General features: G+C 42.3%; 1 protein-coding gene across 1 annotated transcript; it reads right to left on the bottom strand.

Moving 5' to 3' along the window:
• Positions 1 to 19,100: 19,100 nt before the first annotated feature.
• UBLCP1 (ubiquitin like domain containing CTD phosphatase 1) lies at positions 19,101 to 65,074 on the bottom strand. The gene is made up of 10 exons (XM_063445352.1): positions 64,783 to 65,074; positions 54,117 to 54,208; positions 50,683 to 50,768; positions 45,754 to 45,869; positions 31,368 to 31,466; positions 28,679 to 28,716; positions 27,804 to 27,902; positions 26,156 to 26,272; positions 24,090 to 24,217; positions 19,101 to 19,511 (listed from the first exon to the last, which is right to left on the bottom strand). The coding sequence occupies exons 1-10, from the start codon at positions 64,934 to 64,936 to the stop codon at positions 19,484 to 19,486; spliced, it is 957 nt and encodes a 318-aa protein (XP_063301422.1). The 5' UTR covers positions 64,937 to 65,074; the 3' UTR covers positions 19,101 to 19,483.
• Between the last annotated feature and the right edge of the window lie 4,721 nt (positions 65,075 to 69,795).

The following is a 69,795-nucleotide window of genomic DNA, read 5'->3' as shown; positions in this document are numbered from 1 at the left end:
CACAGGGAGCAGGGATATGATGTCATATCCCCGCCCCTTCCACACAGCCTGCGGCAGACAGCAGGGTAGGAGGTGGGCGGGCGGAGGCTGGGATCTGCAGGCGGAACGGTAAGGGCTGCGCTCGGCCACGCTACAAGTAGTAGCCGGATAAAGGGGAGCGCAGTGCGCTTCCCTCCTTCCGGTCCGCCTGGTTTTGCGCCCCCAGGGCCGGTGCGCCCTAAGGCGGCCGCCTGGGCCGCCTTATGGTAGCGCCGGCCCTGATCACGTTTCAACTGACAGATTACGTTTCAACTGACTTATTACGTTTCAACTGACTTATTACGTTTCAACTGACATATTACGTTTCAGCTGGCGTATCACGTTTCAGCTGACAGATTACGTTTCAACTGACTTATTACGTTTCAACTGACTTATTACGTTTCAACTGGCTTATAACGTTTCAACTAGCTTATGACGTTTCAACTAGCTTATGACGTTTCAGCTGGCTTATTACGTTTCAACTGACTTATTACGTTTCAACTTCAATCAATGCTTTTTTTTGGGGGGTTGTTTCTGTTTTGTGCTCGCTTAATCTAGCCAAAACAAACATACATGACTGCGTGCAAGGCAAGGCGATATTTACAAACATTCAACATTATACATGTAGCAAGATAGTTAACATAAAAGCATGCAGGTAACCACTGGAGGTGGGCAAGCCCAAGTTGTATTACACGATTCTGCGTGAGGCGGGAGAGCATAGCTATGGTGTACTTTAGAGTGCATTGGGTCTTAGGCGGGGAGCAATGCATGTGGAGCTGTTGTCCCTTCTATAGTACATGTTCTGTGGGCTGTGTGTGTTTCTATGCCTGTAGGTCTTACTCGATCCCCATAGACACTTATCTGTTAACACAGCAGGTCTGCGCGCTCTCATTGTTGTGGGGACCCTCAAGTCATTCCAGGTGTCGCTTACACTCTGCTGTGCTCGGTAGGTCTGCAGTGCCAGGCTTGTTGTCCCGGAAAAACCACACTTGTCCAGCACTTAGTTGTTTGGGGACGTCCTCTTGGCATGATTCTGCCGTGGGTCGGCACCTCTCGCATCCTGCCTGCTTGTCGGGTAGAGGGTCTCTCTCTCTCCCAGACCGACGGGGTCAGCGTTTCTATCGGATACCCTGCTTTAGGGCTTTCCGTCAGAACGGACGGCGTAACTGCTGCTTGCTCTGTGGTGCGGGGATAGATGGCGCTGTGCCGGAAACCGCCGCCATTTTGCGAGGTAGGCCTCGGATGTTCTGTGGGTCTCAGTTGCCTTACTGTACTAGCCCGAGCCCTCATCAGTGGAGACCGGGATGACCCCCCGGTCCAAAGGGGGGGAAACGGGACCGGCTAGCGACGTATGCAGTCCGGATGTGGTAGCCGGGTAGGGAGACCCGGCAGCGGCCGTCCACCTCGCCTCCCTCCCAGGTAGGCCGCAGCCCTCGAAGCTTCGCGTTCCCCCTTGGGGGTTCAAAACTCCCGATCTCGGGGTCTGCTGCCTCTCCCACAGCCTTGGGTAGTTCGTGGGCTCTGTTTCTTTTGTGCCAAGTCTGCTTTTAGTTGCTTAAGAGGCCAGATTCCTCTGGAGCCTCTCCTGCATGCGACCGGTTAGCATGGCGGTCCGGCCCCGCCCCCCCCGATGCTGTTTTTTTATACTGTACTTTTCAAAACAAACCTTAGTTTCTATGAAAATTTAAGGTTTTGTTTTTTGCGGCCCACATAAACTTAAACCTTGTTTATGTGGGCCATGCTAGCCTTTGAGTTTGACATGCTTGTTCTAGAGCAGTGATGGCGAACCTTTTTGAGCCCGAGTGCCCAAACCGTAATACATGCCAATTTTTTCCCCCTCAAAGTGCCAAAACGGCAATTAAACCTGAATACTGAGGTTTAAGTATAGAAAAAACAACTCATACAGTTGTCCGAACTAATTAACATCTCTGTGTGTGTATTAAGCAGTTTGTGTGTGTGCTCGGCAGTCTGTCTGTATACATTAAGCAGTCTGTCTGTATGTGTATTTAGCAGTCTGTCTGTATGTGTATTTAGCAGTCTGTCTGTGTACTTGGCAGTCTGTCTGTGTACTTAGCAGTCTGTCTGTATTTAGCAGACTGCTGAATACACAGTCTGCCGAGTACACACACAGACTGCTAAATACACACACACACACAGACTGCTGAGTACACACACACACACACCCACACACATATAGACTGCTAAATACACACACACACAGACTGCTGAGTACACACACACACAGACTCCTAAATACACACACACAGACTGCTGAGTACACACACACTGCTGAGTACACACACACACACATTGCTGAGTACACACACACACAGACTGCTGAGTACACACACACACACAGACTGCTGAGTACACACACACACAGACTGCTGAGTGTACACACACACAGACAGACTGCTGAGTGTACACACACACAGACTGCTGAGTGTACACACACTGCATTGAGGGGTACAGTGTATATGTTTGTGTGTGGGGTGATGCGTGTGTGTGGGGTGATGTGGGATGGTGTGTGTGTGTGTTTGGGGGGTGGTGTGTGTGGGTGGGATGATGTGTGTGTGGGTGGGGTGATGTGTGTGTGTGTGGGGTGATGTGTTTGTGGGGGGTGGTGTGTGTGGGTGGGGTGTGTGTGTGTGTTTGTGTGGGGTGATGTGTGTGTGTTTGTGTGGGGTGATGTGTGTGTGTTTGTGTGGGGTGATATGTGTAGGGCAGGGGTGCTGTGTGTATGTCGTCCCCCTTCCCCCCCACTGTTTTCTTTCCCCCCATCCCTCCCTCAGTTTTTTCCCCCATCCCTCCCTCAGTTTTCTTTCCCCATCCCACACTCAGTTTTCTCCCCCCATACCTCCCTCAGTTTTCTTTCCCCCATCCCACACTGTTTTCTCCCCCCATACCTCCCTCAGTTTTCTTTCCCCCATCCCACACTCAGTTTTCTCCCCCCATACCTCCCTCAGTTTTCTTTCCCCCATCCCACACTCAGTTTTCTCCCCCCATACCTCCCTCAGTTTCCCCCATCTCTCCCTCAGTTTTCTTCCCCCTTCCCATCTCTCCCTCAGTTTTCTTCCCCCCTCCCATCTCTCCCTCAGTTTTCTTCCCCCTTCCCATCTCTCCCTCAGTTTTCTTCCCCCCTCCCATCTCTCCTTCAGTTTTCTTCCCCCTTCAATTTTATTTCTACCCCCATCCCTCCCTTAGTTTTCATTTCCCCCCCCCCCCACACTTGTCCTTGATCTCCTACCTTGTAGTGTGGCCGAGCGCACCGCGGAGCTCAGTTTCCTGTACCCGGCCGGACAGGAAGTGCTCTCTCTGTGAGCACTTCATTTCCATCCATCCGGGTACAGGAAACATAAGTTCCTGTACCGCGGCGTGCTCGGCCACGCTAGACAGAGTACCTGGCAGCCGCTCACCTCCTGCCGGTCACTCCGGTTTTGCGCCTGCCGGGCCGGTGCACCATAAGTTGTAACTTGTGCGGCCTTATGGATGCGCCGGCGGAGCGCTCCCTCCCTCACTCAGGCGCCCCCCCCCGCGCCACCCCCACCCAACCTTTACCCCGCCCCGCATTCTAAATACACACACACACATTCACTGACAGATACGCATACACTAGCTAACAGAAACACACACTCGCTAACAGAAACACAGACACACTCACACTCAGTAACAGACAAACACACTCACTAACAGACACACACTAACAGACACACGCTCAGTCACTAGCAGACACAAACTAGCAGACACACACACTCACTAACATACACACACACAGTCAGACACACACACACTCACAGGCGAACACACTAACAGACACACACACTAACAGATACACTAACAGACACACACACACTAACAGACACACACTCACACTAACAGACACGCACACACTCACACTCACTAACAGACACACACACTCACTAACAGACACACACACACTCACTCACACTCACTAACAGACACACACTCACTCACTAACAGACACACACTCACACTAACAGACACACACTCACACTAACAGACACACACACACACTCACACTCACTAACAGACACTCACACTCACTCATTCACATTAACACTTTTTTTTTTACTTTATCCCCCCCCAGCCTCCTTACCTTTGGGAATGCTGGGGGGGGGGTCATCTTTTTTCCCTGGTGGTCCAGTGGCTGCTGGGCGGTTGGGCTAGGCTGCTGGGCGGCTGGCGAGGGAGCACTTCCTCTGAGCTGTCTGCTCAGCTCCCTCGCGCGCCACACAGTGAAGCTGGGAGGCGGAGCCGGAATATGACGTCATATTCCGGCTACCAGCCTCACTGTGCGGCGCGCGAGGGAGCTGAGCAGACAGCTCAGAGGAAGTGCTCCCTCACCAGCCGCCCAGCAGCCCAGCCCGACCGCCCAGCAGCCCAGCATGTCTGTTAGCCGCAAGGCTAACAAGACATTTGCCTTGGGCATTTGGGGGGCGGCTTTTTTTGCCGCCCCCTGGAAAATGCCGCCCAAGGCAAATGCCTTGTTTGCCTCGCGGCTAATACGCCCCTGGTGCCACCTGTGGCACGCGTGCCATAGGTTCGCCATCACTGTTCTAGAGTGTCCATTGCTTTGAGTTCAGGGCCTGCTGTGTCAGGCTGTATCAGTTTCAGGCCATCTTGGCTCCCGTTCAACTGAGGAGTATTGCCGGGCTCAGTGGGGCGTATGAGGCTTTGGCAGCTCAGATCAGCAGGGACCGGGATATCCCCCACCAGAATGACCCTTTAACTTGTAATGTGGAATTCCCTCCAGGCTTAGAGAAAGGAACTATTGAGAACATTCTCCCGCAGGGGGTTCTGTACTCAAGATTGGGGCATTTTTTAAATTGATTACAGAACTTCAACAAATATAAGACAATCTGGGCATAATTTTTATCAATATTATATTGAATCTCAAATTCTTTATTATGTGGCTACTCTGAAACAAAAAGGCCAGCGATCAGAAATGTTTTCACCTTTTGAGAAATTATGCTGGTTGCAAGAACTTTAGACTTGTTTGATTTCTAAAGTTTATAAAATAATAACAGAAAGTGGGAAGATTACTGATATATATATATATATCTTATGAAAAAAACAATGTAATAACATATCATAAATGTTCATTGTCAACAAGTATACAGGAGAATTCTTATAAGATCTTGATGAGGTGGTATAGTGTTCCATATACTCTACACAAAATCCAACAAAGCAGTTCGGAAAATTGCTTGTGATGTTTGAACTGAATAGGTACTTACATACATATCTGGTGGGCTTGCCTGCTTTTCATCCATTTTGGAACAATGTTTATTATAACAAGATCTCTAGGTGATTTGGATTTGAAAAGTAACCCTTCACATGTCCTAATTCACAATACAAAGTACTTATTGAAATTCTCTTACAGTCAGGTTAATTAATGCAGCTAAGATTCTGATTCCTCAGCTCCTGTTCCTCTTCCTCAGCCCCTGTCCCCCTCCTATGACCCTGCCCCCTTCCTCAGCCCCTGCCCCCCTTCCTCAGCCTCTGTCCCCTTACTCAGCCCCTGTTCCACTTCCTCTGCCAGGAGGCAACAAAATGTGGTAGGGCCAACACCAAGATCATGGCAGAATAGTAAGTTTGGACATTTGGAACAACTAGGCCCCTTTCTTAGGTGGGGCTTGTATCAAGGACCTAGGCACTCTGGGTTTCCCTCCTGCCCACACAAATTTGGTTAAGTCCCTTTGGATCGACTGAAAATAGGAGGGGGGGAATTCGAGTGGGAGCGTGCTAAATAAGTAGTGTAATCTTGGGAGAATGGACATTTTAGAATATAATTCTATCTATCCAAGAGCGGAATGGGGGTGACAATCTCTGTAATAATTGTCAGCATGCATTCCAGACTTTGATATAATTGGTCGAAAGCAAATCGTTCGGGTTCTTAGTAAATGTCACTCCTAGATATCCGATCTCCATTCAAAGAGATAGGTTAGTTTGAGGGATTCTAGGATGATCGAAGGAATCCCCACCAATCGGTTTGGTCGTCATTTATGATGTGCTGGAGGAGCATATTGAATCTGTTGGCTAGAATCTTAGCATAGATTTTGGCATCTGTGTTAAGGAGGGAAATTTTTACAAATGGTACGGAGTTTGTCTGGTTTGAGGATTGTAACTACAGGGGCTAGAAGCATTTCCCTAGGCAGAGAGCCAGAGTGTGAGGCTGAATGGAATACAGATAGTAAGCGGGGAGCCAGTATTCACGAAAACCTCTTGAAATATTCAAGAACCCATCAGCTCCTGATGATTTACCTGAGGGGAGTTTACAGATAGTGTCTAAGGCTTAATTTAGCGATAGTGGTTGGAGCAGGCAGTGGGTGCATTCCAGGGTAAGTCGTGGCAGTTGAACTTTCCCAAGGAAATCATAAATTTCCCAGGTAGTTGGGACGTGGATATTGTGACCAGATCTCAGGTTATAAAGCTTTGCATAATTCTTTGCCGATCGCCTGAGGGTCAATCTTTTTTTTTTTCTTGTCCTCAGTAACAATATGTGCTATCCATTTTGGCTTGTAATCTATTGGCCAATGTCTTGTTGACTTTTCAAGCTGTGTGGTAGAAATTTGCTCTAAGTTTGTGTAGGAAGTAATTTGTTTTCTCGTTGTTCAGCTCCGTAAATCGTTTATGTAGAGTGGTAGTTTAACTGCCAGTTCTGGCGATGGGTTCGCTTTCTTTAAAGCTGATGTGTAAGCTAGTTATTTATAGCATTCTCGGAGGGACGACTGGTGTGTTTTCGTGAGGTAGATCTTATGAATAGTCCCCTATGAGCCATCCACACTATTGTGTCAGAGGTCCCCTGTCCTGAGTTAAGGGTGAAGTAGTCTGTGAGCGTTGCATAAATGTCAACAAAATCATTATCGTGCAGCAGAGACTCATTCATTCGCCAGGATCCTTTCACACGGAATTGAAGTGAGTCTCATAGCACTAGGGCCACAGGACTAGTTCGGACCAGGAGATGACACCTATGTCACAAGCGGGAAAACTATACTAGGGCCACACAGTCTAGAAAGAAGGTGTCAATCTGTATATATGTATTGTGCACTCCTGAGTGGAATGTGTAATCGTGCTCCATTGGGTGGAAAACCCGTCGTACATAACCAGATTGGTACAGTAGCTTATTTAATTTCTTACAAGTGGATATTTCTTCCTGTTTTTGCGGGGGTAGCAGTTGTGTCCAATTCCAATGATTGTATAAAATTAAAGTCTCCGCTGAGGATCAAACCTCCTTGGTGGAACTCTTGAACTTTAGCTAGTAGTAAGTGTAAGTATGCCCAGGAATTCCCATTTGGAAAATAGGCTGACACCAAAGTATATTGGACATCATTAAATAAACCCAGTATTATAATAAATCTGCCTCTAGGATCTATATATTACCTCTGCAAAGTAAAGGCTACGTTTTTAAGTATGAAAATGCATACCACTTTTGTTTTGTTTTTCGGACATGGAATTTTTTGTAAAGGGAGGGTGTGATCCTATTATTAAAGGACCAGTGTCGGGAACACAAACTCGTTTTCCTGATACTATATAATCCTTAGATTCCCCCCACCCTCAGGGTCACCCTCCTGCTGGGCTGAAGGGGTTAAAACCCCTTCAGCCACTTACTTTTATCCAGCGCTGGGCTCCCTCGGTGCTGGTAACCTCTCCTCCCCCTCTGACCTAGGCTCTCCAGTGGAGCCGAACGCGCATGTGCGGCCTGAGTCGCTCGCGTGCATTAAAAACGCCCATAGGAAAGCATTTCTCAATGCTTTCCTATGGACGTTCTGCGTGCTCAATGCGATTTTCACATTGAGCGTCTGGGAAGCGCCTCTAGCGGCTGTTAGGAAGACAGCCACTAGAGGCTGGATTAACCCTGCAATGTAAACATAGCAGTTTCTCTGAAACTGCTATGTTTACATCTGAAGGGTTAAATCCTGGGGGACCTGGCACTTTACAGAGCAGGATTGGTTTTATCCATCAGTTACCCCTATAGCCACTTACCTTTATCCAGCGCCGGGCTCCCTCGGCGCTGGTGACCTCTCCTCCCCCGCCGACGTCAGCTTCCGAGTGGAATGCGCATGCGGGGCAAGAGCCATGTGCGCATTCAAACAGTCCATAGGAAAGCATTTCTCAATGCTTTCCTATGGACGTTCTGCATGCTGGATGCGAGTTTCGCATCCAGCATCGCAGAAGCGCCTCTAGCGTCTGTCAGGAAGACTGCCACTAGAGGTTGGATTAACCCTGCAATGTAAACATAGCAGTTTCTCTGAAACTGCTATGCAGGGCCGGACTGGCCCACCGGGATACCGGCCGCGGCATCTGGGGGCTGCGCAGGTATGGGCCACCGGGTGGCCGGTCCGGTGGCACACTTAGAGGGGGCCGGCCGTGCTCCACGCTGGAGCAGCCGGGCTGCAGCCTCGCCAGCACTCCTAATGCTGAGGACTGAAGGAGGAGGGAGCATGTCTCTCTACCATGCTCCCTCGCGGTTCCCACAATTCACAGCAGCAGCTGCTGTGAATTGTGGGAACCGCGAGGGAGCATGGTAGAGAGACATGCTCCCTCCTCCTTCAGTCCTCAGCATTAAGAGTGCCGCCGGACCGGCGAGGCTGCAGCCCAGGAGCTCCAGCGTGGAGCACGGCCGGCCCCCCTGACTCCTCTCGGGTAAAGGGGGGGGGGCGTGGGGGGAGGTAGGAGAAAGGTCAGAAAGAGACACAGAAAGAGAGAGAAAGAGACACAGAAAGAGAGAGAAAGAGACACAGAAAGAGAGAGAGAAAGAGACACAGAAAGAGAGAGAAAGAGACACAGAAAGGTGAGAAAGAGAGAGAGAAAGAGACACAGAGAGAAAGAGACACAGAAAGGTGAGAAAGAGACACAGAAAGGTGAGAAAGAGACACAGAAAGAGACAGAAAGAGACACAGAAAGGTGAGAGAGACACAGAAAAAGAGAGAAAGAGACACAGAAAGAGAGAGAGAAAAAGACACAGAAAGGTGAGAAAGAGACACAGAAAGAGAGAGATAAAGAGACACAGAAAGAGAGAAAGAGACACAGAAAGAGAGAAAAAGACACAGAAAGAGAGAGAGACACAAGAGAGAGAGAGAGAGAGAGAGACACAAGAGAGAGAAAGAGACACAAGAGAGAGAAAGAGACACGAGAGAGAGAAAGAGACACAAGAGAAAGAGAGAGAGACACAAGAGAAAGAGAGAGAGAGACACAAGAGAGAGAAAGAGAGACACAAGAGAGAGAAAGAGAGACACGAGAGAGAAAGAGATACAAGAGAGAGAGAGAAAGAGACACAAGAGAGAGAGAAAGATATATATATATATATATATATATAAATAATTATGCCTTTAATATTTACACATATATTAATGTACATTTATATATGCATAATACACAGAGAAATGTCATTGATATGTACTATATGTAATGAGCAGATATTGGCCGAGTCTTGTTGCTAGGTGCATACTCCAGCACAATAACATATTTAAAGTGAAGAGCGCACCCACAGGACTTCAAAATAAACAAGAGAACGTCAATTTTTCACAGTTGTGCCCTACATACATTCACCATTTCAGTCCCATTACCAAGGTTCCCTTAATATGTCATGGTAGTTGGACTGAAACATTGATTACATGCAAAGGCACGTCTGCTTAAAATAAATCTACACTCTTGTTTTTTTTTAAGCTTATGTTAGCTTTTTTTCCACGTTGGAGTAATCATTTTTAATTTTAAGTTATCTTTTCTAACTCTGTATCTGCACACTATGCTGGCGCAACGCATTATGGGGCTGGTAAATATTTTTTTTCCAGGGCTGCTTTTAATTCCCAGTCTGGCCCTGCTGCTATGTTTACATCTGAAGGGTTAAAACCTGGGGGACCTGGCACCCAGACCACTTTCTTGACCTGAAGTGGTCTGGGTGACTATAGTGGTCATTTAAAATGCTTTTTTATGGAAGCACACCATGTCCACTCTCTGCAATTTATTATCTTGGAAGAGTAATCTTCTCTTCCCTGGGGTATTCAACACCTTAACTTTATGTTACTATCTTCATAAAGTGGTGGGCAAAAAGGAATAGCTAGTCGACACCGACATTATAGTGAATTGCACGGGTCTGTGGTTGGTGGGGGGGGGGGGGGGGCTAATGAGGTGGAGGTGTTAGCAGGATGTAACTCGGGAATGTGGGGAAGGAAAAGAGATGAACAGTGAGTGCGAGCCATCCATTCTTTACATATGGATGGTCAGTGGTGGTAATGGCTAAGGATGCTTCCCAGATTGGGGAAAACATAGTTGCAACCAAGAGTAAAGCTCAGAGCTCATAAAACGCATAAGAACCAGAGCGTGCTCTTGGGACTTATTGTGCACACTAAGTTCTGAACAGTGAAACAAAATATTTTTATAAAACTTCTTTTTTAATATAATAATATTTAACTTGTCTAGTGATATTTGTTTAGTGATAAACACTGTTGATCATAAGTATGTGTTCCATATTGATCAGAATTCAATTGGGCAGAGTCAGGATCTAGCCATAGGCAATCAGCCTGCAAAATAAATGAATGGGAACTTTGGACCAATATGAGTCAATGCATTAAATACTTAGCGATATAATAGCAGTGTTAGAGGAAACTTATAGCGCCCTTTGTCAATAGAGTCTATTGATATATGATACCCAACCGGCACCTATGTATGGCCTATTTAGAGTCCATTCTGGTAACTATGTTAGGGGCCTCTTGTTGAGGCACAGATATCAGCAGGCCCCAATCCTGGAGCGGACATCATCCTCTTTCTGGAGACATGATGGAGTGCATGGCGCCTTGGTGATGGACGAGAAGATTTGCCGTGTATCCCCATCAGTACTGCACATTGCTGGCTCAGCATGCTGAGGAGATTGGCGACATGGTCTTACGGAACAGTAGGGTAGCAGCCAATAAGTCCGCAAATATTTATATAGTGGTGTAAGGTCTAGGCAGACGTTGCAGGAGGGTCTAAGGGTAACCGTCTATGGAAAATATCGGTCAGTAGGATGAGGGTCTGCTCCTAAAATTGGACCACTACTGGACATGTCCACTACATGCAGATAAAAATTAAAAACCCACAGGGACCTGGTCTGGGTCATCATCAGTCTTTACATAGCAATGGTAAATGGGGCTTGGCAAAATTCATGCTTACTGGACTGGAACCCTATCTAAGCCCTGACCCTAATGTGTATATTTTCTTGTAATTCTATATTGTTGGTGTGTTTGAGTGTGTAACAAAGCTCCACAGCAATAATACTAGCAGTAATGTGCATTTTAACTACAATAAATGTTTTTTAGAAATCAGTCTATGTAAATAAGATATTTTTTTAAGTTGCTTCTTAGTTGCATAAATCAGTAAGTCACTTAAAATGTCATCCCCACCTCTCATATAGACACCTTTTAGGCAGCCTCCCAAATATTCTCTAGGAGGCCACCTTCCAAGTCTTTATTAATCCATTTAGTTTTTTTTACACAAACATCAATTAATAGGTAGCGAATAAATGCATAAACACTAAGTGGGCACCAAGAGAACATAGTTGGAACATTTTTCTATCACACACTCTGATAACTATTAACCTAATCACCATGAGCAGGTTGTACTCTCTTGGACAGATGCTGGGGGAGCTACACTTCTTTAAATGATGCAAGAAGGTAGAAGTTATTTTTGAGAGCTAAAGATTTTAAAAAATAATGGCAGGGAATTACATTTTGAGATTACACTGATAACTTCATTGCACGATAGCTACAACAATAAGCTTTGTATTTGGAGTGAAGGAGATGCGTTTTAGATGACTTCCGGTCAGCAGGCAGACACACAGACACTAGATATCTAGTACACATTAATTTTACAAGAAAATGCATTAGCCTCATGACCAACAGAAACCCAGCCAACAGTTGTAACAGGTTAATAACATTAATTTTGTTTTAGAAATGCTAATGATTAACATTATAGATGGTTCTGGGAAAGTAAGTAGTATGAAAACAGACACCTAAGCCACCCACACTGAATGTAAACATGTAATTTTAATACTAAGCAGAGATCACATATTGCAGATTTATAGCCTTCCTAGAAGTGCTAAAACTAATATTTTTCAAGTTCTTGTATTTATATATACATATATCATCTCAACAAAACATTGAAAGAGCAAATACTGCACATCTTGTAGTCCCAGCTAATTCTCCAGGTCAAAGGAAGAATGTTAAATATATAGAGAAAAATAAATGTATGGAATAGAGAGCACACCTGTTTATGGTACACTGAACACCTATACCATAAAAGCCTACATACTATCAGGGTTAATTACTAAAACGTTATTGTTGGGGGTAATTCAAATTCAGTTTAAAATGTTAGGTGAAAATAGCAAAATTGGAGTAAGTCTTTGTGGTCAAAGAATTTAAAGGGACACTATAGTCACCCAGACCACTTCAGCTCAACGAAGTGGTCTGGGTGCCAGGTCCCCCAGGTTTTAACCATTCAGGTGTAAACATAGCAGTTTCAGAGAAACTGCTATGTTTACATTGCAGGGTTAATCCAGCCTCTAGTGGCAGTCTTCCTGACAGCCGCTAGAGGCACTGTTGCGACGCTGGATGCGAAATTCGCATCCAGCATGCAGAACATCCATAGGAAAGCATTGAGAAATGCTTTCCTATGGACTGTTTGAATGCGCACATGGCTCTTGCCGCGCATGCGCATTCCACTCGGGAGCTGAGGTCGGCGGGGGAGGAGAGGTCACCAGTGCAGAGGGAGCCCGGCGCTGGATAAAGTCAAGTGGCTGAAGGGGTAACTGATGGATAAAACCAATCCTGCTCTGTATGAAGAGAGGAGTTCAGTGGGGCGCGGGGCCTGGGCATCATAGTAGCTGGCTGCACATCAAATGAGCTCTTAACTTTACTCACCTATTTTGCCTGATTTTTGGACAGGCAGCTTTCTACAAACGACTGTACCTGTTACTTACCTCACTCTGGTGCCCTAAGAGATACCTCTTGGACTTTCGGGAACCTACCTGCTAGTACCCCCCGCGTAGACCAGTGGGGGATATCCTGGGCCCCACTGGGGCACAAGTACCTTCAGGCTATGAGCTGCGGGCAGACCACTGAGCTGGAGATATTGCAACCCCGACCAGACCTCAGTACCCATGAGTGGCTTACCTCATTTAACAACAGATTTGATGTGATCGGTCAGAGATTCTGGCGCCGACTACGCAACCAATCCTGGAAGCCTCCACCCCACACCGACAGCCTGGATGTCTCTCCTCCACCCAGGCCAGGGGGCCTACCAGGAGCATAGCAAACACCTGATTACACCTCCAGTTGAATGGAGAAGCGGTGCTGCTTACCTCAACGGCTGCTCTTCTTCCGAGCCGGGGACACAATCAGAGGTAACCCCTCACCGACGTCCATACACCAAGAAGGCCGTCTCAATTCTTGAAGATCCATGGGCTCACAATCCTGATGATGGGGTCAATGGACTTACGGCACGGGCTCCCCCTAAGGCATTGGGCCGAAGACACATGGGGCAGTGGCCTTGCGGATCCGTACTCTGCTGGCAATAGGAAAAAAACGGCCTCCACGAACCTGGAGTGTGGATGGGTGACATTGGATACGGTGTGCCCTCTCTAACAAGGAGAAGAATCACCAAATACCCGATGAGACTGCCATATACAGGAGTCGGCTGACAACCCAACCTATGCTGAGGGACATCCTACAGTTCAGCTGGGCCATATGGACATCAGCAAATATCTCGACACACAACCTTTTTGTTTTCGTTAGACCTGTTGTCTTTTAATCTTTTATTTCACTCTATTATCTACTAATAAGCCTTACCTCAGTGATAATTATAGCACACTACGATGCAGTGCTTAGCCTGTGGCTACTAGCTTGTAGCTCACTGCAGCACAATAGTTAACCTAGTCCCAGTGGTTATCTCACTCTCACTACATAACTTCCGTGTAGCCATGTTTTTGTTTTAGCAATATCACTCATAGAGAGTACCATCCATGTCTTACATATTTGATTTATAGCATGTAACCAGAGCTTAGACATGAATCTCCAACTTGTTTTCTTATTTTAATATAAAAATGTGCCGAAATACTCAAATGCCGTGTAACCAACTAACAAGATGTCTTGCTGAGTTTGCCCTAGCTGTCGTGGCATTGCAAGCCTCATGTTATATCTTGCACAACAAAATTAAGATTTTCAAAAGAGAGGTGTTCCTCCAATGCATTCGTCTCAAACCCAAAGCAGCACCTATCAGATGCAGCAGGAGAGAATTTTTGAAAGGACATGTAGAGAAAGAGGGGTGCTTGTGTGAGGACCGGTGTCTGAGAGTATGACTTCAGTACGTGATCACCCCTCGAACACGACTACATCGTTAGGCAAGAGCACCATAAGTGAGGGAAAGTTATCTGGAACCTCTACCAGTCCAATATTGAATGGTAGATCCTGTGGAGAATCATTAAGGTTTTAGCACAAATTAAAAGTAGTTTATTGGACACTTTCTGCAGCTGCTTACTCATAGAGCATGTTTATTTTGATGAATACGTCTGGGGGTGTTAATAATACAGCCTGATCTCTTCCACTATTCATTGTAGCATAGGAGGATGTATTCTTGGGAGAGATAAGAATGAAGCGGATTGTGAAAAGGTAAGAGGGTTTTCAAATAGAAAATAGGTTTTAAACATTAGGTGCCAAAATAGCAAAGGGTGGTCCACACAGGAGATGAACTGTGAGGGCAGGGCACCCTGAAGGAGATAATAGTGAGCCCTAAGTGACCTATGAAGTGTGCTAATTACTGGGAAAAGGACTAAGATAGACCTATGGGGAAAGATGTTTTTTTGGGAAACCGGGAAAAAAAAATGAGAGGGTAATAGCCTGTGCCTCCTAACATTTATGTCTTAAATTATTTGTGTGGCTGTTGTGACATGATGAGTGCGAGAGGAGGGCAAATCCAGGGTATGGACTGCATATTTTAGGCATGATTAAATGTCCATAATAATCCATAGTTTGGACTGCAATGCACTTACCTAATCCACTGTCTAGACCAACAGGCTACATAGCAGTACAATGATAATTATTTATATTAAATGATATGCAATCACATAGAACCTGACCACCCAGCAAGTGTCTCTGCCCCCCCCCTCCCCCTTTGGCACGCCCATCCTCCTCTCCCCCTCCCTCCCTCCCCGGACCTCCTCCTTGTTCTCTCTCCTTTCTCTGGCCCTCTTCTACAGGGCAAATGCTTAGTTTTTGGCATCTGTACTCGCAGCTCAGGTGCAGAGTGGAAACTCGCCGGAATGAAGAGTAAAGCTGAATTAAGCCAAAGACAGAATGTATGTTGTTGAATTACTATGATGCTGAAACTCAGGCAACGATATTTAAACTTTATATATATATATATATATATATATATATATATATATATATATATATATATATAAATAAATATAAAACAAATATACAGGTTTGTATGTTAAAATGGACACCTACATTAGGCCATGCCACAGCGCTCGAATCATACCACAAAAGGTGATACGCATGTTAGGGCTATGTACGCCAATAACTGATCACTGTATATCATAACAACAGAAGGCAATGTTCTGTGCATGACCCCCACGAGATGCAGAGTAACAATGATATAAGATACAAGGATGAATAATGGCTCAGATCAATATGTCATTGCTATTTACACAGAACGTCCTAAGAGTGCTATATGTTTTGTAAGAATCGATGTTAATAACACAAAATGTGCAATTTGTTCCTGCCCCAACAATGTAACGGAGATACAAAGCAAGATGTTATGACACTGTTGAAAGTGTAAAATTGTCTGTATTATCGCTGTTGTGGCGACTAAAGCTTGACCGATGTTATCAATGCACAACAAAAGTAAAGAATTAAAAAAAAAAAATTACATGCAGTAAATGAGTGTTTTAAGTTTTAGCAATATGTGGATTCGAGAATGCAGAAATTCATCCTCTTGAGAATATTATGATTCTGATTGCCAAGAGCTTATATTTAAAGTAGCACTGTTGTGCCGAACTTACCTTTCGCCAATCGATTCCTCTTCTCTCCCGCTCTCGCTCTCAGGATCTGTTCTTCCTGTCTTCCTGTAGGCTTTAGTTTTCTTTAAAAATTACGATAAAAACTAGGGACTCTCTTTCTCTTCTGGAGGTTTCCTACGCCATGACCAGCGGAGGAGCAAAGTGTGCTTAGTTTCCGGTGGTCAGAGCAATTTTCCCACAATCCTTAGCTATCCTCCCTGTTCCCACGGTGCTTCCTGTCAGTATTGCCGAACACCCTGTCACTTAGACAGAACACCAGCAAAACTGCAGAATTGCATCCTAACAGAATGAGAATAGTTTCTCCATTCGTGTTAGAACTCAATTCGGGACTTTATTCGGAACGCAATTTAATTTGAATTAATGAAACTCCGATCCTATACGGGCTGTGGCTGCTTAGTAGATACCAAAAGGCTGAAAGACCTAAATTGGTCTTTCAGCCACATTTACTAATACGAAGTAAAGATTACTTAGTATTAGTAAATTCAGCCCCTACTCGCTATACCGAATTTTCATTTAAGGCCCCCACCCGTCGCTTTTTCCACCTGCACTGTGAATGTTTACATGGTGTGGTCAATAAAAACATGGCAACATTTCATTCTTTGTGTGTTATTAGTTTAAGCAGACTGTGATTGTCTATTGTTGTGACTTAGATGATGATCAGATCACATTTTATGACCAATTTGTGCAGAAATCCATGTCATTCCAAAGGGTTCACATACTTTTTCTTGCAACTGTAGATCGGGGCAGGAAATAAAGTAAAAAAAAAATAGGTAATATGGGGGGCTTAGAGGCATTTGGGGGTCAATTAGATGTAGTGGAGTCGGGAGGGGGTTTAAATAAAAAAAAAAAAAAAAAAAAAAAAAAAAAAACAGGATTCAGCCATGACAGTGCCGCTTTAACACAGTTTAACTTTTTTTTTGTAATTCTTTATTTATAGCGTGCAAGGATGTACAAATATGCATAGTTTGCCACATCATCATAAACAAGCATTTGATATGCAAACATATGTTACATTTTCATGACACTTGGGAAATACTGCACATTTTATAGTAAGGGTAAACTATTTAAACTAGGCATTTTTCATTGTTAACAATATGTGTGAAGTATGCTTTGCTTTGTCGAAATATGCACTTTTCAAAATAGAGAAACAAAGAATAAACATGTTTTGATGATTCAGTAGATGACTGCAAGCTTAGAAATGAGATGTAGTAGTTATCTGGTACACAGGCTTAAACATGCTTAAACTTAAACAAAAAAAAAAAAAAAAAAGGATTTAAGACTAAGATGGTACACCAGCTTGGTAAAGGATGTTTAAATCTGGAGTATCAGATTATTATCAGTCATGGCACCGTTGGTCAGGATGAGCTTCCCAGCAGGTAACCCTCGGTGGTGAGAGCAGAGGGGATGTGTGGCAGTATGGTTGCGACTGGGTAAGAAGCATTCAGCGCTCTACTGGTAGGTTTAGTCCCTGGATCAGTCCATGCCACTTGAGACCTCGCCATCCCTCGTGGTTGGATCATGCAGTCCTAGGCAGTCCTAGTCCGAGGTTAGAGAGGGCCAGGACAGTATGCATTGTTGTCATGCAGCCGCCGTTGCGTTCTGTGTGCCGGCGTGTAGTGCTGGAGGGAGTGGGTAAGGCTTCTCTCTACCGCTGTCGTGGGGCACTCTCCACTGCTTGCCGCTGTTGGTTGATAGCCACCGGCCTCTTTGGCTTCCGCTGCTCCATCGCTGCACAGAGCCTGTTAGCCTCCTGCTACTCTGATGTGTGGGGCAGCTTGTTTGTATGAGGCATTGTGATGAGGACTGCCGCCATCTTAGATGTGTGGAGCATTGTAGCATTCTCCCGCTTGCGTCTATCCAGCAGGGCCCGCTTGTGTGATAACAGGCTTGTAGGGTGCCGTGGTGGACCGTGATAACCCCCAGCGGTCCAAGGGGTGGGGGGAGAGATCTGCGTCTGCAGGACTTCGGGACTGGATGACCGGCCGCGTCCTCCGCCCCGCATCACCTGCTAGGCCGCAAGTCGGACCTGCCTCGGTTAGTGCGTCCACAGACGCCATGATATCCCTGTCTGGTCTTGCCGAGGGTTCTGTGGAGCGGGTAAGTGTGTAGCCCGGTTAGCTTGTTTGAATTACAGTCAGGATTGCTTATTAAAGTCTGCCTTTTTGGAGGAGCTCTGGTTACATGCGACTTCTCCGCATGGCGGTCAAGCTCCGCCCCAACACAGTTTAACTTTTAACAGTGCAACTAATAGTTTTTATTTAAACACTGACTGAATTTGGGGAAGTCCAGGGAGAAGCAACCTGTTTTGTAGTGTTAAACATATATCTTCAGTCACACATCAAGGTAATTTGGAGTCCTCAGTCCTCATTATGGGGCACACATTCTGCTTTAGCTTATATAGAGATAGCTAGAAAGCACACATCAAATTTGATTGCATTGTCATTCTGCTTGCAGCTGAATTCATTTCTAAGAAGTTAATCTAATCACAGCCACGCACACACTAAAATGTTTAAGCACCTTTCAGAGAAAGCTATATGAGAGAGCTACACATGGTGATATCATGGCAACATCACATAGAGCTGCAGCAACAGTGTAACACTGCAGAGGGACTGATAAGGCGGTAGATTTTATTTATTTTCTTTAGCAATAATAATGTAAAACATGAGAGAAAAAAATAGATAAATAAACACAACCTGAACTTACGTGTGGTCATTGTGCAAATCTTTCTTTTAATCAAATTACTTGAGATATAGGTATTTATTGGAATTAAGATATCTCAGAGAGATGCTACAAAAACTAAAATTAACAACTCTAGTCAACCAAATAGGTTTCATATGCACTTTTAAAGTCCATGCCTCTGGTTCTCAATTTATTGACAGTTTTTCTGGCAAATTACATTAAAGATCCTTAGTATTACATGTGTCCTATGAGACCATTCAAAATTCAAAAAAAAAAAAAGTTTTAGACTACTTTAAAAGAAAATTTCCAATGAATTCTTTGCCAAGGAAATAAAAATTGGAAGAGAATGGCTAAACATGCAAAATAATGGTATTTACTGAGCTTTCAGTATATAAAAAAAAATAAATAAAAGTTCTGATTATCAAAAATGAGATTTGGTTACAGATTACAGATGATGCATTGAAACTAGAAATTTTCATTGATCAGTTAACATGCCAAAGCAAATTTATTATTCGAAAAAGAAGTCATCGTGGCAACATTCCGTTAAACCCTGAAAATCTCAACTGAACCAAAATATATGTATATAAAAAAGTAGAAAGCAAAGGAATGTGCCAGATCAACCTCCAAAAGCATCCATGCAGGGTTGAAGAAAAAAAACCAAAAAACAGTAACAGAAATCTAAACATTGTGTCCTTCTACGAAGATATGTTGTCATTGACCTTGCTTCTTTGAAAGATATCTGTAAAATAAAACAAACAACTGGGTGACTGTAGGTGCTAAGTAGAGCTTGATAACATGCTTCTGACATCACAACTTAATTGTAGGGAATAATGCACAAAAAATGACAGACTATCAGAACAACCTTTCTATCAATTCAAATGCAACCTAAAACACACACTTTACTGTAAACAAATGAACTAAATTATTAAGGGGGAAAGAATGGTCTGTAAATTAATAAACCCTTAAAGGGTAACTGCCCTGTTCATGGATTTCTAAGATTATGTTTACTTATCCCTATATTTAACAAATATGTATTTGGGAGGTGTAAAAAACAAACTTAAATGTAGAAATACACAACTCTTTAACCTGGAACTGTGCACCCCCATTTTATCTTACTGCCAATCATTGTTTTAACATCTGTCCGTTGCACCTGGCAGTCAGATCAGCTGAAAAATCAAACAGAGAAGAGGCAAAATGAAACAATGTTTCCTTTTCACCCTCTCATCTACAAGATTTATCATGGTTTTGCCTTGCCTGAACTGGATTGGGATGTAATTTGCGAAAAATTAAATATAAAAAAAGAAAAAGAAAAATGCTAACCCAGTTTAACGTGATTTTCAGTGTTTTATTTATTAATGTAAATTCCCTTTATATACTTCTAAAAAGAGTTCACTGTTAAATGGTTCTAGTAGGAAGAGCCGTTTCCTCAGAATTATTTACATTCTAAAACTAATTTTTAAAAGGCGTATTCCATACGTCTCAGGGTGGAACTAAGATACATATTTGCCATATACACATCACATAGAGAGGGATGAATTTGTTTATTTATACAGATACGTCTTATGGCTGGCTCTGTGGTTTGGAATTGTGTTGCATGCATCCACAGGTTTCGCAAGAGTGACATTTCATATAATTGAGCCCCCCTGCTGGTCATTGCAATCATTGCGACTAGGAAGCACTTCAGCCTTATTGAAAAATGTGCATGAGCAAATACTTTATCATTGTAAACACCTACCAATTAAATTAGTGAACATATCCGGTCACAAAATACTTTACTGTTGATGAAGTTGCGCTACAAAGGCATGTGTGGAATTCCTCGCCCACTATGGATCAGCAAATAAAGACATTTCACAATTGCTAATGTTGGAAAGGTTGCCTACATTAAACCTTTGCCATCAGTATTAACCTTGTGTGTTCCGAGGATATGCCTGCAAGTCCTCACTTACTTCTGGCCACATTTATTATGTGAAAAAAGTGATAAGTGCTCTCTATCCAATAAAGCAGCTATTCACCAACAAGGAGTTCCTTTTACCTTGTGAACAATAGAACAAAACAAGCAAGTAAATTAGGTGGACAGCGCTAAGAATTATTATAATAAAATCATACATACACAGGTAGCAGCAGATTTCGCAATTATGTGTCTTACTCTTAAAAAAAAAAAAAAGGGAAATAAAAGTACAATGATAGTGCAGTATGTTATGAATAATATGGTTATAAAGATATATTCCAAAGGGGCACTCACGTTTTCCAGATTCTATTTTAGGAGCCTGGACGGAACAATCCCCGTCTAAGGATTTCTTTTTGCTGGTATCAGATTCCCAAGGTAGTGCGATTCATCATATGAAAAAAATAAGGATGTATACCAATGGTACAGTACATATGTAAAAGTAGGATAAGTAAATAATATTTGACCTACTTACATTTGCTAGAGCAATGACCTGCTCTAGTGTATGGAGCTTTAGGTGGAACAATCCCCACCTAGGGATATGTGTAGATCATGAACAGCAGAGTGATGGTGAGAGTATAAGGAGCTCAAGAGTGACTGGGTATTAAAACAGAATCTTTATTAATAAACAGAATAAAATAAGACTATTTAAAAGTGAACAATATAGTAAAAAGAACTATAAATAAAACCAGTCCCTGTAGGCAATCCTTAATCTCCACTTGACATGTTTCGCTTACAGCTTTCTCAAAAGTGAATTGTTGATAACACATTATTTTCAAAAAGCAAATTGACTTCTCACTTTTGAGAAAGCTGTAAGCTAAACATGTCAAGTGGAGATTAAGGATTGCCTACAGGGACTGGTTTTATTTATAGTTCTTTTTACTATATTGTGTTTAAATAGTTTTATTTTATTCTGTTTATTAATAAAGATTCTGTTTTAATACCCAGTCACTCTTGAGCTCCTTATACTCTCACTATCACTCTGCTGTTCCGGCTCTACATAGATCCCTAGGTGGGGATTGTTCCACCTAAAGCTCCATACACTAGAGCAGGTCATTGCTCTAGCAAATGTAAGTAGGTCAAATATTATTTACTTATCCTACTTTTACATACGTACTGTACCATTGGTATACATCCTTATTTTTTTCATATGATGAATCGCACTACCTTGGGAATCTGATATCAGCAAAAAGAAATCCTTAGACGGGGATTGTTCCGTCCAGGCTCCTAAAATAGAGGTTTTTAAGCTCTGGAAAGCTGGAAAGGTTTTTAAGCTCTGAATGCGAGTGCCCCTTTGGAATATATCTTTATAACCATATTATTCATAACATACTGCACTATCACTGTACTTTTATTTCCCTTTTTTTTTTTTTTAAGAGTAAGACACAATTGCGAAATCTGCTGCTACCTGTGTATGTATGATTTTATTATAATAATTCTTAGCGCTGTCCACCTAATTTACTTGCACATTTATTATGTGGCGTGCTTCCTGTGAAGCCCTCATCTGCATTTTAAGAATTTGATAGCAAGCATTTTAAGTATGAGAGATCAAAGATCCTTCATTTGAAGAAAAGACTGGAGCTGTCAGCAATGACAAGCCTGAGCTTATATGTGATCGTGTTTGCAAAACCCCATGGGGAAAGCATTGGACTGGCTAAAAGCAGCAAGGGGGCGGGGCCAAACACTGTTTTGGTCAATCAGCACCTCCTCAAAGAGATGCATTGAATCGATGCATCTTTATGAGGAAAATTCAGCGTCCCCATGCAGGGCGTGGAGATGCTGAATGGCAGTGCTTCCTACTGTGCAGCACGGAGTCAGGAAGCATTTCCAGTGGCCATCTGAGGAGTGGCCACTTGAAGGTGTCCCTAGGGGCAATGTAAACACTGACTTTTGTCTGAAAAGGCAGTGTTTGCATAAAAATGCTTGTGTATAATAATTATACTCACCAGAACAACTACATTAAGCTGTAGTTGCTCTGGTGACTATAGTGTCCCTTTAAGACTTAATGCAAGTGTATGCAAAATTATGCCCCATATATCCATTTCATAAAAATATACACTTTTCCTCTCCTGTCTTGCTTTTCTAGTGTTTAAAGGGATACTCTAAACTCTAATATGCCTTTGGCTTTATAAAGCAGTTTTGATGTATTCATCATGCCCCTGCAGTCTAGCTGCTCAATTCCATTGTCATTTAGGAGTTAAAATCACATTTGTTTCTGTTTAGACTGGGTGGGACTCACAGAGCGTACATGAAAAATGGTTTCATTTTCAATCAGACAGGACACTACAGCGTGTTTACTTTAGAAGTTTAGATCTCCTGTTAACTGAACTTAACCAACAGTGGGAGAAAATAAATTAAATAGACTGTGCAATAAAGGAAGTTTAAAGGTTAGATCTCTCTTTACAGGAAATGAGTAGGGAAACTGTAGGTCACATACAAGGGAGGCAAAATCGTGGTTGCACAAAGAGTGATCTAATTTCTAAAAAGCAAAGAATTGAGCAGTGAGAATGTAGAGGTACACTATACACAAGTTATTTTGGTGTATTTAGTGTCCCTTTAAATACAAGAATTGAAATAATTTGTTAGGTGTAGTGTGAGATCCTGACACCCTCTCCATTATATTAACTCAAACAATGATGCAACATTTTTTTTTTTTTTTTTATGAAGAAAAAAAAAAGTCTTTCCTTTATGTATTGGGTACATTCATTAAAATAAAACCCATATTTATAAGATATGTTGAATAATGAGAGAGGAAGCATTTTATGCATTGTTATCTTTATGTGACCAAGTTCTCTTGTCAAGGTCTAATGGCGCTTTTATGAAAAATAGATGCCTACCATGGTTAGTGTGATAACCTGTAAACGTTTGCATTTTTTTCAGTAACAAAAAATAACTGCATTCAGTGGGTGTATTGGCGCCTCAAGAAACCACCTTTAGTAAGTGTGCGTAAATTTAGGTGTGTCCGCAACACCCTAAAAGTGCATAAATATATCAAATAATAATGATTAAAAAGAACTGATTATACACACAACCCAGTGGGTACACAATTATACTCCTCTAAAATTGAATGCAGAATTTCCAGATAAAAATATTGAGGTTATATTGATAGGAATATGTGGGTGGCGGGAGAACCGCCCTTTCTCAAGTCCAAAGCATTTCTGAGCATATACACACACACACCATTAGTGGTCAACAAGCAGTTATTCAGGTGTTGGAGAACTATATATTCTACAATGCATTTCCATTCAGTCACCTTCATGTAAATTGTATCGGACGTGGGGAACAGCTATTTTTTCTATCCCGGTTACATAAATACAAAGAAAAAAATGCATAGATCTCATCATATCTAATGCAGGAGTAGACTATCCTTACCTTTCCCAATGTTTGTGATTAAGTTCTGAAAGGTCATCTAGTTTTGCTATTTCTTTAAGGTATTGAGAAAGTTTCAAGAGTTCTTTATCTTTGTCCCGGTTCAGATGTGCTTTCATGAAAGGTCTGATCTGATGAAAGAAACAAAAATATTACATAATTATCTCTCAAGAAGAGTAGGAGGCCAATATCAATCTCTCAGTTATTCAGCAGTATCACTGCATACCTGCTGCCTTAATCAAGAAAGCTATGGAAAGTACAGATAACAAGTCTAGTCTGCTTACACTAACATCATTTGTTGACGCAACATAGCGACGTGATAGAATTCAAAAACCATTAGTCAATTTGTTTTTTGAAAATAATGTGTCATCAACAATTCCATATTTAATAGTCACTTAAAAAGTGTATGTCATTTACATCTCCAGGTAAATTTACACTCTAGCTAGAGCTTATACTAGCTAGTTAGATGCTCCCAGCCCTAGAAGTTATAAAATAAAGCTATTTAGTAGAGTAATTTCCCCCGACATGCTGGTCTCACTGAGGTCACCACTCCTCCTCTGGCTGAGATCAACAATACGCAATAATCATCCAATAATATTCAATAGTCATTTAAAATGCTTCTTCATGTGCACCAATTGCCATGCTGCGCGAATCTGCATCTCCTCACAGAGATGCATTGACTTAATTCATCTCTATGGGGAAATATCAGAGTCTCCATGAAGACCATGGAGACAAGGAATGTCAGCCCTGCAATCTTCCAAGTGACAGCAACTAGAGATGGCGTTACACAGTAATGTAATGTAGGCAGTAATTATCAGAAAAGGCAGTGTTTACACTGCTGAGACTAAAGCGAAGATGTTTGTTATTCCTAATCTGAGCATTTTACATGCTTCCTGCAAACCCTTAAAAGCCCCAATGAAACATGAGCACCTCACATGACTTGTGACAACTGGGTTATTATTCTGTATCACTGTCAGACTTCTGTCAGGCAGTAAGCCATTCCATATAATGCAATGATGTCATATATTCATAGTGTGCCTTGTCATGGAAATAAAGGCTGCCTTGGGGGAAGTTGGTGCCATGCAGGGGGTATATCTCTGGCAGGCAGAGAGCCGGACTGGCCCCCTGGAAATGCATACCAGGTTGTCGTAACTGGGGCAGGAGGCAGCATGTTAGACTACCTTACAACAGACAAGTTGGACACACACGAACAGAGGGTGCTGATGGACCCGTGAGTTTACATTCTAGGTAAGTGGTTTTCTACAGCGACTAAATGTCCACAAACTGAGTTACTTAACTGTAATCCAGAAGCAAGACTGTTTATAAGCCGCAGCTCTGCCCCTGATATATTCTTACTAGTTAGGAGCTCTCAAGCAGATCCAATGCTTCTCATAGAGAAGCATTGCAGTCGTATGGCAAATGCAGCAATTGCTGCCCTGCATCAATAAAATGCTTCTCATAGAGAAGCAATAAAACCATTTCGTCTCTATGAACATCGTTGCCTTCTGCTTTGAAAAGTGCTTCAAACCAGCAAAAGAAAAGAAGCCTCCTAACTGTCTCATTGACAGCTGAGGGGTGCAAACAAGGAGTTTATGAAGGTGTTAATTTATTTTGAATTCAGCACTTTAACAAAAATAACAATTAAGAAAGAGGGGAATTCCAGCAAGCTCAATTGCTTTAGAGGTCTGGAGTGTTTCTTTAGTAGATTAAAAAGACCGTGGTAGGGCCTATATTGCAGATACAGAATCATTTACTTTGTGCTAGTTCAGCCACGCATTTTCCTTTGGCAGGTTTGTGATGTAATCATCACTGTGATACAGTGATGGACTAACAGTCACAAGCCAAGACAGGCAACAGTGTTGCTCATGTTCTTTAACTATGATAGTGACATAATAGATATAATTTACTGCAGCCATTCAAGTAATTTATGGAATGCATATACATCTAAAATGTAAGTGACATATCCCATGCACATACTCTGGCCAGTAAGTCAATGGATGTTTGCCTAAAGGCTAGTTTGGATTATAATAAGATAATAAATCAGTCCCTGCTAATTGGTCATAGCTTACCTTTAGTCCATTTTGAGGATTCATCAGGAAGTTCCTTCCAATGTCGTCAAACATTATAGTGTTGTGTTTGCTATAATATTCTGAATATTTTCCCCAAATTACTCCAAGAGGCTTAACCTGCAATACAGGAAGACAAAAAAGGATGTTTCATAAATGTCTATTGCAAGGCAAATTGAATTCACCAATAGCTGCCGTGCCAGGTACTGCAATAAAAAATATAGGCTTTCTATGGACTAAACATAAGCAGTCTGCTACTTCTTATAAGAAAAGAAAAGGTTTTGAGCACAACCAGTAATGTCCAGTTAGCCGTCTGGTTGTGCTAAAATTGATGACTTGCAGTTCCTCTTTAAGATAAAAGGCATTCAGGATAACTTCACAAGACTAGTTAAGATGTTGTATTGAGAATATCAACGGAGAGGGAGACATTACCTCATATGCAGCATGTACTAAACAATGGCCAAAATATATATATATATAAATAAATGTTAAAAATACACACAATGCATATCCTAGCTAACTAGAGGAAGCGTATAATTTAGAAAGAACTCATTGATCTATCTACGTACAAACTTTGTAAACATCACAATGCTATAAATAAGATGTTGAATTTGAAATGTTGAAAACTAACTGCTGTATCATACTTGTGATGTTCCATGTATGAAATGTGCATTGATGTCATATTGTCAATGCCCGCTGTCTTGCTGATGCAGTAGTGCAACTCATGTGTAACATGACTAGCCCACTCACCTGAACATGCTGCTTTTAAGCCATTGCGTGCCCCTACCCATGACAGAAACTACTCTGAAGATTCTCGCCTCACTGGCAGTCCCCTTGGGCACCCTTCTACCTGTACTACTGTTTTTGTGACTATGTGTAACACACTTTCTCTTTATCTAATACTGTACTTGTACACACTGTAATACGTGCCATAACCTTGCTGCCTTTTTGTTTATAAAATAAAAATGGTCAAATTGAAGAAAAAAAATTTTTGTATGCCTAACCTGGCTTAAATGGACACTCTAGGTACTACAACATTTCATTATATTGAACTGGTTATAGCACATGCAGTACACTGGTGCTGCCTCTCCATCCATGGCCGAGGCCCCACTGAGGTATGGCAAGAGGAGAGATTACACACTTCCTTCGAGCCATACCAATTCATACCAGAAATGAGCCATGTAATAGGCTAAAAATTGTCACAGCCAATCACTTCGGCTCATGCTAATGCTTCATCATTACCTAAAGCAGCACAGTGCGAATTGGGTGTTAGGGACACTTTAATAATATGAAGCATTTACAATGCCCAAAGTGTAGACTGTACATTTGTTAGTAATGGGCAATGAGTGAGCGTTCTGCGTCATGAATGACTTCAGAACGAGTTTTCAGAACATGAATGGAGCATTGGAGGCCAAAGTGGAAGTACCGGGAATGCACGGTGCCGCTATAGATATATCTTCCTCCCTCACCCCACTTCCCCACCCCCCCAAAAAAAAGAAATTTTCTTAGAAATTATATCAATCTGTGGTACAAGACAAACCGTTAATTATGGTTTTACAGATGTTTGCTAGCTTGATTTCCCGTGATTCTCAGACAGCCACTTTAAAACCTCACAAGAAACACAAATTAAACAGGCAGCATAGGGTCTTACATCAATTAAACCTCTTCTCGGGGTGTGTACGGTGATCATGGCTGCACTGTCCAACATGAACGTAATCTTGTAATTGGCATTTGTACTGACTCCCAGTTCCTAGAAGCAAAAAATATTTTTTTTTAAAATAAGACGTCTGCTAAGTAATTTTAAAATATATTTCCACTTGTTTAGTGCAGGACTAGAATCAAATCCATTACACAATTATCTAAAAATAGGTAGTATTGGTACCATAACAACTACAAACTGGGGGACAAAAAAAACATTAAAAAAAACAATCCAAAATGAATACACCAAATATCTACCCTTTTAATAAAGGAACACTCCAAAACACCTCTAAAGCATATATTTTAACAATATTTTTTTAAGCAAAGTGCAGTGGGTAGATAAAAATATAATCTCATATCAGTCTATAATTAAAAATTAATCACAACGAAGTCAAGGGATTAAAGATAAAGAGTTGTCCCTTTAAAATTGATGATGCCATGCTCTATTGTTTACATCTAGACCTGATGGTTGCAGATGACAGTATTATGTTACTAATAAGCTGTTCAAATGTTCTGAGTTTCCATTCAGCAATGGCTAGTGGGCAAGTGGAAATTTTGAATCCTGATTCTATATGTGATGACTGCTACAAGGGATATGAATATTGTATGTAAAGAGTGTTACACGAGAGCTGCATCTCTAAGTGCCTTCATACGTTAATTCTTTAAAAAGAGCAAGCTTGAAACAATCATGGTACCAATAAAGTTTCAGAGCGTTACCATTGTAACAAAAATAAGGGTATTCTAATCAATTTCCTCAAAACAGAGAAATTAACTTTATAGTTGCATATTTCAGTTCATGCTAAGCAGATAATTGATCTTGTAACTTACTTTCATTTTGGCTTCAATCCATTTCATACTGGTTGCAGCTTAAAAGACAAAGCAATAATTAAAGAAAGAAAAAAAAAACGTGTTAAAACTTTATTTTTAACATATTCAAACATTCTGCATTGACAACTAAAGAAAAAGTTATTCAGCTATTTTTGCGCAAGCTTGCTTATTTTGGTCTAGTTTTTCCAGCATCTTCATAATGTGAGTCGTGTATGTTTCCATCATTAATATACTTAGCAACAGCTGATGTACAGGTTGTACAAGTCCCTCCAACTCAGATTTCACATTCATATCTAAACACACACACACACACACACACACACTCACACAGATCAAAATTGCCTTTCGTTAATACTAATACACAAGTAGAGATTCACCCCTGGTGGGTATGCTATGGCTTGCAGTGGCTATGTATCATTGATAGATGAAAGAGGTGCTTCCACTGCACTGACCAAGTAAAAAAACAGTAACGCAACATGGAAGCATATAGGAAAGCATTGAATGTAATGCTTCTTATAAAATGCAATAATTGTGCATTAGGGATCGACAGATTATCAGTTTTACAGATATTATCGGCCGATATTCTGTATTTTCGCCAATATCTGTATCGCCCAATAAAGATACTGATATTGCCGATAATACATACCAGGACCGCCGGCCCATTACAAACCCGGCGGTCCTTTCCAGCATCTCACTTCAGCTCCCTGTGTAAATCTTGCGAGTCCCGCGGCCGTCAGAGCGTTGCCACGGGTTATCAGCACACTGGCCGCGAGATTTACACAGGGAGCTGAAGGGAGCTCCTGGGAAGGTAAGTAACAGCGTGCTGCAGGCCCCCCCACTGCACAGTCCATGCCACTGGACCACCAGGGAATGCTATATCCCCCCTCCCTGGTCAGGTAACAAGCAGGGAGGGGGGACAAAAAAAAAACCAAAAAAAAACATATAAATATTAAAAATAAAATTATAATAAAAAAATGACCCCCTCCCCTCCATTTTACATAAATTATATCCCTTCAGAAACACGCACTACGTTATATACACACACTACACAAACACACACACTGCATTCATTAATTATATACACACACTATACAAACACTACACACACACTGCATTCAGCATATTATTATTATTATTTTATTATTTATATAGCGCCAACAAATTCCGTAGCGCTGTACAATGGGTATATACACACATTACACATTACACACACACTGCATTCAGCATATACACACACTACACAAACGCACACACTGCATTCATTATATACACACACACTATACAAACACACACCCACTCTGCATTCATTATATACACACACACACACTATACAAACACACACCCACTCTGCATTCATTATATACACACACACACTATACAAACACACACCCACTCTGCATTCATTATATACACACACACTATACAAACACACACCCACTCTGCATTCATTATATACACACACACTATACAAACACACACCCACACTGCATTCATTATATACACACACACTATACAAACACACACCCACACTGCATTCATTATATACACACACACCACACAAACTGCATTCATTATATACATACACACACTACACAAACACACACTGCATTCATTAATTATATATATACACAATACACACACACACTGCATTCATTACATACACACACTACACAGACACTGTATTCATTAATTATATACACACTACACAAACACACACAGCATTCATTATATACACACACTACACAGACACTGTATTCATTAATTATATACACACTACACAAACACACAGCATTCATTATATACACACACTACACAAACACTCTGCATTCATTATATACACACACTATACAAACACACACACACACTCTGCATTCATTATATACACACACTATACAAACACACACACACACTCTGCATTCATTATATACACACACTATACAAACACACACACTCTGCATTCATTATATACACACACTATACAAACACACACACACTCTGCATTCATTATATACACACACACACTATACAAACACACACACACTCTGCATTCATTAATTATATACACACACTACACAAACAGTGCATTCACTACACTGCAAAGCTGTCAAAATGTTATCGACTTAGTTTCATGGCAAAATAAATTATCTTCTTCAAAATGCAAGCATATGGTCTGTATTTATTTCAATATATAGCCAGTCAGCGGATCTGAATGACCGCCACGCCATTAGTCTTTAAAATAGTGTTGAGACATACTTTTTTAAGCCAGCTCAAATATCTAAACAATTTCAAGCCTTCATGCCACCTTGGATACTGTGATATATCAAGCCATGCTTTATACCAAGTTGAAACTACCCTTCAGAGCTCAACAAAGTTAGGAGTCAGAGTGTCATATATCACTCATGTATGCATACACTGGATGTTTTTTGTTGCAGCAAAACTAATATATCTATGAAAAATATAGCCTGGGTCCTAAGTTGGTTCAACCATACTTTAGATTTTGTGGAGCGCTGCAATAGGTCAATCAAAATCTCTATCCACAAATTGATGGGAAATATGTTGGACACTCGGTACATTTAACAAGAAAACAAAAAAAGTATGGTATTGCAAAGAACAAGGTTCATTCTTAAACCTGCCAGACAATTATAAAAATGTTAATCTAACAACTATTGTTGCAGAATAAAACACTTACACCATATTACAATGTCATAGTCTTCATAAGCAGAGGTAAGGAATTCATGCAGATATGGTCTCATGAGTTCTAGCCCAGTTTCAGCACAGGAACGATGATCTGAAATAAATTTGAAAAAACTTTAGAAAGGAGCAAAATTACAAGGTTAGCAACCCATGTATTTACATTTTCTTATCTTAATGTCAAAAACAGAAAAGTTAATCACTGCATCCAATAAAGATATTCACAAGGCAGAAACAGCATCTACGGCTTATTTTCACATAATCTCCCTAACAGAAGACTGTGTAGCTCCTCTTCCACTCCAAACCTAAATAGATGTATCAACTATATTTGATACAACTATATTTAAAACATATCAAACGTTTACATATATTACACCACTAAAATCACCCAGGCAACTTCATCTAAAAGAAGTGACCTGTGTGTAGTGGTCCTGTAGGTTTTAAATTGCAACACAAAAACATTGCTGTTTTGGAGAAATGGCAATTTTTAACCCCTTAAGGACACATGACGTGTGACATGTCATGATTCCCTTTTATTCCAGAAGTTTGGTCCTTAAGGGGTTTATTCGCTATCATACCAACAGCCACTAAAGGAGCTTTCTGAAGCAGTAACCGAGTAAAACCGATTCAATGCTTTCCAATAGGGAAGCTGGATGTGCGCACGGCCCTTGTGAATGAGGAGTCACCGATTGGCTGTGAAGGTTCAGAAGCCAAATGCAGCTTTGGGGGGGAATGGGTATCGGTGCTGGAGGCAGCTTTGTGGTTAAATCTTTCAAGAATGGTTAAACCGCTGATGGCGAGAGTATATGAACTACTAGAAATTTCAATACCACTGGCTTTAATCATTCATGATTCTTTTCTTTCAGGAATCATACCGGGGATTGGAGAAAAGCAGATGCGGTGCCCATATTTAACTTAAAAAAAAAAAAAAGTTATATTTTAAACCAGAAACCTACGGACCTGGGAGCTTAACAGCTGTGGTTGACAAAATCATGTAAAAGGTGGTTAAGCAAGACTATTCAAGAATTAATTTTGAACAACAATATCATTACATGGTTTTATTAAAGACAGGCCTTGCCAAACTAAATTAATTGAGTTCTATGAATGAATTGGGGTGTTCCAGTGGATGTGATCTTCTTGGATTTTGACAAGGCATTTGATCCAGCTCGAAATAAAAGGTTACTATTAAAGTTGAAATCAGTTGGTTTAGATATCCAATCTTGTTCTTTATATTGACAAAAGTCATAAATGAAATGCTTCAGGGTTGGATCCTGGCCCCACTTCTCTTTAATCTGTTTATAAGTTATCTTGAAGTAAAAGTTGAAAGTCATGTATCAATGTTTGTGGATGACACAAATCTATGTAAAATAATATTGTCGGAACATGATGTAACTTCTTTTCAAAATGGGTAACTGGGCAGACACGTGGCAGGTGAGATTAAATATAAACATTAAAGCACTTGGGGACAATTTTAGATAAACTAGACAACAATGTATAATGTCGAGCTGCCATTGCAAGTCTAGTAAAATGCTGTAATATGTAAAAAAGGGGCATTGATTCACGTGATCAAAATATAATTTTATCTATTCATAAATCAATGATAAGACCACATCTTGAAAATGTGTTGCAATTCTGGGCACCAGTTTCAAATAAATATATTGCAGAACTAAAAAAAGTGCAGAGGCAAACTGGAAAATTAATTCGGGTGATTATGTATAAAGATCGGGAAAAACAGCAGTTGTTAGAGGGGATATGATAGTACTATACAGAGATAGATATTATCTCTGTACTGATTTGTAGCGGTTTGTACTGATATATATATATGTACAAACCGCTAGATGCGAATCTGTTCCTTAACAGGAATATACAACAGCCATTAAGTCGTCCATTAAGACTGGATAAAAGACACTTTCGCTTACAGCGAAATGTTGAATGCTCTACCCAAAGAAATTGTCTTATCAAATAATGTATTTTTTTTAAAAGGCCTGAAAAGGTTGTTTTTTTTGGGAGGGGTGGGGCAGAATTTTCCAAGATATATTTAGGATGTATGGGGTTGTTTATTCCAGGCATAATTGCTTATTGTTTAAATTTTGCCTTCATTTTGATCAACAGCATATAAAAGAGGTGTTGAAATGCTGAACTGAGATAGTTCAAGATGTGAATGGCATGATCCACTACTGTTCCTCATTATGATATCGTGTATGGAAACATCAATCTATGTTGCTGGGATTAATCTAAATATTATTCACCATAAACCTATACCATGTATGAACATGAACAGCATTTTCTCATTGATACTGTATTCTGATCTGCTATGTGTGCCATGATCATGTGTACAACCAGCATGGTTAGATGGATGGTTTTATCGTTTAATTTTATTTATTTTATGAGTACAGTGCACATTAAATTCTGTGTATTCTGAAGCGGTCAATGTAAAACCAATGAATGCACATACAAATTGGAGTTTCTTAGCTGTATGTAAACATAAAATCCCACTAAACTCAGCAAACAAGCATTCATCACTTGTGCTGAGAGTAATGGTAGCTTATTGAACACAAATTAACATTTACTGCAATGTTTTATAAACAATACATTAAACTTTAGATTGACACCGGCCCTGAATGCTAAAGCAAAAAAAAAAGTCCTTGGGTCAGGAAGGGCAGTTGAACTGGGGAGGGGTGGAGGATCTCCTCTTTCAGGGAGGGTATTGTACACAGGTTGCCATGGTATTGCAAGCAGATGATGTAGGGTTAACACATGGGAAGGCACTGCAAAATGCAGTTGATGAGCGAGGCCCCGCAAGTCTTTGTGGTGGCAAGTTTCAAAAAGTCAAGGCCCTATCCACGGACCAAGATTCTGCTTTGCGTTGCCAGTTGATGAGCCAAAGAATCCTGAAAATAGGTCTCCACTGAGTGCTTTGTCCTTGCCTGCATCTGTGTCTGCTGCCTATGCTTATGGGATGTTGCACATATCTGTTGCTATAGTATGTTAAAATCATTCTCAGAGTTGGCTGGTTGTTGGAGACCTGGTGGATGCAGTAGGTAAAGGCTGTGGAGGCAGTCTACCTGATGCGGGTGGTGGAGACTGTGGTGTGGACACACTACAGACCATGAGTTACAATGCCAAGTTGGGCATAGGGCAATGTCCCACTGCCTGTTGTGCGGATGCCGGTGGCCTTCCTGACTAGATGGTGAAGAACCTGCAGGGAAAAATACATATTTACTAAAAGACTAATTAAATCTCTACTATTCTGAACTTGCATTTGAAAATTTTACACGCTTTGTTGCATGATAGAAATTATTTAAGTATGTGCTGTTCTGAAAATATTCTGTAAGTAGCCTCAGCATTACTCAATTGTGTGGTAAAGGAATAAATGTATGGTTTTGCAATATTCACACTCATTGTATAGCGCTACGGAATTCCCACTGTACAGCGCTATGGAATTTGCTGGCGCTATATAAATAATAAAATAATAATCATGAGGCAAAGACCTATAGGTTTATTCACTAAACCAGGCATTGTGGTGAATTCATAAGAAAACTCCAGATCTTAGACCAGAGTATCAAATCTGGAACAATAGCTGGGTTGGAGAAAATTACCAAATCCATTATTAGGGTCTACAATTTGCAATACACTTATCCGTTCTCTCCAATTGCCAGTTTAGTAAATAATCCCACTTTGAAACATCTTATAGCTCCTATGTCTTCACACAATGGAGGACAGGAGTGTACAGTAGCAGCTGGATGACATTACATCAACAACTTCAAAATATGTAAGGCAGCGGTAGGCAACCTTTGGCACTCGACATGTTGTGGACTACCATTTCCCATAAGGCTCCTACTGCCACAACGCTGGCAAATCATCAGGAGATGCTGATGGTTGCTTACCTATGATGTAGGGTGTGCTCAGTAGTGGATAGATCTTCCTTCCCACCAGTACTGATCTAAATTTTTTTTATTTATTTTTTTACTTTTGACACTTGAATTCCCACTAACACATTGAAAACACAATTTAAAATATGAAGTGCATATACAGTTTTTGAAAATTAACAATTAGGTTTTACATACTCTGGTCTCACCATATATATTTAGTAAACTCAGGGGTTGTATCCACTGAACAGTGACTTGAAAATCAACATTTGTCATAGGGGTTTTAAGGTTTCTTGTTTGGTAGATAGAATCCTATATAAAAAATTTAAAAACTGGCCACAGAGGCCTGCTAAGTGCTAGCAAATGCATGTCTTTAGCAGATACTAGAATTGTTAGGCCTGTGTGGTAGCATATAGTACAGTTACCATGCAGTAAGTGCTCATATATTATGAGTGCAAAAACTTACCTGGTATTAGCAGGATGCTTAGCCACTGGGGTCGTGGTCAGCAGGAATGCCAGCAATGTAAACAGGTCTCGGGTTAACCCTCAGAAGCTCCTTCCACTCATTAATGGTGATCTAGGGTGGTGGGATCCTCTACGTTATGCCTGGTCACATTCACTGCACTCCAGGCCTTTCTCCTCATTGTTGCAGCAACACACTGCCCTTCCATGGCAAAGAGCTCCAAAATGGCCTGGACCAGGGCAAGGTTTGCTGCATAGGTGAACTTGGACCACTACTCCTGTCCAGTGGCTGGCATTTACTTCAATGTAACCTTCCCTGGCAATCCTGGAATTGCGTTTGTTTCCCCTACCCACCCATTTCTTCCTGCAACATACCTTCATCTCCCACTCCCTGCCCCATGGACGCCTCTTGATCTGCACTTCTTCCCCAACCTTAATATACTCTTTCTGCCATATTTGTAGTATGTATATAATGTTAACGTTTAATACTAACACTCCAAACATCATAATCCCTAAAGGGGGATGTGGTGGTTCAGGTATCAGAAGTGACCAGATTCCGCACCTTGCCTTCTCTCCCAGGTCCAGTAGAGCCAGTAGCATCTGCTTGGGACATTCCATTAGCTCTCCAGGGCTGGATCAATGGCTGAAAGCATCAGCTAGTGTGCACAAACAATGAGCTAAGTCATGTACTGCCGAGCTTAGCTCAAACAGAGCTTCAGGCTCTCCAATAACTGTAGTGGAGGCCTGGAATACTTTGACTGTTTGCGATGGGGGCTGCAAGTGCTCTTCTGGCACCATAACAACTATAGCATGCTACAGTGGTTATCGTGTTCTAAAACCACTACTTCTATAACTATAATAACTCTACCCCTCCAATCTACTCCGCTCTCATAAATATCCTCTAATCAACAGCCCAGATAATGCAAAATTGGTTGTCATACTTAAATAGCAATAATCCTTAATACTAACGATGCGCATGTGTAAACTGTTGTGACTGTGCCTCTTGACAGCAAGTAACCCAATCCTTTGTGATAAATAAAGCAAATACGATGATAATTAGCCAAGTCTTTATACAGTATAAATAGGCATTAATAAGAAGCCAATGGCTTCTCGAGTTATCAAGTTACGTTCATAAGGAGCCATCGCATGCATTACAGCGGAGTTTACCATCTGCCAAATCTCACAGCCAATAAATTATCCAAATAAGCTTATAAGAGCGAAAAAAATAATAATAAACTCATGCCCCCCACCCCCATTTACCTATTATGGAAAGAGGTTCTAATCTATAAATCTAGGCCAAAGCAGAGACAGGGTTTACAAGTCGTCACTACAGCCAGCAGATCAAAGCTATGACCTTGCAAAACAAGACCACCAACACGCCTTATCCGAGATAGACCTCCTGAGCCAGAACAGGCCATACCCTTCTATTCTCCCCATACACGCCCCCCCCCCCCCCCCCCCGCCCCTTATAAGACTGACCCACAAGGGTCTGATCAGCCACAGCACTAACAGGGCCTTGGAAACAACGCATATACGGAGTCACATCTGCACTCAATGACAAAACCCTGCACTAGGATAATTAGAAGGCAGCAACATCTTCCCCATACGGTTTCAAAAAGGTGTTCTGCTGTACAACCCCCATACTCCGACAAACAGGTTTCCCCTACGGACCTCTACCCACCTCCGAGACCAACAGGGATGGAACAATAAATAAGTCCAACAATTAAGAGAACCTGGGCAGATGCCCTCCCTGTCCATTACAAAGTTCCACCACATAGATCCTACTAACAGCCAAGACGCAATGCACACGAAGGAGAACAATGGGTTGGTAACCTAGTGGTCTAGGGGCGCTGCTTGAAACACGCTATACAATGGATATTGTCTTGTACATTGATGATGTTAATTGTAAGGCAATCCGTACTTGATGTAATGTAATCTGAGCTGGTGTGATGTCAGCACCATATGCCTTTTCCCCTCCCAGTTTTCCTTTCTGTACCCCAAAAACTAATAAATATTGTCAAATTGAGAAGAAAAAAAACAAAAAACAACTCATGGCCCATCAGTTAACATATCAATTTCATTGAAATTCTCTATATAAACATTATGAACACCACAATCATTTGTCTGTGCTTTGTCCTTTACACAATAGAGCACAGAGCTAGAGATGCGGGAAGTAGATTTCTGGTTTAGAGGTAAATTAGAGCTGCATGTAAGGTTCTTGTCTGGCATATATAACTTTTTTACTCTCTTGCACACACACATCCATACAGATCACATTAACTCTACATTATTTTAATATTACAGAACATTTAAATTAACTAACAGTGTTTGATTGACAGGAGTGGTGTTCTGTTTTTTGAGGGGGCAAGGGTAGGGAAGCACTGGCAAGTCATAGGGAACATACTGCTGAGGCAATAGGCATCCTTTAAGAGCTGGCTATCCTATTCGCAGGTATGTCACTATTATGGATGTGACAATTATGGAGAAGCATGGAGGATGTGGTGCAAGGATGACGATGGTGGAGGTCATCTGAATGCACTGGTCAGATTGCAAGTGCAGAGTCAAGACCAAGATCGCAGGGGAAAGACAGAGCATTTCCAACACCAAGAAATGTCCTTGCTGTTGGACTTCTGAAACCCAGTGGTTAATAGAGGACAAAGCAATTTTGACAATTACCTAGTAAGCAATATCCTTCCTTATGGTCACACTGTAAAGATAATGGCCTGAATACCCTTTGAGTAAATAGTAGTTCTGCATATATTGCCATTCATTAAGTAGAGTTACAAATTTATCTGCTAAAAGAAAATCAAATGTGCAAACACACACCCCGAATACAAAAATAAGTAATAAGGGAGGGTAAAAAACAAATCAACTTCCCTGTATAGTGATCGTGTATAGACAAAATAGATCAAACGAAAAACAGGTGAATAAAATATATAAAATAAACAAAGCATAGTACAACACTGTGTGGTAACGTGCAAATTAATAGTTGCTCTGATGGCATTCACAGACTCTAGCGAAATTTCAGGCACTTCACAAAGTATCCATTCGGTCCTTGTCAGGTTCAGGATCTCCCCTGGGTACTACTATTAACCTACAGGAACCGGGATCCAGGTAGGTTGTAAACGTTGGTTTATTGCAAAATGTAAATAATTTAAAATAACAGGTCTACACGTTTCGTTCCTCTGAGGAAACTTCCTCAAGGACCTATGAAATTAAAAAATTAAAATAACAAAATGCCAACAGAAAAAGTATATCAGTCTACCTTTTCCATACATTCCTTCACTTAAACAGTCCCAATATTCCACAGGTGTTCTAAGGGGCATGACCCTTACTCCACCAATCCCTTCCTGAATCCGATATTTTTTACAGGTCGATCTTTGCTTCTTCGTTGAAATTCTCCTCCTTCTTCAAGCTGTATGCAGATTTCGGTGCTTTGCTTTCTCTCCAACGCCATTTTGGTTCGCTTGTGTTCCATTTATGTTAATTGTGCGTTCAACCACTTTATGGATACTTCCTGGTTGAGGTTCATGTCGCACTTCCGTGCATTCTACCCAGTGTCCTTACATTTCTAGATAACAGAATCGGGAGATTCGTGGATCGGGACCTTTTATTGAACTTACTTACTTTTCTACTTAAAGAAAATGCTATCAATATTCCAATCTATTTTGCATTGAGGTGCATAAAGTGTGTCCACTTATCTTATATCACACTAATAAAGTGCATCTCTCAAAAAGTGCTTTAACATAGTTAACAATATTTTCATTTTTTTTTTATATTCTTTATTTTTGCAGTGCAAAAGAGTTAACAACACGCATGGGGTACCCCAAAGGTAGTCCACATGCTTTTACATAACATTTTCGATAATTAGGGGTATGTTAGTACTTGCACTTTTTTATGGTTAGTCTGTATTTGTAGTAGTTTAGTTGCAAGATTTTAGAAGTGCAGGGTATAACAGACAGGCATACAGTGAGATGTACTGCACTTTTTTTTATAGTAGCACAAAACAAAATTATAAAGCAAAGACTTGTCAGGGAAGAAAGATTAGAATAGAGCAATCAACAGGGTACTCTAGCTGACAATGTGATTGTGTATTAGTATATTTGTACCACCGGGTAGACAACAGTGTGAGAGAGATCGTGAGGCATATAATCTTAAATCATGAGGAACTTTGTTTAGGAAAAACTGGGTTACTCCACTACTCGAGCTCTGGTGAGGGCTTGTGCCTTGTGTCCATAGTCCTGCTTTCTCCATGAGGCTGAATCTTGTGCCCTCAGGGTCTCTGTTTCTCCCAGGGGTATATGGACAGGTGTCTGGATGTCCCTCCCTGCGGCCCCCAGCCCATAAGGAGAGTGGGGCGCTGGGTTGCTGATGTGATTGGTGGAGCGGCAGGAGGTAAGTACCTGACATGCTTCGGACCTCGGAGGAGGCTGAGGATCTGCTACGGTTGCTTGCTGTAGTGGGTCCGATGGCTTAGCAAGGTTGCGAGCAGTGTGCTTAAAACTTAGTTCCCTCCGGGCTAGACAGCCCGCCGTTGCTCTGCTGTGACCGCCTGTGTTCTTAGGCTTGTTGTAGGCGAGGCGGCCATCTTGATTTTTGCCATGCGGTCTCGGGTTTGTGTTTCCGACGCTCAAGTGGCTTGAGTGTTCGCTGCATCCCCGGTGGGGTCCGGGATAACCCCCCCGGCCCACAGGGGGGGAGAACGGGGCCCTCGGTAGGTGCGTGGGGGGTCCCGCCGGACTAAGCGCGGGAGACCGGCCGCATCTCCCGCCAGAGCCTCACGGCAGGCCGCAGTCCCAGCTGCCCAGCAGTCAGCCTCGCCGGTAGGACGGGGTTCAGTATGTCCGCCGACAGTTGTGCTCGGGTCCCCTTTGCCTTCTAGTAGCTGCTAGTAGCTGCTGTGTGGTGTTCTTTAGGGGGGAAAGAATAATTTTGAGCTGGATATTAGGGTTTCACAGAGGAGCCGAGGTGCCCCACGTCCATCCAGCTCGGCGGCCAGGCCCCGCCCCCCCAATATTTTCATTTTTAACACACAATCTATCCAATTAGAAGTCAAAGTTATATTATGAGGAACATGGTTTTGTATCCCGGACTGTTTCTATGGGGGATATTCTGTTAAAGGAAACCAGCTAATTGTATAGGCCTGCTTCTTGGAACAATACAATGCTACTGCCTCAAAGGCCAAATAAATGCCCCATAACCGGATCTATGAAGCCTTAAAATTGAATTGATCACTGCAGAAATTGTGAAAGCCACGGATTTTTTTCTCTCCTGGTATTGTGGTGAAGATTATGTTTGAATTGTATAGAAACCTTTTTAAAATTGTTGGGTAGGTCATTTGACAGCTCCAATTATCATAACATATCAAATAATGGTAATATTCAGTCCAAGCATGCCATTGATGTTAATTATCCAGATTGAAAATGTAAAAGAAACAATAGGTTTTGGCATGAGAGTTGTTTTTGCATTACTGGCAGAGTATTATTGAGAGCCCAATTTAAAAATAATCCTCGTGTGTCAATATACATAGTAGGGATAGACATTATCGATTTCGCCGATATTACAGATTTTGTCAAATATCAGAATCGGCCCCTACTGATAATGATTTTGCCGACAATATGAAAGACGGCAGTGGCCCAGTGAATGCAGGGCCGCCGCATCCACAAGGCAGCCGTCTTAAGGCGCACCTCGTCTGGGGGACGCAAAAAAACGAGAAACCAGCAGGAAGGAAGCGCACAGCACTCCCCCTACAGTTACTCAGTGTATCGTGGTCGAGTGGGGCAGAGCTGACCGCGTTATAGGAGCTTCAGTTTCCTGTACCCGGCCGGACTGACAGTAAGTGCTCACCGAGAGAGCACTTTGCGTCAGTCCAGCCGGGAACAGGAATCAGAAGCTCAAGTACAGCGCTCTGCTCCGCCACACTACAAGAGAGGTAATAATGAATGCAGAGTGGGTTTGTGTAGTGTGTGTATATAATGAATGCAGAGTGGGTTTGTGTAGTGTGTGTATATAATGAATGCAGCGCGTTTGTGTAGTGTGTGTATATAATGAATGCAGCGTGTTTGTGTAGTGTGTGTATATAATGAATGCAGAGTGGGTTTGTGTAGTGAGTGTATAGTGAATGCAGTGTGTATATAATGAATGCAGAGTGTGTGTGTGTGTGTGTGTAGGTATGTTAAGTGTGTAAAATGCGGGAGGGGAGGGCATTTTTATTTTTGTAACTTTTCTTTTTTTTTTTTTTTTATTATGTTTTAGTCCCCCCTCCCTGCTTCTTACCTGGCCAGGGAGGGGGGGATATGGCATTCCTTGGTGGTCCGGTGGCATGGACTTTACATAGGGGGCTCAGCACACACTTACCTTCCCAGCAGATCCCTTCAGCTCCCCTGTTTAACTATTGCGGCCTGTGTGCTGCGCAGAGCGATGCCATGGTTACCCGTGGCAATGCTCTGATGGCCGCGGGACTCGCGAGATTTAGACAGGGGAGCTGAAGGGAGCTGCTGGGAACGTAAGTAAGAGTGTGCAGGGCCCCCCGGGACCCTGATGGCGGTCCTGGTCTGCATTATCGGTATCTGTATTTAATAATTGGTCGATCCCTAATATTTAGTTTGAAGAATTAATTGGAAGCCAGGGAGCTCACACCACTGTGTTGTGAAGTACAAATGAAGGTCAAACGAAAACACTGAAAGTGGAGTGTGATGTAGCTGCCTGTACCGCGGATGGGTACCTTTGCAAAGCTTGTTACCTAGCTGGATCCGGGAAACCTGAAACGTTTCTGCCGGTCCTTCTGGCTTCAGCTCTCCTTCCAGGCAGGTATTGTCCCCGCTGCCTATTCCTCTGGAGCTCTGCTCAAAGATTCAGCTATTGCCTTTACAAAGGCACTTGCGTCTCTCATGCCTAGCTCTAAAAATCCACACAGGAGACCCAGTTCCAAATGTAATTAACATGCAAAACTTTAATTTTCTTGGGACTAGCCCATCTGATCATTACATTAAGATTGCTGTGACAAACAAAATACAATTAAAATAACCAAAACATGTCAGAAAACATACATGGAATTATAATAACACAACATATCTACAAAGGGGTAGGGAAGTCAATAACCAACACAAAATATCTCTCCTGTCTGCAGAATTAACAATATGCAAATCTACCTGAATATATGCAAACTAGCAAGCCTTGCTATTCAGGTAGTGCATATAGCTGTTGCAAGATCCTTGCAACCAACAGGTGGCGCTCTACAGGCTCCACAGCCAAACCCACCTAGCTGATTGCAAGCATTAGCAAGACAGGAGAGCACACTAATATTCTGAACCAAATAATTACATTACAAACACAATGGGTACAGGGTGACAAACATAGGAGTCATTTAGGGATCTAATTGAAGTGTCCATTTTATGCTCCCAGTGACTACCGTCACATGGAGTAAAGAAAAAAGTCACCATTTGCCCAGTTACGCCAGGCAAGGAACTCCAAATCCTTATGAAGTAATGCAAAGGAAAAAAAGGAAATTGCCAGAAAAAGCAAGCGTTCCAAATCCAAAAGGAAAGGTTTATTCCACAAGGTACATGAATAAACAGGGGAAAACAAAATCCAAAGAAAAATCTTCCTAATGGAGAATGAAGAGTTCACTGCAGGAGAATGCCATGGAACAAAGCTCCTTGGCTACCAGTCTTCAGCTGTCCAGCCTGGGACATATGATTGAGGGACAGGAATGAAACTTTAATGTTCTTCCCCTAAACTCACCAATCCTCCAGGTTAGCAGCACTTCCACCGCAGCCTCCTCTCCCCTTGCTTCCCCCCAACTTCCAACCAGATTCTGACATCAATTGTTTTGCCACAACCAGGCTGGCTTCACGACTGTCAAGCCTACAGTCACTAACACTGCCCCCTACTGTCAGACTACCTACCATCCACCCTGGAACACTTCCTGTGCCAACTGGTGAGGGAATAAAGGAGGACTGGTAGTACAGCCCCATTTGTTTATAACTGAAACAATGAATACAGCTGCATCCATGGCTCAAAACATCAAATACAACTTTCAGCTATACCCTGTGGGCAAGAGGTAAAAGCAACAATTATGTATAAAACCATGATGGCCTGGACACCAAATACACAATATGTTATAATCACTTTTGAAAGCTGTAATGGGTTATGATGTATACCAGAGAAGTCCAAAGGTCTTGCAATGCCATCATAAAAGCTAAACTGAGTTGTAGCATTAAGCGGATGTACCTTCCGGGCATCCGTGGAATAGTGTGCCTCTGAATTGTACAAAAATTACATGTAAAGGTTAATGCATCATCTTTAAATGATAAAAAAAAATGTTGCAGTTCAGTGTGGAGTATAAGTAATGGCCAAGATGAAGATATACCCCCTTCAAGAGTAAACAGGAAAACTGAGCACCATTTATACCACAGCATGCTGTAGTGTGTGTGTTTTGGAGGGTGCCCAATTTACTATAAACAACAAGGCAGTTAAAGCAATACATCTAGCCAGTTCAGACGCATCTGAATAAATTGTTGTTGCTTTATTATACAGATGGGGTTTGTGACGGAGCTCCAGTACTCCGACCAAGTACCTACGCCAAGTCTGATTCCTCTTAGCTATTAGGGAACCTGGAGCACTTCAGGCCCAGTCGCTGAGGCTCGACTGGGATCACCGAGGGCCTTTTCCACCCTGGACCAAACACCAGACGACACTTGGTGAAGGTTAAAACAGCAACTAACTTTACTAGACATAGCACACACATTTAAGCCCCAACAGCCTAATTTACATACAGCATGGTGCAAAGAGTACTATAGTACAAGGAAGGGTGAGGTCAGACAAAAGCAAGGGCTGGTGGGAGATTGAGGAGGGACAGGATAGCTCATTTAAACTGGTCTGGCAGTGTCCCCGGGACAACACCCTGCTGGGGAAACAATAGGACAGGAAAAAGGGGGATGGGAGAGGCACAGGGTGTGAAAAAACACAAAACGAATTTGGGGGTCTGTCTTCCATCTCCAGAGACGGTAACTACCATCACAGGGTTTATTCGCAAAACTATGAACATTACACATATTTTCCATTCAATTTAATGGTTAACTGAATCAAGCCATACCTGGTTTATTTGATCTAATTTTCAGCAGCAATACTGCACACAAACATGTGCTGTGTGTACAGCACTGGAATAGTGAAGAACCCATGTAAGCTCCTCTCAAACCATGCACAAAAATGTCACAATCCTGGCACTAAAACTACTAAAGCAAACTTACTGATAGAAGCAGCTTTAATTTGGGCGAGCACAATGTAAAGCTTATACTGCATTAGAGGCTTACTGTAGAAAATTTACTTTTTTGCTGGCAAGATCTAGTCATGTGTTTGTTTGTTTTCGCCAGCACAATGTAAAGATTACAGCTGGGCTCCAACAAATTTATTAGGGTTTGCTACGGATGTGATATGAACTGTAGTTGATTGAGTGTTTTATTATCACTACAGTTATCTGAATCGTGAGCTTTTATGTGCAAAGGTTTCCCACCATAACTTGTACGATAAGACATTTTACATGCAAAAGCATTTTTCAAATCGAAGTGGCGCTGATGTATAATCGACAGCTCCTAAGTGGCAATATATTCGCATGAGTAACTGGGATTTTTTTTTTTTTTTTTTTACATACAAAAGGTTTTCTGCCTTTTTGGTCTGTGCTTTTAATCACTGGCATGAATAATATAATTATATAAATATACATGTACCCGCTCTATATCACACATGGTTCTGTTTTCTAGATAAAATCTAAACTTGGTTCATGGCCAGAAACCTGTGCTGGACTTATACCCTATGCACTTTTTATGTTACAACATACTATTACTCTACTCTCTGAAGGAGTATTTTGAATATGTATTTGGCCATGGTTAAATAAAGAAATAAAATATATCACACATGTATGTACCCCATTAAGAATTATTGTCCCTGGCAGAGAAATTTAATACACACAAAATAAAGCACAAAAACATTTCCAAATCTTTCATTTTGGATTTTTCGCAAGTGTAGCAGTTACAACACAGGCAGCAAACTTACCAAATAGTGTATAATCGACATCTAGAACTAGAAGTTTCTTGCCTTCCCTTGGGACATTTAAAACTTCTACTTTGTAATCTTTCACCCGACGGGAAATCTTGGCAAGATTTTCTTCTCTAGAAAAAGAGTTTAATGTTAAAACAAGGGAATGGAAGAATGGGACAAAAATATTTAATGTTTTCACTTTCTTTTCAAAATTATTCTTGATCACCAAGTGTCAAGCAGTCACATGTTAAACAAAAATGTGTTTCAGTGCTTAATGCAAATAACACATTTGGAAGAAACACAAGTCAGACTTCTGAACAGTGTCAGGCATTCTAAACTGTAATGCAGCGTAATAAGAAGAGCAGAGAACAACAAATCTAAAACAACGGTCTACCGAAAAAAGAGACACTAAACACCACAACAACTTAGCTTTACCCCTTCCTGACGTTAGGATGTTCCATGCTGTCCTCCACAAAAAAAGACTTTAAAAGGAACACTACAGGCACTCAGACCACTTCATCTCATTAAAGTGGTCTGGATGCAGTGTCCCTGTCTTCTTAATCCTGCAAGTGAAAACAAGGTTTACATTGCAGCGCTAAGACTGCCATTCCCAGACAGCCGCTCTACCAGATAGACACTAGTCACGCTTCCTGGCCTTTCATGCAAAGCATGAAGGCATCCAACATCTTGAAAATCCCCATAGGAAAACACTCAATGCTTTCCTATGAGGGAGGCTCACTGCATATGTGCAGTGGGGAGGGGAAGGCGTTTTCGCCACAGGGGCAGAGGGACACTATAGTGGCAGGAATACAGTTTTGTATTCCTAACACTATAGTGTTTCTTTAAAGATGTTAGGACAGCATGGAACACGCTGCAGTTTTGGTGTGAGCCAGGTTAAATCCCTGCTCACAACAGAAAGTCCAGGTATTAAAACTTAGGGCTCCCTTCTGTCAGCTGGGGTCATATTAAGTGGCCCTAGACTGACAAATGAGCTGTATGCAGTGCTCATAGTGTGCGGTGCATACAGCTCTTTCAATGGGGATTGAATCCCTATTGCTGCAATGTGATGTGTGGAGGGTTAACTCCCTGCTCACTTCAAGGAGGGCTATGTGCCAATAGCTACCTGGGGCTCCCTTCTGTCAGCCAGGGCCACTTTTGGTGGCCCCAGATTGACCCATGAGTTATATGCAGTGTTCAAAGACAGCACTGCATATAAGCCTTTAAAGGACCACTCTAGTGCCAGGAAAGCATACTCGTTTTCCTGGCACTAGAGTGCCCTGAGGGTGCCCCCACCCTCAGGGACCCCCTCCCGCCCGGCTCTGGAAAGGGGTTAAATCTTACCTTTTTCCAGCGCTGGGCGGAGAGATCTCCTCCTGCTCTCCTCCTCTTCTCCTCCCCGTCGGCTGAATGCGCACGCGCGGCAAGAGCTGCGCGCGCATTCAGCCGGTCACATAGGAAAGCATTCACAATGCTTTCCTATGGACGCTGGCGTGCTCTCACTGTGAAAATCACAGTGAGAAGCACGCAAGCGCCTCTAGCGGCTGTCAATGAGACAGCCACTAGAGGACATAGGGGGAAGGCTTAACCCATTCATAAACATAGCAGTTTCTCTGAAACTGCTATGTTTCTGAAAAAATGGGTTAACCCTAGAAGGACCTGGCACCCAGACCACTTCATTAAGCTGAAGTGGTCTGGGTGCCTAGAGTGGTCCTTTAACTCAACTGATGGTCTGAGGGAGACCCCAACAGGCTCTCATTAAATGCCACCTTGCCAATTTTGATCAGTGTTGAACTTTGTCAGTTGCCCTGCACCGATCACTGTGTAATCGGCAGATACAGCATGCTGAAGTTTCAGCAATACAGGGAGATATCCTCGAAAACAGCCAGTAGATGACGGTAACACACCAAGCTCTACTGTATTAAATGGACACTAGTGTCACCAAAACAAGTTTTTGTTTTGTGTACAGATCATGCATCTTAAGTCTCACTGCTCAGTTCTCTGCCATTTAGGTGATAACTCACTAGGTTTATGCACCCTAGTCACACCCCCTGCATGTGACTTGCACAACCTTCATAAACACTTCCTGTAAAGAGACATCTAATGTTTACATTTCCTTTATTGTAAATTCTGTTTAATTTAGAATGTCTTATCTCCTGCTCTGTTAATAGCGTGTTAGACCCTGCACAAGTTCCTGTGTGTGACTAAAATTCAATTTACAGAGAAGGTGAAAAAAAAAAAAAAATTAAAAAAAAATTATATTATAATATATATATATATATATATATATATATATATACATACATACACACACACACACACACACACACATATACATATATACATTCATACATACACATATATAAATATCTCTCTCCAAATATAAGGTGATAAATGAGGTATTAATTTGAAACAGAGGTGCCTCTTTGATGAGCTACCACTGGCAAAAAGCACATCAGGGGCTCTAATGACTTACCCGATCTTTACAATGATATTTTCAGTTATCTGACTAGGATTTGATTATTACGGTATATTTGTCTTACTGCTATTTTGCAACATTTTGTAGGCAAGTCAGTGCAACCTTTTTTCTTGCTTTCGGACAATTTGCCATCCCAATGTAGTTGTGACTTAATTTAAGAGATTAGCCACGGTTTTAGTGGTGGGATTCACATGAATGGGGTGCCCGCCAAGGCACAAAGTAGAGTACACATACTTTGTATCTAGCAATTTATGCATTTTTTTTTTTTTTAGACATTGCTTAACCACCACTTAGTTGATAATCCTCCATGCCATTTCTTGTGTCACAAGGTAAGACTGAGAGCGCCAGTCTGCACCCTGTTTCAAGTTACTACTTCATATATTACCATACATATTTTTGTTTTGTTTGATACAATAACATTCTACTGCCTAGTTACAACATATTTGTATGTGCAGACAGCCCTTGTTCGTCCTTTGGCTCGCTAATATAGGAATCATATGCAAATACTCTATTTGCAGGTTAGGCAGTATTTTTATTTACTTATTTTTAGCACCCTTGGGGTTTTTTATTACTACCAGGAGTTATTTTTTGCTTTGACCAAGCGAGGTCTAGTAATTTGTATTATTTTTCATTTTCTGGTTTTCTTTTTGTTATTTTCAGGGGTTATTTTCTTTGACCCAGCAATTCGTTATTTGGAGTCATACTTTGCTTTGACCCAGTGAGGTCTGATTATTATTTAATTTACATTTTGATCCAGGGAGGTTGGATTACTTCACTCATTATTTTCACATTGTTTTAATATACATAATAAAAATTAAGTTTTAACTCTATTGATATATTTAGTTATTTTTAAAAAGGTATTATATATCCATCTAACTTACTTCCTTCCTTAAAAACCTTCTCTGGTTAATTCTTGTTTATAAAAGTTGTTTTGGTCACTAAAGTTTCCCTTTAACTAGGAAATCCAGCTGCCGCTGATATCCATACTGCTATTAGCAGAGGGGGTTTTCATATGGGGTTAAGTGGAAGGTTAGGATAAGACAAAGGTGAATGCTGGTTTAGAGTTAGGGATAGTGTATGGTTAAGGTTGGGGTAGGTGTATGGATAGTTAATTTAAGCATAGGATAATAGGTATGGCTGCGTTAAGTATAGTGTTAGGGAATGTGGTTATAGGGTTAACATTAACTAGCAAAAATGTATTTAGATCCTAGACATATGAGGCATTTTACAATCAGGACTAATACATGAATCTATTCTGAGTGATTTTCTTTAGCTACACTGGATGTGTAAAAATTATTAATCAAAAATGTAAACAAAAATGCATTTTAGTCACACTTAATATTGTGCATATATGATATTAACAGAAAGCCTGTTCTCTCATTTGAAAGAAAAAAAAAAAAAAACAAAACCATACGCAATATGAATGATACGTAATATTTAAGAGAAACCCTTCAATTTAGGTGGAACAAACAAATAACGCAATTCCTAGGTTTTGTTTCGGTTCAGAATTTAGGGGGTTAATTAAGTGGTTTTAGTGTATAGATAACGGCTCTGAAACCTCTTTACTGATGGCCCTGCAGACTCACCGCTTAATTCTCTGCCATGTATGAGTTAAAACACTATGCAGCCCTAGTTACACCTCCCCTGGCTGTGACACACGCATTTTCCCTACACACTTCCTGAAAAAGAGCTCACATTTTTTAGCTTCCCTGATTTTGTGCAAGCTGATGCAGACGCATGCACAGGAGGCCAAAATCAATGGCAATTGTGCAGCATAGTACAAGTGTGAGTAAGGCTTGGGGAAGGATCAAGAACACAGGTTAGATCGCAAGATTATAGACCAGGGACGTGACAGGCAGGAGAGTATTGTGGGAAAATGAGACGTGGCAAAGTTTGACAAAAGAATTGAGGCTTGACTTATCTGGCGACGGTTTGTGCAGTGTTTCTGCTTGAAGAAATATTAATAGAGTGCTGTGAGCTAGTTGCATCCACAGCAACTCCGTTCTGGGCTCTCAATGTCAATTCACTGTATAAAATACATCTGTCATCAGCATCCTTACATTGTTCTCAGCGATTCTTTATTTTTTATGAGCCCTCCCCTTGGCAGCCTGGAGTGTGCACCTATGCTCTGAGCTGGCAAAACAGATCAAACGAGAAGCCGGTGATTGGTCCGCGAGCAGTCCCTGGATTGCAGGTAAGCAATACTTTTATTTTTACAGGTTTAGAGGGGTTGAACCTCTCCATAGTGCCCTACAGAGTATTTTACACTGGAATGGTCTCCTCTCCATAAGGGTAGGAGTAACTTTTTTAATATCTGCTCCTACATATTTATCATACATATTTTAATGTCTCAATATTTTTCCCTAGGAGGTGCTCTAATGTACCTATTAACTTGGGAGACTGACAATTGTTTGGACAAAACAGGAACCATTCACAGGCTTAGTGATTGTAGAACAGCAACATGTTACCTATTTTCCACCTCTACAACTTCATCTTCGATATCAAAATCATTTACAATGTCATCATTATCAGGAGGGGGACCCAACACATCTTCCTGTAAAATCAAGAGAAAAACAAAACAATTTTGATATATTTGTATTACAGTGTCTCAAAATAAATAAAATATTTTTTAAAAAATGCAAGACATTCAAATTTGCATTATTGTAATATAAATAATAGTAATAAAAAGAAAGTGCACAGAGTTTTGTTTTTTGTCAAATCTGTATTTTTATTGATTCATGAATCAGAAATAAAACAGTATTGTGGCGACAACACCACCTCGATACAAGCAGTAGATATATATCAGGAGCAATAATAAATATACATAACCGTCCTGATCAAGTACGTATCATAACATGAGAGGCATAAGGCTATGTGGTGGTATGGTTATGGGTAAGGGACTGGAATGGCATACCAAACTCGGGAATAAGCAAGTTTGTGAGAGTAATTGATGCAACAGTATGAGTATGCTAGTGGGCATAGAGCTTGTAAGTAGGGCGGGTACATGTTGTATTGCCATGCCATCAAGTATATCACAGACAGAAAATTAAATAAAATCGGTAGTAAGTACCACTCAGGGTTAAGGAACACAAGTATAACGTGACTCATGCAGAAATATTTGTATTTAATTTTTTTTAAAGAGGAGCAAAAAAAGAAAAAAAAAAAAAAAAAAAAAAAATTATCCGACACCACATGCTGGCCAGCTTATACAGGCAGTCCCATTGCCATGTTGAATCACCACTTGGTCGTTCACCAGGTCTTCGCAACCCCCTCCATGCTCCCAAGTGTTGTAGACTGGAATGTACAGCTTGCAGTCGGCTGCATGTAGTTCCGCTCCACCCGAGACCCGCACGTCTTCGGCCCCAGGTCTTAACAGGAGCGCGTGCCTTGTGTCCATTGATCCCCTCATCGTTATAGTGGGCCCATGGGATCTCCGGGAACCGGTTGACCTCCTGAGTGTATGGACGGCTGTGGAGGTTTACCTCCAGATGGGCACCCAGCTCAGAAGCAGTGCGAGCGGTCAGGGCTGCTGCGTTGAATACATGCACGTCTGGAGGTGCTGGTGAGTAAGGGCTTTGAGCCATACTATTCTCCAGTCCAGAGGCAAGGATAGTCCCAGTAGGAGGCTGCATGGCAGTAGATGGAGATAGAATCCACCGCCAGAGCAGGGCGTCTACAGTGTGCACAAATATGACGGCCTAATACGATTTGCTTATGTACACTATGCTTGTGGAAATTTCCTTTACCCAGTTCTAGGTACCGTATATACTCGAGTATAAGCCGAGGCCCCTAATTTTACCCCCCAAAAATGGGAAAACTTATTGACTCGAGTATAAGACTAGGGTGGGAAATGCAGCAGCTACTGGTAAATTTCTAAATAAAATTAGATCCTAAAAAAATATATTAATTGAATATTTATTTACAGTGTGTGTATAATGAATGCAGCGTGTGTGTATAATGAATGCAGCGTGTGTGTATGAGTGCAGCGTGTGTGTATGAGTAGTGTGTGCAGTGTGTATATGTGTGCAGTGTGTATATGTGTGCAGTGTGTATATGTGTGCAGTGTGTATATGTGTGCAGTGTGTATATGTGTGCAGTGTGTATATGTGTGCAGTGTGTGTATGAATGCAGTGTGTATGAATGCAGTGTGTGTGTGTATATGCGTGCAGTGTGTGTGTGTATATGCGTGCAGTATGTGTATGTATATGCGTGCAGTATGTGTATGTGTGCAGTATGTGTATGAGTGCAGTGTGTGTGTATGAATGCAGTGTGTGTGTATGAATGCAGTGTGTGTGTGTGTATGTGTGCAATGTGTGCAGTGTGTGTGTGTATGTGTGCATGTGTGCAGTGTGTGTGTATGTGTGCAGTGTGTGTGTATGAGTGCAGTGTGTGTGTATGAGTGCATGAGTGCAGTGTGTGTATGAGTGCAGTGTGTGTATGAGTGCAGTGTGTGTATGAGTGCAGTGTGTGTATGAGAATGGTGTGTGTATGAGTGCAGTGCGTGTGTGTATGAGTGCAGTGCGTGTGTGTATGAGTGCAGTGCGTGTGTGTATGAGTGCAGTGTGCGTGTGTATGAGTGCAGTGTGCGTGTATGAGTGCAGTGTGTGTGTGTATGAGTGCAGTGTGTGTGTGTGTATGAGTGCAGTGTGTGTGTGTGTGTATGAGTGCAGTGTGTGTGTGTGTGTATGAGTGCAGTGTGTGTGTGTGTGTATGAGTGCAGTGTGTGTGTGTGTGTATGAGTGCAGTGTGTGTGTGTGTATGAGTGCAGTGTGTGTGTATGAGTGCAGTGTGTGTGTATGAGTGCAGTGTGTGTGTATGAGTGCAGTGTGTGTATGAGTGAAGTGTGTGTGTATGAATGCAGTGTGTGTGTGTGTGATGCAGAGCCTTGGTGGGGGGTGGGCAATTTTATTATTATTTTTTTTATTATGTTAATTTTTTTATTATTATTATTTCTTCTTATTATTTTTTTATTTAATTTCATTATTTTATTATTTTTAAAATTTTATTATTATATTTTTTCGTCCCCCCTCCCTGCTTGATACATGGCAGGGAGGGGGGCTCTCCTTCCCTGGTGGTCCAGCATTGGTAGTTCAGTGGGGGGCTGTGGGGGCTGCAGAGAGTTTACTTACCCGTCCTGCAGCTCCTGTCAAGCTCTCTCCTCCTCCGCGCCGTCCGGTCAGCTCTTCTGCCAGCTCACAGTGTAAGTCTCGCGAGAGCCGCGGCTCTCGCGAGATTTACACTGGGAGCTGACCGAGGTGCTGAACGGACGGCGCGGAGGAGGAGAGAGCTGACAGGAGCTGCAGGAGAGGTAAGTAAACTCTCTGCAGCCCCCACAGCCCCAGTCTGTATTATGGCAATGCAAATTGCCATAATACAGACTATTGACTCAAGTATAAGCTGAGTTGGGGTTTTTCAGCACAAAAAATGTGCTGAAAAACTCTGCTTATACTCGAGTATATACGGTACTTAAAAGCAATTCTAAGTTTCTAATCCTCATGTTCACATGCCGTTGGACTCGCGGTCTCTCCTGTTCCTATTGCATGATTACTAAACAACAAAAAAGTGCTGTTACTCTACATGACACAGCTTGAAAAGCCTTCTTATTAACCTATACTCTTAAAAATGTCTCTAATTGCTTGTATTTTACTTTTTGCACTGCAAAAATAAAGAATATATATCTGCAAACAAAAGACATGATATTAGAAGTCCCACAAGGAACAAACATCCAACTGCTCTACAACAAAACAACTTCCAGTGCTAATAAAGACCCTGAGGTTCTCCAAGGTCCCTATAAAACTAGGATTTACAGCATATTTTATTTAATGAATACATGAATCTATCGGTCTAGCTCCATAAAAATGGCAACTCTAATAAAGTGATAAAAAAGCAGAAATAGTATTACCAAACTCTCCTCTCGTGTCCCCATCATTATAATCTTGGTATTTGGTTTGAGTTTCAGAACACCCAGTTTCATGTTGTTTTCTGCTGGTTTACCTATTAAAAAACAATTTGTTAAAAATAATTATTATGACGAATTAGAAACTTACACAGCTGATAAACATATATACTGTCCAGATTTGCAGGATGTTACAACATGTTTACATATACGTATTTAGATAAATTATGAGAAGATAAAATGTCAGCATTTCAGCTATTTTTATATATACATAGGAGTATCCTCATTGACAAAGCTTGATATAAACATGGGAAGGAAAACCTACCCGGTGTTGACATAAGTTATCCTCCCTATTGAGATATTGCTTGGTACTAGGGAGTTGGTATATTACTATAGGAGATAAAATATCAGCACAAAGAAATAACATCCGATAAAAAGGGTTTTCTGAGAAAGAGCTGTCTTTTACAAAAGTAAGGTTTTTTGTGGCTAATTTTTTATTTATAAAATATTTTACCAGGAAGGATACATTGAGGTTTCTCTCATTTTCAAGTATGTCCTGGGTGAAGATTTTATTGATTTTAAAGACAGCCAATAGTACAAACTATGGTAAAAAAAATCTATAAAGCAGATTTGTTTTCTGTAAATAGCCAAGTGTGTAAAGTTTGGTTGAAACTAAAACATTCTCACAACATAACTGAAGTTAAAGAGGTACTTTGAGTCACAGCTGTGGCTCATATAATACAGATTTTAACTTAAAGGAGCACTATAGTGCCAGGAAAACAAACTTGTTTTCCTGGCACTATAGGGTTATTAGGTCCCCCCCTCTCGCTGGGCACTATAGGGTTATTATTAGGTCCCCCCCTTTCGCTGGGCCAGTTACCTTAATCCGACGCCGGGCTCCCTCGGCACTGGCGACGTCAGCTCCGAATGCGCATGCGCGTCCAGAGACGCGAGCACATTCAAACCGCCCAAAGGAAAGAACTACTCAATGCTTTCCTATAGACGTCCAGCATGTCCCCAATAAGCCTCTAGTGGCTGTCAGAGAGACAGCCACTAAAGGCTGAGTTATCCCCCAATATAAACATAGCAGTTTCTCTGAAACTGCTAAGTTTACAGCTGCAGGGTTAAAACTAGGGGGACCTGGCACCCAGTGGTGTATTTAGGATTTGTGCTGTTCTAGGCAGGACGGTGCTCGGGCACCCCCCCTAATTTAAATTTTCCCCACGCCTTCCTGTCAAGGTGGCACTTTGACTGACAGACGCACACACTCATTTACATTGACAAACAATGACATACACACTCACTGATTTGACATACTGAAACAGGCACACACTATTACTCGGGGACACACTGACAGACGCACACACTCACCGACCAACACATACATTTCCACCAACACTCACAAATTATTTATTTTTAATTTTAATTTAAATACACCCAGCCTCCCTGGGAGAGCTGGAGTGGATTACTTACCTGCGGACAGGCTGAGTAGGCGGCGAGGGAGCTCTGATTTTCCTGCTCAGCTCCTTCGCACGCAGCTTAGTGATGCCGGGAGCTGGAGTGACGTCATATTCCGTCTCCAGGCTTCATTAAGCGGTGCGCGAGAGAGCTGAGCAGGAAGAGCTCAGGTGAGCATGCTCCCTCGATGTCCGCATCGGGGGGGGAGGGAGAGGCTCAAAAGTGGCCAGCTCTTGAGGGGGCGGGGCCTGACTGCCAAGATGGCCGGACGCGCTTTCTGAAAGCTCTGGCAACGACGGGCACTAAAACACCAAACATGGACGACCAAACAATGTCAGCAGCACATGGTGCCTGGAAAACGATGCAGGACAGTGCCCTGAACATACAGATACCTGTATCGCACCAAATTGCGACACAAGCGCTAAAACCGTCCACAAGGCCTAAACGAGAGTGGAGCCCAAAGCCTGGGGGCCCGGGTACCGCCTGCAAGCATGCTTCAACGGCTGCCCTGCTACCCCCCCTCTGGACCGGCGGGGGATATCCCGGTCCACACTGGGGGCGACAACCCCAGCAAAGCTATGAAAACAAGCGACAAAATGCGGAGAGAAGAAATAGCCAGAGCACAAACAAGATGGCGAAACACAGCATCCTAATCGAGCCACCCACAAGTACCTCAGACTTCTTCGACCAGCTCTGCACAAACATCTGGAAGAAGCTCCGGGACAGGGGCCGGGCCTTCAAGCTGGCGAGAAGAATGGCAGCGGCATGGATTCGACCGGTAACCCTGCGACACCTATGCGGATTCCCGCCAAAATCTACCGGAGCGGCCTCCCAACGGAGACGGCGCCAACTATCACGGGGGCGAGAAAAAGCAACATGCCTCATGAGCGTCGGCACACATCCCCAAACACGCCAGAGCGGGACCACACAGAACACCCGATCGGCCTACCACGAGCAGACCATGGGGGCCTCAGACCACCCTGCCAGCCATACCAACCCCCGAGCACCTGTCCACGACAGTGAGATTCACCAGAGCAGGAAACAACACACATGGGCCTCGGGAAGGAATCGTCGAGATACACAGCCGAGGGCCTGGAGCCTGGAAAGCAGGGGAGACGGACTTCCACACACCTGCGGCGCGGCCATCCGTTGGCTGGCACCGAAACCCTGCATGCCAAGAACCGGCATGGGTTGAAGGGGATTGGTTTGCGGACTCACAATATTCTCTAACTTTACCTTTTTCAGTCTTAAGCTACTGACACAAAGATATGCCTATCATTATGCATTGCTCTGCTAGGACTCTCTTCAGTTAAAGCCACTGTTTACCACCCAGAATACGTATAATGAATGAAATACAAAGGGACAACCTGATAAGGATCCAATTCCCTAGAATGGGATCTGTGTGAAAATGAGAAACACTTTCATAGCGTAAAAAAGTAAATATAAATGGTGTTTAAGGTGAGATTAGAAATGCACTCACAAACAAACGATTTTTCAGGCCTTTCACCCTCTCAGGGGTAATAAGATGAACACAGAGGTCCTCCAGCACGATATATGTGGATATAAAAATGCAATAATAGTGAAGAATGTTTAGAAATATATAAATTCACATTTATTCATTGCACTTACAAATTTTCAGCATAAAAAAGGCATCTCTCCATAAACATATGGAACTGCTAGTGATGGTAATCGAGTATCCACAGTCCAGAGTCAGGAAGAAGATACAGCATACAAATAAAATAAAATAAAAACAATAATACATAAGTCAATGAGAAGTGTAGTGGTATCCAACGCGTTTCGTCCTATTAAATGACGGACTTCTTCAGGGATAGAGGTAGATCCACTTCTGAGGGTTTTTGTACCCTTCAACATCCTGATCTTCATCCGGTACAGCTGTTTTCGGGCGTGCGTCCGGACATTACGCGCATGCGCACTACTACCCGGAACTGTTTAGAAAAAAAACCTCCTGTATTCGCGCCGGATTTCTGCGTTCCACAATGAAACGCACGCCCGAAAACAGCTGTACCGGATGAAGATCAGGATGTTGAAGGGTACAAAAACCCTCAGAAGTGGATCTACCTCTATCCCTGAAGAAGTCCGTCATTTAATAGGACGAAACGCGTTGGATACCACTACACTTCTCATTGACTTATGTATTATTGTTTTTATTTTATTTTATTTGTATGCTGTATCTTCTTCCTGACTCTGGACTGTGGATACTCGATTACCATCACTAGCAGTTCCATATGTTTATGGAGAGATGCCTTTTTTATGCTGAAAATTTGTAAGTGCAATGAATAAATGTGAATTTATATATTTCTAAACATTCTTCACTATTATTGCATTTTTATATCCACATATATCGTGCTGGAGGACCTCTGTGTTCATCTTATTACCCCTGAGAGGGTGAAAGGCCTGAAAAATCGTTTGTTTGTGAGTGCATTTCTAATCTCACCTTAAACACCATTTATATTTACTTTTTTACGCTATGAAAGTGTTTCTCATTTTCACACAGATCCCATTCTAGGGAATTGGATCCTTATCAGGTTGTCCCTTTGCATTTCATTCATTATACGTATTCTGGGTGGTTTCCACTTTTGTCTCTTTGTAACATATTTCCACAGGTGGTTGTGAAGTTCACCTGAAACTACCTCAGTATACGTGTTTTCTCTTAGTGTATATACTTTATATTTTTTTGTTTCAAAGCCACTGTTTAGCCCGAGCACTCTGAAACCAGCTAGGTCTCTTGGTAATGTACCTGTTGTACGTTGATATACCACATCGGCACCATTGCCGTAGGGACCCCCACTCGTTCTGTTTATATATGTTTGTTATATACTTGCTATAAGGGTGGACGCCAGGGGACTTAATCTTTTATTTTTCTGTTCGTTTAGCATCTGTTATGGTACCTGTCACTTACCCAACAGCAGTCTACTTACCCTACGAGAAGATTAACATGAGCTTGTTACTATTATCTTTAGTGCCTAATTCCTGCTATCTCACTAGTCTCTCACCACTCACTAATTATCATTCCAAGACAGACATGTGAGTCTGGCTGGGGTACACTCCTTAGGAGCAGACTCCGGGGAGAGAAGCTACACTTGGCTCATCTAACGCCTAGACACTGAACCAAGCTTGGTGCTTATATTGCCTACCCAGGTCCTTAATCCTAGTTTATCTTCACTTGTGTTAGCTTAACGTGTTTTACAAAACCACTGGTTTGCCCCCAGGACACAAGCCACCTTATTAAATAGAGGTGCTTAGACCTTGAGCTGGCTACCTTATGTGATGCGCTATCAGCGACCTACAACCCACTGAGAATGTCTTAATTTACTTGCCATACTGCTGTACGTGCGACCTACAACACAAACGTTAAGCTGATGACCCTGTCTCATAAGCACTGTGACATAAAAGCATGTTCTAACGCACTCCTAGTTCAGCTCGTTTGCATTAAAGCTTCACAACTGTTGTAAAAATTCTGCCGACCTAATCGACAGGACAGGTTAAGCACGATCTAACGCACTCCTCACTGTTGTTGTAAAAATTTTACAGACCTAAACGACAAGACCTAAATGACCAAACTTGTATGCAACGTATTGTATTAACCTTCTCCTAATAATACTAAAAATGTGCATGTTTCTCATCTACCCCAAAGTAATCTATACATTTGAAACGCTGGAGGATTGCCTTTGGGGTACCTCACACGCGACTGTTACATGTTTACGCACTAACAAAAATAAAGAATTAAAAAAAAAAAAAAGTGGCCAGCTCTTGAGCCCCCCAGGACACGAGGCAAACAAGGGAACTGTCGGGGCGTTTGAGGGTGGCTTTTTTTTGCCGCCCCCTGCAAAGTGCCGTCCAAGGCAAATGCCACGTTTGCCTCGCAGAAGATACACCACTGCTGGCACCCAGACCACTTCATTGAGCTGAAGTAGTCTGGGTGGCTATAGTGGTCCTTTAAAGGGTTGCTCCGACCCTTTTGAAGGAGGGGATGTATTCTGTGTAAAAGGCACAAAAGTTGATCAAAAAGGGTTCTCCATTTTTTTTCATTTGGATTTAATGTACAAAACTTTTTTTTACTGAATACCCCAGTGTCTCACCTTGTGCATCACCATAGTGTGTGGTGGCTGCGTACAATGTCTGTGGTGTGCATGCAGTCTGTGTGCAACGTGTCTGGGAATGTGGAGCACGCTGCCCTAAGATTAAAGGAACCCTCAAGACAATATAAACACTTAGTCAAGTGGCTATGGTGCCTGGAGTCTGTGGGTGCCAATCGCCACATCACTGCTAAATGGTTTACTCACTGTTTAGCAGAGATCATCAGTCCTTAACGGCCTGCAGCTAGGCCTCCAATTCGGATTTTGCAGAGGCTGAGATGTGCTCTGCTTTACACATACCAACGGTAGTGGGCAGTGATGGACCAAAAGCATCGAGAGAGAGAGATGCACACACAAGGCTGAACCCTGTATTATGGTAAAATGCCATTGAGTGTTTCTGGAGATATCTAAATAAACCACAAGACAGAAAATCGAGTACTAAAAGCCTTTGAAAAAGGCGCTTGCATAGTGCCGAAACGTGCGTTAGGTTATGCTTTTAAATTGATCACCAGCACTTTGTGTGTTCACTAGGTGGGGGGAGATAGATGAGATTAATAGGAGATTGATGTTAATATCAGGTTGGAGCTATTAGTGTTTAACAGTTAGTACGGTCGTGATACCTCTGTTTAGCTACTCTTTAACAGTGTTAGCAGCATGAGTACCCGTGGTTATTACAATTGATACTTGCCTTAAAGGACCACTCTAGTGCCAGGAAAGCATACTCGTTTTCCTGGCACTAGAGTGCCATGAGGGTGCCCCCACCCTCAGGGACCCCCTCCCGCCCAGCTCTAGAAAGGGGAAAAGGGTTAAAACTTACCTTTTTCCAGCGCTGGGCGGGGAGCTCTCCTCCTCCTCTCCGCCTCCGTTCCTCCCCGTCGGCTGAATGCGCACGCGCGGCAAGAGCTGCGCGCGCATTCAGCCGGTCGCATAGGAAAGCATTCATAATGCTTTCCTATGGACGCTTGCGTGCTCTCACTGTGATTTTCACAGTGAGAATCACGCAAGCGCCTCTAGCGGCTGTCAGTGAGACAGCCACTAGAGGAAAAAGGGGAAGGCTTAACTAATTGATAAACATAGCAGTTTCTCTGAAACTGCTATGTTTATAAAAATATTAGTTAACCCTAGCTGGACCTGGCACCCATACCACTTCATTAAGCTGAAGTGGTCTGGGTGCCTAGAGTGGTCCTTTAAGGCTACGCTACAGAACTTTTGGAGTGATCTATCTTTGATAGACAGTACGTCCTAGATATATTTTTTGTTAAGCAAGCCTTGTGTGCTAATTAGCAAGCAGTAATATACTACAGGCTACAAGCATTTTGGGGCCATCAGCCCTTTATAGACAGTACGTCCTAGATACTTTGTTAAAGCTTATTACTTATAAGTAACAGCAATATACTACATAGGACTTGGATGTTCCTGGATAATTTAATTGATACTCTGTCTATGACTTCAATGTCCAAACTATATAAATTTCTAATCCTACACCAGACTAAATAACAGCTCAATTTATAAGAGATACTATCTATCCTCATTCCATATAGGGTTCTTAGTCTCCATTATTACCAGTAGGTATAGTCTACCTCTTATATAGACTACATGGAGACTTAAAGGAACCCTTGGTTATATGGTTACAAGGATTTAATTGCTCACTCCTACCTCATCCCTTGGTTATATGGTTACAAGGATTTAATTGCTCACTCCTACCATATATATATATATATATACATATATACATATATATATACATATATACATATATATATACATATATATATACACACACACACACCCCTCTATCTCCCCCACTTTTATAATTTATTATTCTTTATTAGACGTGTTAGTATTACTTATAAGTTTCCTTTACTTTTCTGGGGAATTTATACCCTATAATAAAAGGTGTTTTTTTTAATTTTGTCCATTAAGGGTAGATTCATAGAATCTTTTCTTGGTGCTCCTGAGCTTACTTGGGCTTGGGACTACCTCCAGTTCTCATGTTTGTTATATACTCAAGGGTTAACCCCTACATAAGATTCTGTGGACACACTATAGATCCTGTTTATCGGGAATCTAACCACTTTATATTTACTAAAAGTTGTACATAGGTTAAGGCTTAATGATAATGATTCCACGGTCAACTGTAAGCGGTATTATTGGAAAGGGGAAGAATTTAGTCTGAACTCTAAAAACCACGTAAAGTCAAAGTGAGGAGGCACATAGATCGCAAAAGTCACCAACACTCTGATGATTCTATTACTAAAGCGTTTCAAACTTCCACTCCCATTAATACCAGCACAAAAACAATGTGTCGGAAGCTACATGGATGGGTTTCTAAGGCCAAGCAGCTGCATGCAAGTCTTACATCACGAAGTAGAATGACAAGCGCCAGATCGAGTGGTGTAAACTTAAAGCATGTAGTCACTGGAGTAGTGGGAAACATGTTCTGTGGAATGACCAATCACACTTCTCTGGTAGTCTGATGCCTGACTGCATTGTTCCAACTGTAAAGTTTCGGTGGAGGAGGTATAATGACATGGTGTTGTTTTTGAGGTGTTGGGCTAGGTTCCTTACTTCCATTGCAATCTTTTGGACAATGCTATGCATCCAACTTTATGGGAACAGTTTGGGGAAGTCTCTTTTCTATTCCAGCATGACTGTGTCCCAGTGCAAAAAGCAAGGTCCATAAAGGAATGGTTGAAAGAGTTTGGTATGGAAGAACTTGACTGACCTTTTGTGATGAACTAGGACCATTTGGCATGAAAAGGAAAATAAGGAAATTCCTTGAGTATTAGTATATGCAAGGCTAAAATAGGTAGGTGCAGTTGTTAAAACATAATGAGAAAATATCTGTTACATAGATTAGGGCAAAAATGTAATTCAAATCGAGAATCCAATAGGCTTTATTATAGTTGCCTAAAATGTATTAACCCAAAGTTGACCTGACTGTCCAGATGGTAATTGCAAGCTGATATTGAGGTTAACAGATAGGGGACTCTCAATTCCTAAATAGATTAAAAAGAATGGTTTATAGCATGTTGGTCAACTAAGATAGGAAGAAGGAATTTATGTTTTACCAAAGACAAAGTAAAAGTGTCAAAATTGCTCTTTACAGAATTCCTTTATTGCCTTAAAGAGTGCATGTGCTCCTTATATCAGTCCAAATAATTTGTACAGGATTCTGGGAAGACATCACATGGTTCACATGGTTCCCTGCAATGTAACTGCTTGAATCTAGTTAAATACAAGCAAGTTTACTCATGACGGGTGAAAATGAAAGTGTGAACCGTAATTACATGAATAATGTTAACTAATGATAGAAATGTGAAACTCTTGCTTACTGACAGGTCCTGACACCAAAATGTGTTGATGGCATTATCCCCTTCTAATAAGTAATGCATTTTAAACAATACGTTATGCAAATGAAAATGCCAACATATTTATACATTGAATGTCACACATATGAATTGTGCAAGCAGGTATCTGTTGTGGGCTGCACCATCATCCTCATGTGCTTAGCAATGTGTAATACTGCCTTGGGCATATGGCCACCATTCACTCACATCAACAGTGATATTAGTAGCTTTACTTGTAAGCCCATATCAGAGGTAAAATGTATCATAAAGTAAAAATATAAAGATTAATGTGTATGCTCTGCTAGAAGGTGTCACCATGTTAGTCTGTTATTCTCTATGTTGCCTGGCAGAAGCACACTGCCCTGGTGAAGGGTCAGGACAGGGTAACACTGCACCAGCTTCAGGGAGGGCTGATAGCAGGGTAACACCGCACAAACTCCTGGGAGGGCTGATAGCAGGGTAACACTGCACAAACTCCTGGGAGGGCTGATAGCAGGGTAACACTGCACAAACTCCTGGGAGGGCTGATAGCAGGGTAACACTGCACAAACTCCTGGGAGGGCTGATAGCAGGGTAACACTGCACAAACTCCTGGGAGGGCTGATAGCAGGGTAACACTGCACAAACTCCTGGGAGGGCTGATAGCAGGGTAACACTGCACCAACTCCTGGCAGGGCTGATAGCAGGGTAACACTGCACCAACTCCTGGCAGGGTTGATAGCAGGGTAACACTGCACCAACTCCTGGCAGGGCTGATAGCAGGGTAACACTGCACCAACTCCTGGCAGGGCTGATAGCAGGGTAACACTGCACCAACTCCTGGCAGGGCTGATAGCAGGGTAACACTGCACCAACTCCTGGCAGGGCTGATAGCAGGGTAACACTGCACCAACTCCTGGCAGGGCTGATAGCAGGGTAACACTGCACCAACTCCTGGCTGGGCTGATAGCAGGGTAACACTGCACCCACTCCTGGCTGGGCTGATAGCAGGGTAACACTGCACTCACTCCTGGCTGGGCTGATAGCAGGGTAACACTGCACCCACTCCTGGCAGGGCTGATAGCAGGGTAACACTTCACCAACTCCTGGCAGGGCTGATAGCAGGGTAACACTGCACCAACTCCTGGCAGGGCTGATAGCAGGGTAACACTGCACCCACTCCTGGCAGGGCTGATAGCAGGGTAACACTTCACCAACTCCTGGCAGGGCTGATAGCAGGGTAACACTTCACCAACTCCTGGCAGGGCTGATAGCAGGGTAACACTGCACCAACTCCTGGCAGGGCTGATAGCAGGGTAACACTGCACCAACTCCTGGCAGGGCTGATAGCAGGGTAACACTGCACCAACTCCTGGCAGGGCTGATAGCAGGGTAACACTGCACCAACTCCTGGCAGGGCTGATAGCAGGGTAACACTGCACCAACTCCTGGCAGGGCTGATAGCAGGGTAACACTGCACCAACTCCTGGCAGGGCTGATAGCAGGGTAACACTGCACCAACTCCTGGCAGGGCTGATAGCAGGGTAACACTGCACCAACTCCTGGCAGGGCTGATAGCAGGGTAACACTGCACCAACTCCTGGCAGGGCTGATAGCAGGGTAACACTGCACCAACTCCTGGCAGGGCTGATAGCAGGGTAACACTGCACCAACTCCTGGCAGGGCTGATAGCAGGGTAACACTGCACCAACTCCTGGCAGGGCTGATAGCAGCGTAACACTGCACCAACTCCTGGCAGGGCTGATAGCAGGGTGTTCTAGCACTCACCCTTATATTTGAGACCCAGCAGTTTCTGGCGCTCGGGTAGGACCCCAGTCAGGCTCTTCAGAGAGTGCTTGAGATCCATCACAGTGTCCTCCTCGGACAGGGCAGACAGGGGGAACTCCTGGCCGCCCCATTTGATGATGAGGGACAGCGACATGGACTCTGAGATACCGTGTCCCGCTCTGACAGACACAATGGAGCCGCCGTTTAGGCTGATATCACCCCTAGCGGCTCCCAGGAGTCCACTATCATGAGGCACCGGTATTCACCGCTTTCAAAACACAACCAGCTTTACAGGAAGTGACGTACCCTTGACGTGCCGGGTACGTCAGCCACTGGGTCTCTATGGCAACACTTCCTCAAACTAGTGAAAGCCGACAAAATGGCGTCGGTCCTTTGTGAGACGTCATGTAGGAGAATAACAACAATATGCCAAGCGCATTGTACAATAATGATCAGGATATAAAATGACGCACTATGCGAATATGAGTGTGGAAGGCTTGCTATATTTACAAGCCGGGTTTGCTCTTAAGTAGTGATACAGTGATATCTAACCTGTTTGTTCTATGGTGGCCAACGTTTTTGTCTGACAGACAGACCCACTTTTTTGGCTCCCGAAAGGACCAGTGACGGGAATGGGTGAAAATCACGTTTAATGCCTCCCTCATGTATTCCACTGTCTTTACCATATTTTTTTAACAATATTTTTGCCTCTCTAGTTTCTCATTCTGCCAATCTCTCTTCCTTTTTTCTCACACCCAGACTGGGGCACTGTGAGGTAGTGGTGGGCTTAACACAATATGGCCATATGGTGGAACTGAATCCCCATATTTGCTTGCTGAGATAGTTGATTGTAAGTAGCCTTATAGAATTTAGAACTCTACCAGCTGCTTATGTTACAATATGCAATAATTTGATAATATTTTATAACCAGTTAGTGTTCTAAAGTGATCTAATAAGTGAAATAAGGGTGGAAGTGACTGAGGGGATTAATAGATAATAGAACATTGTCGGCATAAGCCGCAACCTTGAACATCTCCAGACCAATTGTAACACCCTGGATAGTCCTTTTCGTCATCCAATGAAAGGAGTATGGAAGGTGTAACAAACCTCCTGTATCCTAAGTGAAATGTCCGTTCAAAGTCTCCCGAAATCCTGCAAGGTCATGTCATTATCTAGCTCTAACCGTTGCATACCCAAACATCAGTCGAACCTTAAAGGGACACTGTAGGCACCCAGACCACTTCTGCTCATTGGAGTGGTCTGGGTGCCAACTCCCACTACTCCTAACCCTGTAAGTGTAATTATTGCAGTTTTTTATAAACTGCAATAATTACCTTGCAGGGTTAACTCCATCTCTAGTGGCTGTCTACTAGACAGCCACTAGAGGTCTCTTCCTGGTCCATAGCACAGGAAACCTGTGCTAGAGCGTCGCTGGACGTCCTCACGCTGTGTGAGGACCTCCAGCGTTGCTCAAATCCCCATAGGAAAGCATTGAAATTCGTTTTCAATGCTTTCCTATGGGGAGACCTAATGCGCATGCGCGGAATTGCCGCGCATGCGCATTAGGTCTCCTCGGCCGGTGGGTGGGATCAGTCTCGCCCGCCGGCCGACGGAGCCAGTAGGAGGAGCGGCGTGGAGGAGGAGACAGTGATACCGGAGAAACTGACGGAAGCGAAGCACAGAGAGATGGACACAGGTTTCTTCAGGAAGGAAGAGATTCTTTATTGGATCACCGATCGGGACTCAGAGGGACTAACGTCACCAAAATACAACAAGTTCTGAGCCCCGGACAATAGTGCAGGCTCCTTATATAGGCACATAACTCCTCCCATATTAAGCTCCACCCGCACATTCTCTTGACCAATCAATACAAATAAGAATTAACTTCCTGCTTGACCGCATGGCTTGTCCAGCACAATGGAGGAGGGGAATACTACATCCTGTATTCTTGCACATGCTCCGTACACTACTGATCGTATCTTGCCTCGTGCAACCAACTGATCGATACGTCAGCATATGCACGTACACATGCCACGTGGTAATCTCGGCCTACTAAATTTATTTTTACCGAGATTCCACCAAATTCCCCCCTTTGATGCCTCTTGATATTTCACAATTACTTGAGGCATCACTTAACCTTAGTTTGCATACACCGCAAGTTACCTTGAACCAGACCAGACTTATCTTATGATGTGAATCTTCAACACTCATCTTCCTGCATTGGTTCTCCCTGATCTAGAGCCTCATATTTATAAATTGCCATTATCTGTGCAGCAGCCTTCCTCTCTGCTATATTTTCTATCAGGCTTTGCACAGACCTAACTACTAAGGGTATAAGACACGGCAGGAGTAGACACAACATTAAAATCAGTAGGACTCCACCTACCACTGCCTTAAGCCCTCCAAACCACTCATACCAGCTACCAAACCAACTACTTGGATTATACCCTTTCCATACCTGAGTAGGCACATGCGCTAGTTTAACCATATGGCTAGTAAGCTCAGCTATTGCTTGCCCTTCGTCATCTATTTGAAGACAGCAATTGCTCAGGTTAAACTTCCCACATACACCTCCCTCTACTGCCAAAAGGTAATCCAAGGCTAATCTATTTTGGTAGACTGCTGTCCTCATCCTGGTATTATGCTTCGCTAGAAGATTGAGCGCTTGTGATGTCTCGTTAGTAATAATCTCAACCACTGCCTGTAATCTTATAATACGGTTGAGCATATAAATAGGGGTTCTATAACCAAAGGTACCATCTTCTGCCCACGTGGCTGGCCCATAATAATCTATAATACGCTGGGGAGGCCATTCATTATCTTCCCAGGCGCCTATCTCTATGGGTCCCCTTTTCTTCCTATGATTCTCATCATACACTTTAACACCTAAAGTCTCACCTGTTTCAATAGGTAACAAGAAGAAGGATGGTTTGAGCATACCCAACACACATGCCCCTTCCCAGTCCTGTGGCAACTCCGAATAGGCTTTCTTACCACAGATCCAGTATAAGTTTGCTGGGGCTCTCCAGGTAGATGTGATGGATAAATCAAACCACACATCCTTTAAATTGGCGTATCTAGCAAACGGGTTAGATGGTTCTGAGACATTTGAAGCCGACCACCAAGTTGTATTCTTTGTATCATCATCATAAGCTTTTTGCCCTAGACAAGTTAATTCTCCTACAGAAGTATTATACATCATTCCTTTCCTTGCTATGCAAACATAACCTATGATGGAGGTCTTTAATCTCCACTCAGATTTACCTCTAACACTCATATGATAATCGGCTTGTGTAGATATTAATTGGTCAACTGCCTCAGAACCGGACATTACCTCCTTTGCTTCCCAAGGCCATTGGTCTCCCATGTTAGTACCTCCACACACATAGCAGTTGGTAACATTAAGACTACCGGCAATACTTTCGGCTAAATCAATGAACAGGTTTTTAGCATTATGGGGGATCTTATTATCTATACTCATCTCTTCATAAAAGGAATGGTATACTTGATGAGTTTGGGAGGATACCGTATCAGTCTCTATCCCTATAAACATATATTATATACTGTCCCAGGATCTAAACCCGTCCCATATATTTGAAACCCAAATAAATTACCATACTTGTCTAAGAACTTGTCGGGGTTATTTATAAGTATATGGACTGGATTGCATTCCATAGACTTACAATATGGGCTGGTAGGCAACTTGGTCACTATCATGTCTTTGTCTACTGTCTGTCCCCAAGTTGCCCACCCCACACAAGACCAATATGGGCAAAAGTTATAATCTCTATTTGGGCATCTAGGACTCACATATTTATTTTTACTACTGGGACAAATATATTTATCATTAGACCCATACGTCCTCTCCCATCTAAGATCCCCACATACATTCCACGGCTTTCTACCACTTGATATCGCCTTACACGCATCAAATAGCAGAACACCCGAAGAATGTACGGATTCTAATACTGTCTTGTTAATTAGGGTCCCCTGAGGATCTCCATTCCTGAGAGTCAACCAAATTGTACGAGGTTGATACTCCGGACTGAAGCACTTAGGTTCTCCTACTCCTAAATGGCACACACTATATTCTATATTTAGGTATCTACATCTTGATACATCTCCTTTACACTCGTATTGTGAATGCCAAATTAGGGTTTGGGAAATATGGTTACCTGTTCTTGTAGTCTTAATGCATACCTCACAGCTAGGAGTGTCGGTACCTCTACCTTCCTGAATATAAAAATACACATAAATAAACATTATCAAGAACACATCTTTCGTCGTCATCCTCAGTCTTCGTCCGTGCGAAGGCACCTCAGCTTCCAGGATGTAAGGGCTGCAGGGAATGGAGTTCTGCTCGTCTTCACAGGAGTCCCTTCGAGACTTTCCCTGGCTTATATACTATACGTCGGTGGGCGGACAGGCTTTATTATGGCCCTCTCACTCACGCACCAAATCCCTGAAACAATAAAATTTTGTAATCCACACAAGTTCCTCGTTACTCCGACTGAGTCGTGCGTTTTAACCGGATCTTGCAGGGATTCTCTGGATCTGCTGTAACTTGCCAAGAATCGACTGCTGCTGGTTTAACCCTGGAGTGATGTATCCACGGAGTCACTTCGGCTACTTTTATCGCTGTAGGGGTAGACAAAAGAACAACATAAGGACCTCTCCACTTGGGCCCTAACGGTACATTATTCCACTCTTTAATCCACACTTGGTCTCCTGGATGGTAACTATGAACTGGGGGATAAATATTCACAGGTAATCTATCTTGTACCCATTTCTGTACCTCCTCCATAGTCTTACCCAACTCTACAACCTGCTGCCGGGTAATTCCTTCTCCCAACTGACTCAAGTCCCCCCTTAAGTTACCAAGTACGGGAGGTGGTCGCCCATACATGATTTCAAAAGGAGAGAGGCCCATCCTTCTGGTAGGGGTACTGCGGATTCGCAATAAAGCTATGGGTAAGAGAACGTTCCACTTAAGTTGGGTTTCCTGACACATTT

This window comes from Pelobates fuscus, chromosome 3 (genome assembly GCF_036172605.1).
Source record: "Pelobates fuscus isolate aPelFus1 chromosome 3, aPelFus1.pri, whole genome shotgun sequence".
Taxonomy (NCBI): domain Eukaryota; kingdom Metazoa; phylum Chordata; class Amphibia; order Anura; family Pelobatidae; genus Pelobates; species Pelobates fuscus.
Note: the sequence above shows the minus strand (reverse complement) of the source record. Positions and strands in the feature narration are given on the sequence as shown.

Excerpts from the sequence above, each read along its gene's own strand:
- UBLCP1 (XM_063445352.1), bottom strand. The coding sequence starts at position 64,936 with ATGTCGCTGTCCCTCATCATCAAATGGGGCGGCCAGGAGTTCCCCCTG. Across the intron at positions 24,218-26,155 it reads ATCCTCAAAATGGACTAAAG|ATCAGACCTTTCATGAAAGC; the intron begins GTAAGCTATGAC and ends TTCTTTCATCAG. Across the intron at positions 19,512-24,089 it reads AATCACAAACATTGGGAAAG|ATATCTTTCAAAGAAGCAAG; the intron begins GTAAGGATAGTC and ends TTTATTTTACAG.